This window comes from Arvicola amphibius, chromosome 8 (assembly GCF_903992535.2).
Source record: "Arvicola amphibius chromosome 8, mArvAmp1.2, whole genome shotgun sequence".
In the NCBI taxonomy this organism is placed as follows: domain Eukaryota; kingdom Metazoa; phylum Chordata; class Mammalia; order Rodentia; family Cricetidae; genus Arvicola; species Arvicola amphibius.
Genome location: NC_052054.1, coordinates 2,352,081 through 2,424,169, shown reverse-complemented (window position 1 = coordinate 2,424,169; position 72,089 = coordinate 2,352,081). Strand labels below are relative to the sequence as shown.

Below are 72,089 nucleotides of genomic sequence, written 5' to 3'. Positions count from 1 at the left end.
AATACGAATAAGGTTTTTCAAAAATGTATCTCATCAGCATAAAATTATTTTCTAAACTATATTTATCTTACTGAAAAAATAAATTCAAGATATTGCTCATTTTTTTGCAGTGAAAATACTAAGAGTCATAGCACTCCTGGAAGAGCTATTTCCCTGGGGAAAATAACAGAATCGGTGGATTACTAACGCTGGGAGATGGGCCGTCCCATGAGTGTGCTCTGGGCCAGGCTACAGCATAGCTCCGCTTTTGTCCCTGGGTCCGAGAGGTAAGATGCATGTCGTCCCACGGTCCACATGCTCTGAAAACAGGCGACAGAAGGGGAGCTATGAAGGTATGGCAATACTGAGCACGGTGATATTCAGTTATGGAGGCTATAGGAACAGTTTAGATGACTGTTCTAATTCCTAAGTATTCCAAACCTATTCAAAACCTCTCCACAGAGGCGCCCACGACTGAGATAAACACAGATAATTCTAACCAACAGGCTGTGAACACATTTCTCCTTCCATCATAAACACTGAGGCTTCCTTGGACCATACAGCCAGACACAGACCTCATATGTATCCTAATAGAACCAGAGGCTCAGACGTTATTTCCCAGCTAGAAACATTTTTTTCTCTTTATCTCCCTAATACTGGAAATAAGTTGTTTCCTCAAACAATGAAGAATGGGACATCCTTTTCCTGACTTCCAACTTCCCCTAGGCTCAGATGCTCATCACACTTGACCCTTTCGTTGTTCCTCTTGTGAGCTGAGTGTCTCTGTTTCCTCCAAGGAAGCTTGCACTGAATGTCAGGACTCTTCCCTGCACTGGGAAGACCTCTTGAGATATACTTCCACCTGATGAGCCTACAATTCAGCAGTCAGGCTGTGGAACAGGAAGCTCAGCTGCTCTCCTGCTCTGAAGTCTTGGTTCCTAACTTGAGGCTGGGCACACACGAAAGGACAGGGGAGAGACGGGATGGAGCCAGTTTGGCCTCTTAGGGAACCATCTGGGGGTGATCACACAGCTCCTGAGAGTCACCTGACTTACACACAACGCACAGTCGAGACCACAGCCTCTCCCAGTCTTGTTCTGAGGCGGCCCACTACATGAAGCCATTGCGCAAAACAGAATTCATTATTTTCAGTTCGATATCTGTATTGACATGTTTCATTTTATAATGAACATTTAAGACATTTTTAATCAAATTGTGTATTAACCACTATTATGATCATCATTAACAGAAGGCAATCATATAATTTCTTTTTTCTGGTTACTTTCCCCTGTTACACCCTGTGGCTCTAAGAACTAGTAATAAAGAAAATCACATCTGCTGAATTCCAAAGAAGCTTCGTGTGCACTACAAGGAAATAAAAATAAACACATGGCTCCAGTTACTGCCCTGATATGTGGGGTCTTGACATACAAGTCCTGAAGTGAAAACATGTTTTAAATCTTTCAGAGCTAAGTCAGGATATGGTAGAAGGAGGAAGGAAAGATGGAAGGAAGTACACTGGAAAGAGCGCTCACAAGGGAAGACAGTTGATCTCCGTGGTTGGTGTCTCGTGCATCATTTTGCACGAGAGACACAATGAAAGCTGTGGCAGTGAGTGTCCAAACGAGGTTTCTGCTCTGTACAGACAAGTTTGACAGGAGGGAGTTTGTAGATTCCAGCCCATGCTGAAGGGAAGCAGGCTTTCCTTCAGTCTGGACTGCTGGAGAGATGGTTGCATGAAGGTTTGTTTTCAGGCTATGTGTCCTTCATGACTTCACCCCACCCCACAGGCCGCAGATCAGGTGCGTCCGGGAGTCTCTCTCCATCATTCACATCACTCCCTGACCCAGGTCAGATTAGTTCCTGTTTTCCTCCACACATCTGTCACCTTGCCTTTCATCATAAAAGGAACTCGAGGGATAAAGTGTTGAAGTCTCGGTACGTTTTAAGTTATGTTTTCCCAAGCTTCAGTTTCACTTTCTTAAAATAAAGATCATAGACTCCTAAATAACGCAGATGCCGAACAATTGAGGTAGCACACGGGAGAGCTAAGAGATCTAAGAGAAAGCACTAGGCTGCTCATGCAGCCTGTTTCTGCTGCTGCTATTTCTCATAAAGATCCCGACGGATTGCTTGATTCTGAAATTTATGGGAGAGAGCACAGGCAGGAATTCCTTAGGAACACCATTACACAATTCATCACTGAAAAGGCTGAGCTCCATCATGGTGACAATAGCAGGGTTGAAGACTCAGGATGACATTTCTGATAAGATTCCAAAAGAGCGGAAAGTTTAATACTCCCAACATCTTTAAAGCCAAAAGAAAAAAAAAAATCCTCTCCCTTTCGTGTCTTCCAAATCCCTTTTCCTCTCAACTTTTCCAAAAGGCTGAAGGGCAAAATAAAACAAAGAAAATGTGTTTCTACTCACGGAATGTTAAAATAAATATGTAATGATTTCTTGGTCAAAATTTTCCTTTCCAAGATAAAAATAATTGGAGTCGCATATGATAACTATTAACGTGACTGCTCTAAACCACGAGGCATGGTATTCCTCAGGCAGCTCACAGTCCGGTGAGCAGGATGAGGAAGCACACCCAGAAGGTGGAGGGAGACAGCCAGCCAAAGTTAGTACTCAAGAGCCGGATTCTGGCACTGAGTGAGACGGGGCCATGCATCCCTCCCTCTGCCACTCTGCAGCCACTGTCCAGGAGCTTCCCAAGGCCAAATCCTCACAGATCCTTCTGGTATTAACCTGTTTCCCATGATTTTATGGACTATGCCATGGTGTAGGTTGTGCTGTGGTGTGGGTTGTGTTGTGCATTGTGTTGTCTTGTGCTGTAAGCTGTGTTGTGGGTTGTGCTATGATGTGTGTTTTGTGCTGTGTTGTAATGTGAGTTGTGGGCTGTGTTGTGGTGTGAGTTGTGTTGTGTTGTGATGTGGGTTGTACTGTGGTATGGTTGTTCTCAGGATCTTAACTGCTCCAGCTCTCAATCTCCATGTCTTCACCCCCATTCCATTGGCCAGGCTTCCTAAAAACTGTGGCTATGATCTTCCAACAGCACTGAGAGTCTGCACCACTGACCAACTCTTTTTAGAATGTCTCAACCATTCTTTCTCCACCTGCTTTTCCCCATGAAACGCAGCACTCCGGGTTTTGTTCACAGGAACATCATGTGTCAGTATCAGTGCTGGAAACGGTTGCTGGTTCACTTATGTTGTCATAATTTATTAAATGCCTATTGGATGGCAGGCATTTTGAGCATAATCATGGACAAGGGCAATGAAGTCACTATTTTCAGTGAACATAAAAGTACAATTCAGGAGAAGAGCAGCCACACAGGAGTGGCAGGAAGGGACATAGAAAGGCTGAGGCCAAACCCCTGACACTGAGGGAAAGGAGCTCCTCAGAGGATACAGTGCAGTCAAACTGGACTCTGATGGCCACAAAGGGAGAGGGCTGAGCAGCATCAGAGATTCCCCAAAGGTGTGGCTGAGAGCGGCTTCTTCCAAGACACGGCAGCAAGCCCGGAAGCCACCTCAGGATCTGAGTGTGTATTGTGTGACTTAGTTCTCTGGATGGCTCTTATGCCTTAGAGATGTTTTATTCATGCTTCTGATGAATGAATTCTGAAAGTTATTTGTGTGCATAAAGTAAGACACTTCTCCTTTGCTGATATCGACATTTATTATTCTGCATTCAGTCTCCTATCTGCTTTTTCTTATTTCATATGATTTGATAAGATGCATTTTCATCTTCACTTATTTTAGAATTTTGTTAACCCTCTTTTAATTTCTCCATTAACTTAAAGGCATATTATTAAATTTTCATATATTAGTATAATTTTTATTGTTGCTTCTATTAGCTTCTAATTTTATTCTATATAATGACAGAAGATGCGTGATCTGTTTCCAATTATTAAAGAGTGATTGGCTGTGGCATTGTACGTATCTTGGAAGACATCTCAGGCACTGACGAGGACATACATTATGAGACCATGAGCGGAATGAAGTGTTCTGTAAACACCCATATGTTTTTTTATTGATTTATAACTGAATGGCCTATGGGTGGGCATGAATATTGATAATCTCACTTAATATTGTATGAGCACCCATTTCTCCCTTTAGAGCCGTCAATACCTAACATTTGCTCTATACGTTTGTATGTCTTTACAATTGTTTATGGCCTTTTTGCCGAACTGACCCCTCTGCCACTGTTAAAGGATATCCTTTGACAAGGTATTAGCCTCAAGCCCATTTTACCTAACAGCGGTTTCTCCTGCCCTCTGTAGGCCTCCTGTTCACGTGGAATACCTTTGTGTCTCTGCTCACTTTCCATCTACGGCATCTACACCAGTGAGGTGAGTTTGTCGCAGACAGCGCACAGTTGGTCTCATTTGCTTCACTTCAACACGGTTTTTTGGATGGACTGTCAGCTTATGGAATTAAATGCTTAAATTCATGGATAGTATTCATAGGAATTAGTCCCTTCATATTATTAATTAATTTTGTTTGTTTTTGTGAGGTTTTTGCTGCATTAAGTCTCCCTTAGTGTCCACCTTTGTGATTTGGTGTTTTTGTTTGTTTGTTTGTTTATTTGGGGCTTTGGGGGTGATTATGATTGTTACACTGGTTATTTTTACTTCCCCACATGTGCAGTCTGCTTTTCCAGAATGATTCATTATTTTTCATCCTTTCGTGACCATCATTTTACTTCCTATTATAGCACACTCCTCTTATTTTGTTTTGTTTTTGTTTTTGTTTGAAACAGGGTTTCTCTGTGTATCCATGACTGTCCTGAAACTCACTCTGTAAACTAAACTGGCCTCTTGAACTTGAACTCACAGAGATTCACCTGCCTCTGCCTCCTAAGTGCTGGGGCTAAAGTGTGTGCCACCATGCCCAGCCTACAGCACATTCTTGCGTGCTCCTTGTAAGTCAGTCTAGCAACAGTAAGCTTTCTTACACTTTGCCAATCTGTAAAAGACATAATCTTTGGCTCTTGAAAATTTAAATGCTTTCATGGATTGAGTTTATTTTTACTCCTTGGAGTCTTCCTGAATCTGGTGTTCATATCTGCCCCATGACTTGGGAGGTTTTTTTAATCTGTTATTTGTTTGAAGTCTGTTTGGTTTTTCAAATTTTTCCTATCTTCTCCCTTTTATAATGTCTGCAATACAAAAAAATCATTTACTGGTTCCCTACTAAGTCTCATAGGACTCTCTTTATTCTTAATTCCTTCCTCATTAATAAACTTCTGACTTGTTTCAAAAGTTGTATAGTCATCTTAAAAACTCACCATTGGGTTTTATTTAATTTGCAGATACATCTTTCCAATGATTTTTTTCTACATCATGCATTGTACCCACAAGCTCCAATATAGGTGCTTGATTTCGGTGGTTGCTGTCCTCATTTGTATTCTCTTGCATCTGCTCAGGTTTACTAGAATCATTATTTTTATTTTTCAAGCACTTCATAAATTTTCATTGCTTTGGGGGTCTGTTTCTTCTGAATACTTATGGGCTGTTGGCAGGTCATGATTTCTTGCTTGTTCATGCTTCTTGTGTCAGCTGCCTCCTCTACTTTCACAAGTACTGGAAGTCTGGATCGTTGTAGCAACAGAAACCCCTTGTGGCAGCCACCCGCTCTGTGCTTCTGAGTGGAGACAAGTGTGATCCCCATGTTATTTCTCCAGCTGTAACCAAGGGGTTTCTGTTGCTACAATGATCCAGACTCCCAGTACTTGTGAAAGTAGAGGAGGCAGCTTTATAGTAGGTATGGGTTGCCATGGCTATATTACCTTAGGTCCAAAGGGAAGAATGGTGATTGCCACCTGTGGCCGAGCCTCAGGCGGTGGTGATAGTGGTGGTCCCTGAGATGTGGTTTACTGGAAAGTACATCCTTAAGCCAGACAAAGCACCAGTTCCAATGAGTATAATGATGCAGGTGACAGCAGTGTTGATACAAGAATTAGGGAAGTATGGGGAATAGGTCTCTGGGCTCCAGGGGACAAGGAATTCAGTTCCCCTAGCCTTTAGGTGCCCTCCGCTGCTAAACTGTGCAGGAACTACCCATACTCTATCATGCGATAGAGTGGTGACTGGATTTGAATAATGGAATGTCTGGAATTGGTTGGACTCCTAAGTCCACAGCTTTTTGAGCTGATGTCGTGGGTGTCAGTAGGGCCTCAGGTTGGGGGTGGGGGGTGGTACTGTGGCTTTCCAACCTTGATGCAGGGTAGACGTTGGCATCTTCTCTGTTCCTAAGATTTCTCCATGCTGTTCTGAGGACTAGACATACTATGGACTTCTTATCTGAAATGTAGAAGCCACATTAAATCTAGAAAGCCCCTGAAGCTGGACTCACAGGTAACCAGGACTTTAGGGCTTGTGGCTTCTGATCATGGACAAGGTCGATGTCCCTCAAAACTTAGTAGACATTTTTGGTCAAAGCACACCCTCCTCTTCTGTGTCTTGTCTTCCTAACAACACTTTCTGCCATCTGGAATCACTTACCATTCCTAGAGAGGTGCCCTGGATCACACCCTTTAACAGATCTGATGAGGAATACATGCCCATTGAGAATCTGTGAAATGGATGGAAAAATTCCCCCTAATAGAACTCTTAAAGAAAGAACTTTGTAGCCTCCAGCATGGTGTAGATAAAAATGTGAACTATCCTGGCAGCTGGCGACACTTCTGTTCTCTTGTCTGATTGTGGTCCTTGCAGGTCTACAGACCTCAAGTTCTCAGAGCCCCGAGGGCCTCAGTACACACTTGACAGAATGCCATTCCTATGAGTAGGTCAAAGCAGGACATGGTTGGTGACCAAATACGTGATATAAAATGGTATAAATTACACACTTTTGACCTTTGAAAGGTGTTCAGTAAAAGTATAAACCAAAGCAAAGAAAGCTTACATTAAATGCGTCTTTCACTTAAATTTGAACAGAATTGCTTTTTCACATAACGTCTCTCGGCACGTCTGAGGAGTTAGCCTCCTCAGATAACACACATTAAACTGGGTTTTGAAGTTTGTCCAAATGTAAGAGAAGAAGCAGAAGTTCAGCACGAAGAGTTTCCTGTTTGGAGGGCTTGCTCGCCTTGGTCCACCAGATCTAGCTCCTAATCAGTATTAAATGCGGTGGAAAACAAAGCAGCACTGCCCTGGAGAGCAGAATCCCACATCAGACCACAGTCAGGCAGCTTGGATGTCACCCTATAGAAAACAGGATGATTAATAAACAAGCCGTACTGTCTATAAAGTCTCCAGCTTTGTCCTCATGAAGACAAGCGTCTGTTCTTAACAAAACAGAACTCTGTGATGCGTGATATGTGAGTCGTCTGTTATTTTTCCAACATCTGCGTCTATTTCCACAGATAGTTACCAACTCTGTAAGGTATACCTTATTATATTTTTAGCAAGCATATTGAAGTGGTATTGACAGGAAATAAATTCCAAGTGTCCGAAGTGCACAGTTTGCCATTTTAATGCAGCTCATCACATACGAGACCAGCGGTGAGACTGCTGTATCCCCGAAGGGCACTTCCATCCTTGAAAATGCCTCTCTCCCACGGGCCCTGCTCTAAGCCTGACCCTAGGGAAGCGCACAGTCCTTGCAACCACAGAGTCCTTAATCTTGTGTTTCTATTGGTTGTGACATCTCATCTGGGTTCTTTCTCACAGTGTAATGATTTTGACTCATGTGTACAGCAGTGTGGTCCAATGTCCACATCCCAATGCCGCTTATCATCATTTCCTTGTATAGAGAACGATGCTATCCCAACAACAGGCTGCGAGCAGCAGCCCATTAGAGTGCTGGTTTACCGTGCCCAGGGCGCCTGTACTGCTGATGACTGCCTTGGTACCAGACTCTCCTATAAGTCCACATATTAAGGCTGTGGTTGTATAAATAAGCACATACAGAAACATTTTTTCATGTGTCTTGTGCTTAAAAGGTGTCTAAAATGTGACAAATAGTCAATAAATATGTGCAGAATTCACCAATCAATAAATATAATACTTCAGACAGTTTAACATAATTTAATCATTTTTTACATTTAGCAGGAAAACTCATAAAAATTTTAAAATTTATTTAGTCACTCATTGGATGACTAGGCAGTCTTTCTTATTTTGAAAATGCCTTTTTGTTCAACAACTCTACCAGAGATAATTGCAGATGCTCACTGACAGTCTCTACCTGCTATAGCACGGTATATAACTAGAGATGAGCATACTTGAGTAGAATATAAAGTGACTTTAGCTTAAACAATAATGTTTACAACACGAATGATGTGTGATACATGCTCCAAATCAGTCAAAACAGGCTAGGTGATTAGCTACTCTCTCGTCATACATGGCAACAAATGGGGCATCCCTTGGCTGGGGTCCCCACAGCTATGTCTTCACACCACTACCAGTTCTTCTCACTAACTCAAATGCTGCTAAAATAGAAACGGTTTGTGTGTAAACACTAATGCAATACTGGTAGAGGTTTGGAGAGTTGAGGCCACGTAGGCTTCCATTAACCTTCTGTCAATGTAGAAGTGACTTGCTAGTAAGTTGGAGTGCTTCAGTAGGAAAGGCTGGAAGTGGTTCTTATGAATTAAAAACATAATGCATTGGTAGACTATGGGGAGTTGCAAATTTAGAAATCTGGAGATCTCTGTGACATAGATGTCACAAGGCAGTCACAGCAGAGCTGACCCACCCAAGTGCTGTGGTCATGGCAGAAGCTCGTGAGCCTCAAGATGTCTCTGGGTCTTTCTGCTAGAGGAGTCTTCCAGGTCACCTACAGAAGGTGTTCCCTCAAATCTCAGTTATAGCTCAGGAAGGGCCTCCAAGGGAGCTCAGCTGGCTTTGTGGTTATGGTGATAGCCTGAATTTACCAGTTTACCAAGTATAGAAAGATTCTAAGTACTAAGAGAAAGCAGAAGTAGAAGGCAAGTGGCTATTAATAGCCAACTCTTGACTGGGTAGATCTAGAGTGGAGCGCTTGCCTAGCCTACGTGAAACCCAGGGTTATCTCCATCACCTGTGGGTAGCAGTGGGAAGCTACTGTCGTCCATGGAAACAGAGGCGGGGCGTGAGTGGGGCATCCTGTCGGTACGTGAAGCCCAGGGTCATCTCCATTGCCTGTGGGTAGCAGCTGGAAGCTGCTGTCCATGGAAACAGAGGCTGGGAGTGGGGCATCCTGTCGGCACAGCGTGAATGAGCCCATGTGGACTGGGAGGTGTGAACAACTCGAGCCAAAAGCTCTCCAGGAAGAGGGGCTCTACCTGTAAGAGGGGCAACCTAGAACTTGTCTTTCTTGGTCACTTCAGACTGTTTGACAAGCTAAACAGCATCCACCTTTTTCTTACCATTCCACAGGCCCCCCCCTTCCAGAAGCTCCGTGCTCAAAGAAAACAATTTTCCAGACAGAGAAATGACCTACCCCCAGTGGAGAGGCAGATTCAAAACAACCAGTAGGGCAGACCAAAAAATCCACACAGAAAACCCGCTGGAAGGGTCCTGTGGAAAATTGAACTGGACTCATACTTTGGAACATCTGTCACCTGTAATATTTCAAGAGCATCTGAATATACATTTCAGAAATGCAGCTGAAACTGCCCAATAAAAATATTTTTAAAGCGATCACATTCCCCAACTGCCTCTATAAATCAACACATACTCTTGTCATCATCTATACATATGTTCTAAGTTAAAAGGAATTTTATGAGCTTTGAGCATCTTTTATTCATTTTTTAGTATCTTAGTGCTACACTGGTGTATTTTTTTCCATAGCAAGATCTTGCACAGTGTGAAGCAATATTAGTATGAACAGAGAAAACAAACCCAAAATTTAAATTGGCATTACAGGGCGTTGGGTCGGAGCAAGTCATGTCAGGTTGCCCCTGTTGCACTAACTGCCAGGACTTAAGCAGCAGTAGCTGTGAATAGCCATATACTCATTACACTAAAAATGCAGAAATGCCTTCTCCTTCTGAGAGGGAGAGATGGAAGTCTGTATCAGCCAACATATCCACAAATATAAGTACAAATTTATCTCATTCTGAATTAAGAATTCTTAGACACATCATGGATGTCATACCATCCAATTGGGCCATACAGATAAGATGAGGATCTTTAGCTTGATTCCTATTGTCTCTGCTGTACCCCTTTATCTGGGTTTCCATAGTAATGCTAGCAGTGTTTTGAAAACCACTGTGCAACATTACTTTGTGGTATAGTCTCTCTCGCTGAAGCAAAGTGTCAAACTATGAAAATGGGCCACTGTGGTAGGAAGAGGAATGTGCAATCAAGTATGCAACTGAGAAAAAAAAAGGAAGCCCAGACTTTAACCAAGGAACAAGGAGAAAGCAGAACACACAGCATGGGTACAGCCGCAAAGGCAGTGCCTGGTTTGGCTGCTGCTTAAAGAACCCACCAAAATTCCCTACAGAGGATTTTAGCAGTTCCCTGAAGTCCTTTTTTGTTGTTGTTGTTGTTTTATTTTCTTTTTTTTTTTGACACAGGGTTTCTCTGTATAACAGCCCTAGCTGTCCTAGAACTAGCTCTTGTAGACCAGGCTGGCCTTGAACTCAGAGAGATCCACCTGCCTCTGCTTCCTGAGTGCTGGAATTAAAGGTGCGTGCCACCACAACCCAGCTCCCTGAATTTCTAAACAAAATGTCCCAAATGCAACTAAACTTCCTAACCATCCAGAAAACTAAGAGAATCTCAACAAAAACCCAGGGGAAAGGTGATCTGCAACAGCCACACAGGGCTGACACACACTTAGGGATTATCCGGTGACCTGTATCGCAGTCATTACAACCATGTGTCAACCAGGAAGAGCAAACACCACTGAAATGAATATAGAGGTGGAACCTCTTACTAAAAGGTGCGGATTATGAAATGAACCAAATGAAAATTTCATGATCAAAAACTACAAGAGAACAAACGCATTGGGTAGACTCTTATTTGAATGAAGAGGGCGGGAGGCACCAGTGGACTTAACACAGTAAATATGGATAGAAATTAGAGTCTTCCAATCTGACAGGGTTGAAGAGGATGTACAAGTTCAGAATGATGCCCATAAACCATAAACCAGCTACCCCTGGATCTCAGGATCAAATCTGCTTAAGATGGATTATGGAACCATTTTCTCTGGTTATTATTAAACAGTTACTGCATCCCAAATTTTGAAGCAAATTTTCAGAATTATGATGTCTGTAATTCCCAGATATCATTTTTCTGATTTGCTGACTGGCATTAGGTCCACTACGGGGAACCCACCTTTAAATGCAGACTAGGGTTAACACCGTGGTTCAGGTCTGACGGTATAGCTTATATCAGCAAGAAGCCCTCTGGGAACAGAACAGCTGAGGGCAGACAAGGGGTACGGAACCTGGTCAGGCAAGAATCCCGAGCTCAGCAACTCCCTGTAAGGCTCACACAGAGGGCTCACTGGGGACAGTGCTTCCCCAGAACTGGGCTCAAGAGCCACCCAAGGTCTCCCCATGTCACACACTGCTGAGACTGACACATCGTATCCTGCAGGGAAGCTCCTTAATACAGAAGGCAAACAACTCAGAATGGCTTTGAGAGAAAATAGGAAGAGATGGGAAAAGATCATTGGGGAGAGAAAGGGAGGAAGAGAGGGATGTGGGAGGAGAGAGGGAGAGGGGAGAACCAGAAAGCAAGGTCAGTTCATGCATCTCAGCTTCTTGCAAATGCAGCCTAAAGGCAGTGGATGTTTTCATAGTTGACACTGCTGTACCATGGGAGGCAACCAGAGCTGCCAGAAACACGCATTTCCCTGAAGCAAATGTCTGGAGAGAAGACTCAGGTGTTGGTGAGAGAGAAACAAGATTATACTTCCTCAACAATTTCTTTGGTACAAAGGTCTAATTAAGAACATACACTGAAGCTGGGTGGTGGTGGTGGCATACGCCTCAGGAGACAGAGGCAGGCGGATCTCTGTGAGTTCGAGGCCAGCCTGGTCTACAAGAACTAGTTCCAGGACAGGCACCAAAGCTACAGAGAAACCCTGTCTCAAAAAAGAAAGAAAGAAAGAAAGAAAGAAAGAAAGAAAGAAAGAAAGAAAGAAAGAAAGAAAGAACATACACTTGATTTGTTCTCCAATTTCCCAATTGATTTTATCTATTTATGGATCCCTGGATAACATAGAACATCCTCTGTTTACTATTGAACAAGTATTCATTGAGAATGTCCTACAAACAAAACTCAAAACTACATTCTAGAAGAGAGTTGTAAGTAGAGACCTTAGAATTCTTGTCTTTATAAACAGCATGAAAAGTGAGAGAGAGGAACAGAAGAGAGAAAGAGGGAGGAGAGAGATAAAGACGGGAAGAGATAGGAAAAGATAGACTGTAGGGAAAGGGAAGAAGAGGGAAGAATGTAAATGGAGAGAGGGAGAAGGGAGAATGAGAAGCAAGGCCAGTTCAGGAGCCCAGGAAGTGCCACATGAGGAAGGGAAAATGGTGATTTGAAAAGGCATGGCAGGCCTCTATCCGTGTGAAGGACATGCTCACACCAGGAGCGGGAACAGACTGAGTGGGTGGGGGAAATGACACAGAACCAGTGTGGCAAAGTCAGAGATGACCTTGGCTAGGTGCACAGCGAAGATGCCACTGAAGCCATTGAGGTCAGGGTTGCATGTCTATCACGAGTGCAAAGTGGATGCTGATTTAGCAGGACACCAGAGGCAATGTTGGGAAGGACTAGGGTTCCCCAGAGCCCAACACAGCATGACAGCTTCCTTTCTGACACCATGGAGCTGGAGATGAGGTGAACCAAGAGAGACTGGAGAGGCAGAGCTGAACAGCAGCAGGCAACCGACGGAAATAACACAGCCGTCAACAACAGCATCACAGAAGAGAGAAGAGAGTCATGGTGTGCTGAGTCACGTCAGAGAGTTCTGAGAGCCGAAGAGGCAAGGGCAAGAAACAGAGAGCCGTGTGTGGATGGGGAAAGGCCCCAGGGATGGTCTACCCTGGAGGCAGAGAGCCCTCCCATTTCAGCACGGTTCATTTGGGGAAATCTGTGTGTGCTCTGCCATCTTCTTTGGCATGTGCTGGGTTCTGTGGGCAGAATGTCAATACCCTCTAAAACCCAGGTGTTGAAATGCTCGCCAATGATGTGATGGTTTTGTGGGTGATGAGGTCATGAGGGTGAAGGCCCTGACTGGCATTGATGCCCCTATAAAAGGGACCTCCCTGGTACTCTATATCATGTGACCCGCAGTGAGATGATGGTACCGGGACAGAGAGTTGATATACGAGAGGGATATAGGAAGCATCCTCACCAGACCACCCTGCAGCGCTCTGATCTTAGGGTACCTCTCTGAGCAGATGCGCCACCTCGGTAACCCAGAGGCAGCTCTCTGTTCTGTTCCTCTCAGCATACCGTTCCTGGTGGCATCAACTACCTGAGGCCCAGGTGTCTGCCAAGTGGCATCTCTCGCCCCAGCTGCTTGTCACTGCACTCCGTTGCTGTCTCTCTTGGCCAGTTCCTCAGTTATAGTACTGGGTCACTCTAGTGTGGTTATGGGTTCTCAACTTTTTCTTCACGTCCATCTTTGCTTCATGTATTTTGAAACCACTTTTAGATGTTCTAAAGAGACCTTTATGAAATTAAAACCTAATGTTAATTTATATTTAGAATCAGTGTATCTTCTAAGGACATTCCTAGAAAAAAACATATATCAAAATGTCATCCTTCTTATCTAGTTAGTTAGGAATGTCTTCCCTTTCCACTGTATCTTTCCTTACCTTTGACCTCTGAATATTATTTTTTGCTTTTTAAATTCATTCCAACAATATTTTTGATGGATTAACATAACACCATCCCCACTATATTTGGGTTGAAACTCTCTCATCTTGTTTTTCTTTATCCCCACTCAATTACTTTCCTTTGCTACTTTCATTATTTCTACATTAATCAAGTGTGTCACTTTTAATTATTATCATTCTGTTATTTTAAAACATAATCCAAAGAGCAAGACATGCATGAATTTAATTCTGATTAATGTAAGCTATTACTGCTTCCAGGACCTCATAATGCTTCATAGTGACATGATGACCCCACCTTTGTGTGCTAGTTTGGGCATGTTTTAATTCTGTCTCCTCTTCAGGTCATCGGAGTTAAATTGATACCCATCAGCAAATGCCGACCCTGGTACTATCTGAGTCTCTAGGCTCATTTTCCTTCTGCCTGCTGAACATTCTCAACTGAACAATGAAGTAGAGGCTGATGCAGAAAAATTATTCTTCTTGTCTTTGTAGTCTCAGCCTTTACATGTCGTATTGTGTCTTTTGACATATCAGTAGTGTGTCTACAGAGCCTACCTTCCTCAATATGGTCTCCCTCCCCTCCTCTTCCTCTTCCTTTTCCTCCTCCTCCATGGGCATGGCCATTGTCAATGTCATTATTGTCTTCATCAATCACCCAGTCTTATCATTGTCAATTTAGTTTTTTTTTTTTTTTTAGATTTGATTTGGATTCCTCTTAGAATTATAGTACCCATCTTCTCACAGACTTATAGCTTACTCAATTCTCTGGGGGAAACAACTGTCCAGGTCCTTTACCCATTTAGTGGTTCTGTTAGCCCTACCCCAGGACTTCTGAGTAAAATAGAACATAGACAATATCCAGCTCAGAACAGAGCCGAGCGATGTTCTCAGAGTCATCTGCTAGTTGAGATCACAGATACTTCCTTTTCATAATGGGAATCTAGTCAACACTACTCATTGGGGTCCTCCTGCAGAACCCCAGACTACAATGCTATTCTGCATCTAGGTCAGTTTATTTACACATGTTTACTGGAAACCTTTATACGCCAAGCTCTTTGAGAGGCTTTGAACATGAATTCAGGTGAGATAAATTAGTAAGGAGACTATTAAGTAAGACAGACACAATGACTAGGGTAGCTTGGAGGCCAGGATGAGCTACCCCAATAAAGGAGAAAGGAACAACGAGAGCGGCCGGAGGTGGAGGGCACAGGATGGCAGGTCCCCTGGAAAGTGGCATTTTATAAAACAAGGGAAAAGAGAGGAAACTGGCCAGATGATTTCTCCAAGGGCTCCTGGCCAAGCTTGCCTCATCCTGAGTCCTCAAATCAAGATACCCCACAGCCCTGCTTGGTGACTCGGCAGTCACCATGAGATGGTTGTCAAGGCAGGAGGCTTTTACTGCAGTAACTCTGACGTGGGAAAGTGGAGAAAGTTGACACCGAGCGCTGAGGAACTCCAGACCATTTGGCCGAGAGTTCTAAGACAAAGAAGAATCAGGGCCATCTCCCAAGTCCTTCCTGCACCTCATAGCCCAGCATTAATCTCACTGCTTGAACTGCTTCCAGAACAAAAGCCATTAACTGAAAATGCCTGTCAGAGGAGACCATGGGCAAACGTTTGCCAGCTCCCCAGCAAGCTGGGCCAGCGTTCAGACACCCACTTATGACCTCTGCCTTGGTTCCATTTTTATTTTTCATTTTTTGAAGGAGAAAAATAAAAGCACACATATTAAGTTCTCATACTGTAATTCCTGGAAATCATTTTGGAGTCAAAGAATTTTGACTGTTAAGAGCAAAAACAAACACTGAGAGATTTCCTGCAGTTCCGGGAGCACTGCCAGTGCATGGGGTTTCAACCTCCTCCCACCAGAACTGCTACGTGGCAAGCGGAGGCCAGGCTCTGAGAGCAGGGACAAGGCCTTATTGACAACCACAGCATGGCAGCTGGAAACCAGGCCCTGAGGTCGGGCAGCAGCTGTCTGAGTGCAAAAGATAGCCTCCAAATACAGGGATCAAGCCTCCAATGAGGACTCCAACAGAGCAACTGGAAGCCAGACTCTGAGGTCAGGCAGTCTCTAAGAATGGGAAACAGGTGTCCACTAAGATGACCTCAAGCAGGACAGTGCTGGGGTTCTTGTGGTGGAGAGAGACCTCAATGAAAAGGAGACCTAGGAGGTAGGGGGAATTAAAACCAACTCAGTATGTGAATCAGGCCAACCTGGTGTGAACCCCTAGTGCCCCTGATGCTGACCCTTTTGCCAAAAGACAACCTGGGAATTAACATATAGTAAGTCCTGGGATGACATTGACAGAGGTTTCTGTCCTGCCCAGTCCTGCAGTGGTTCAGTCCCAAATATACACACAGAGGTCTACATTAATCATAAACTTTTTGACCTATTAGCTCAGGCTTCTTATTAACTTATTAGCCCATAATTCTTGTCTGTGTTAGCCACGTGGCTTGGTACCTTTTATCAGCAAAGTATTCTCATCTTGTTTCTTCTGTGTCTGGGTGACAACTGAGGACTCAATCTTTCCTCTTCCCAGAATTTTCCTGTTCTCATTGCCCTGCCTCTACTTCTTGTCTGGTCATCCCACCTATGCTTCCTGCCTGGCTACTGGCCAATCAGCATTTTATTAAAATGCCACTGACAGGGTAAAGACCATTGTCCCACAGCAGATGGAGATCATCCAGCAACACTGTATTTAAAAGGAAATATTTTAGATTTTCATCCATAAGTCATGGAGAGTACCACAGCTTCTGTTTATGGTGGTCACCTAGATGTCTCAGGCTGTAGTTAAAAGAAGTTTCTCAAGCTGTCAGGACTAAAGTCTCACCAAAACATTCAACCAATCAAAATCATCCCTGACAGATAAGCATTATAGATCTGAAACCCTCAGAAGCAGACCACTGTCCTCCACAAGGAAGTGTTTGTTTGTCCCATCTGCCGTAGGAAATATAGGATCTGTAGTGTGGAGCTGCGGGCAGGCCTGTTTCTCATCCCACCCAGCTCCGGCAGGGCTAGCTTTACACCCAAAATAACAACATACAAATTGTATTCTTTTAAACACTGCCTGGCCCATTATTTTCAGCCTCTTATTCACATCTTGACTAACCCATATCTAATTATCTGTGTAACACCATGAGCGGTGTCTTACCGGGAAATATTCAGCATCTCTGACCTGGCTGCTGGCTTCATCGCATCTGGCTGTAGAGGCAGGGCAATTGTCTGAGCCATCTACCTCACTTCCTTCTTCCTGGTCTGTCTACTCCACTCACCTATTTTCTAACCTATTAGGCCAAGCAGTTTTCTTTATTAATTAACCAATGAAATCAACAGATTGATAGAAGACCCACCTACATCAAGGATCTGTGCATGTCTCAAGAACATAAACCTTACAACTGTCTATGATTGGTCCTGGAGGTCAGTGCTGAGTCATTTTGTCAACATTTGGAAGTTATCCAGAAGTTAAGATTAACTTTTCCCCAGGAAGTTTCTAGCAATGCTGACTGGCTTTACCGAACTCCATGAAGGCTCCTGTGATCTACAATTAAAAACATGGCACCAGCTATTGGCATTGCCTTTTCCCTCACTGTTTTCCAATGTTCCTGTGTCTTTGCCAAGTAGAATTCGGTAAGATCTCGTCTATAACGACTGCTGTCATAGCTCTGTTTATGACTTGAGAGGCTGGGTCAGGATGACCACACAAAAGGGAGACGGGCAAAGTGGAAACAATGCGGTTTGTGTTGCAAAATAAAGGATGAATGGATGTGCCCACCCCCTATAAACTCTGTCTTCTTGTAGACTAAATCTTAGACAAGTAGCCATGAAGTAGGTGTGACCTAGTGAGGACTCTACTAAGAACATCCAGGAGAGAAGGACCCAGGCACTAGTATCTTGGCAGACTAGAGCCAGTCACCTGCTAGCAGGCCATCCCTTCATGCTGTGGTAGGACTGGCCATTGTCTGCACAGGCACCTAAGCCATAGGAATGCTGTCACAGTCCTTGAGTGTAGACCCTCATGTCAGGCCACCTGGCAGGGTTCCACTCTGGCAGAGCCTTCCCCTCCCATCACCTCATTTAACCTCATAACAAGTGAACCAGCAGGGACTTTATTTTCCCAAGTTCTGTAAAGACGAGAACCAGGTTATCCAGCCATGGGGTGCATTAGAGCTGGTGTTACCTTAACCCTGAGAACCAAGTCTGGACTGTTGAGAGACACACTCTCAGGATCCTTAAAACCTTATGGACCAGAGTTTGGGTGCTTGACGACTTTGATGGCATTTCTGGTTCTTTCTAACAGTGTGGTCAGAGTGGCGGGCTCGGGAGGGAGGGCTCTCAGAAGCAGGTCAATGACACTCAGTTCTACAGATGAGCAGCTTACATTTCTACAGAAGGGTCAAAGTAAGGGCCCGGTAACTTGCTTCCAGAATCCTTTCCCGACTTGCAGAATGCCTCTTCCTAGACACCTTCTCACATTCTCTTCCCTCTTTGTGATACTTGCCGGCCATTTTCTCTTCTTAGAAACAAAGGCCATATAAGTTTATGGTCTAATAAGTCATCATATGGGAATCCTCACCTCGGAGGACTTCGTTTCCAAGTACAGTCTGGCTCTTCACTGTATGAATTTGGGGCTAGCAATGGACTCCATGTGACTAAACTTCTGGATGACCGATCTCGACCCAGGAGACTCACTGTGAAGGACAAGAAGCCCTGCCCCACTGAAGCAGCAACCAATGCTGAGGGTTCTAAGAGCCCCATGACCATGTCCTTGGCTCTTTACCATCTCTCTATCATTTCTCCCGGAAGCTCTAATCCACCCATATGTTTGCTTTTCTATGCCTTTGCTCTTTTCTCTGAGTGCCCAATATCCTCACTTACACATTCTGAAGACCATGATGAGTTACTTTCAACACCTTTGTTAGCTGCAGTCACTTTATAAGGTTTGTGTTGAATTTGATTAAAGCATTCACTTCCATCTAAATTCTCCCTGGCTACCGAGCACACCAGGGTTAAAGTGCCAAGCAGTTACTGAAGCATTTGATGTCACACGACTAAAATGTATCTAAAGACTGGGTTGGGACACCTGCAATGAGGCAACCCAATGAAGAGCTGGTAGAACTTCCAAGTGCGAGGGTGGGAAGAATACCAGATGGAGCCCTTGAAGTGAAGGATAGGAAAAATGGTGGATGAGAGTCACCTTCAGCAAATGACTGAAGGAAAGTTGATACCTCAGAGGCACAAAATGCAAAGAAAGAGAAAGAAAGAAAGAAAGAAAGAAAGAAAGAAAGAAAGAAAGAAAGAAAGAAAGGAAGAAAGGAAGGAAGAAAGAAAGAAAGAGGAAGGGAGGGAGGGAGAGAGAAGGAGGGAGGGAGAGAAAGAGAGAGAGAGAGAGAGAGAGAGAGAGAGAGAGAGAGGAAGAAAGAAAAGGCCAAGAGAAAGAAGAACAGACAAAGAGACTAGGGGTCTTCCCCAGGGAGACATGGGGAGAATGCACAGAACACAATATGCCCAATGTTTTATTACAAAGAGGAAACTGAAATCCCTAGACAATTCTTTCCAAATGTTAACCAATATGTAAATGTCTAGAACAAGGTGGCTTTCAGATTGATAAGCACCTTGGTCTTTTCCTCCTTCACCAGCTTCTAGAAGGTTCAATGGCCCCACAGCAGCCACAGGTGATTGACAGCAGGGCTGTGGGAGGCATTGGTCCTGGGGAATAGAGACCTTGGGTTCCCAGAAGGTAGAGAAGAGGAAGTGGGTGGTGAGGAGACCCAGACAGGGATGGCCATGAAAGACCTAGCTTTCACATTTCCAGCGTAGAAGTGCAAAGCATCACAAATTTAAAAGTCTCCTTTCCACTTACACTTTTTGATTTCTGATGGATCTGAATGGACAAGTCCTGAAGAAAGAGACTCCTTTGGAAAGGGAGTACCTTGACAATGGCTTTGCTATGAAATTTCGGGGTGACAAACCTTTAGAGCTCTGCACTGGGGCTGGGCATCATTTTCCAGATCTCATGAAGACCGTGCTTGGAGGCCCCCAACAGAAAGAGCCAGGCACATTCTCCTCTTGCTAAGTCAGCCTGGGAAGGGACAATGTGGCAGCCCTCTCCAAAACCCAGCCCAGGAAAGGGAGAGCAGGGAAATGGAAAGAGGGGCTGGTGTTTCGTTGCAAAATGAGTTAAGAGAAGGCAAATTCCCAGCAATTTTGTCTGGCCAAATTATACTTTTGAGGTCAGGTCTGTACTTTATATTTTAAAAGCTTAAATTAGCTTATAGTCTCCTGAAATCCCATCTTGCCATTTGTTTTAAATAGCATGTCTGCTACCTTTAAAAACATTTCTCCACTTTGGATTAAGAAGTAGTATTCACTTTAGGCCAACTACTGAGCTGTTTTATGCCACTCATTAAAAAAAAAATTTGCTAGTTCTTTTTGAGAGTCTCATACAATGTGTCTTGATCATATTCACCCCCAACTCTTCGCAGATCCATTCCCCTTTTACACCCACTCAGATTTGCATCCTTTTTATCTTTAAACTCACCAAGACTAGTTTGTGCTGCCCAAATGTTCTTGGATGTGCGGTCTTCCACTGGAGTGAGCTGACTTACCAGGGGCTATGATTTACGTATCTCCTTCATAGTGGTGTATATCAGCAAGAGGATTTAGCTGTTTCGTGTCATATAGCACTGCTAGTTCCAATAATGACCTTGAACTTCTAATGGTCCTACTTTCACCCCTCAAGTGCTGGGATCACACGTATGTGCTGCCATGACATCTATGCATGGCTAGGGAGTAAACATAGGGCATCCTGCATGCTAGGCAAGCCCTCTACAGACTGAACTACATCCCCAGCCCAGGGTCACCCCTGTGAGGCAAATTGCAATGGTTAAGGAGGAAGTTGGGTCTCTGATAAGCTCAACCAGTTACTGAGAACACCACACAGCAGTCAGTCAGTTTCGTGTAACTATAAGGTAATGACTGAGGCAAATTGACTTCACAGAGGAGGGATATCCGGTCTTCCATTTTGGAGGTTGAGCCCCAGGTTGGTTAGCCTTACTCTCTGGACTCTGGTGAGGGGCTCCTGCTGGATGCCATCCTGGTAGGCATGTTCAGGAGGAAGTGATCACATCTCAAATCAGGAAGCTAGAAAACAATCCATGGATTAGGTTTACTTTTATAATTGCTTGCTCTGGCTAGAATTCAGGATGCCTTCTTCAAGGCAACACCCCAAATAAGAACCATATCACCTCTCTTTTAGGGTGCATGTAAGTAGGAATTGTGGGTAGAACTGTTCTCCCCAGAGAGGGAATGAGTAACTGAAGAGGACCTATGTGTTAACTTTCTCTGCCCTCGTAACCACTTTATACTACAGCTGCATTGTTACCTCACGGTGTGGTTTATTTAAAGAAAGCAAAGGTCGCTTCAATCCAGCAGCCAAGCCCAACTCAGAGGATAAAACCTCACCTTCAGCCACCAATAGAAGTAACATGAGCTCACCATTCTTATTTTAATTTTTTAAATTTTTTTAAGCCACAGTCACAGTGACATGAGAACCACTGAAGTTGGGTGAAGAGCAGAGAATCTCCTCCCAAGTCCTACAAAAAAAAAAAAAAAGAAAACACGTAAGGGCCGGAGAGACGGCTCAGTCAGTAAAGCATTTGCCATGTGAGCCTTAGGACCTGAGTTTAGATTCCAGTATTCATGTAAACCTGAGTGTGCCAGAACATAGCCCTATGGTGTAGGAAGTCCTTCTGTCTATGTATTGCTTGTATTGGTGCTGCAATATCCACAATTTCAGTCCCAGGGAAGAAATACAGCAGGGTCACAAGAGCTTGCTGCTGGCCAGCTAGTCTACCTGGATCATTGAGTACCAGGTTCAATGAGAGGCTGTTTTAAAAAGTGAGGCGTAGAACAATTGCAGAAGACACCTCATTGACTTCCAGCCTCCACACAAATGCATGCACACACAGAGATCTACAAATACCGCACACACACACACACACACACACACACACACACACACAAGTAGGCACACATAATCCAATTCTGAAAGTGGTGGTGTTTGCCTCAGGTATTCCATGGAAATGAATTAGGAAGCAGTAAACATAATGTAGACTGATATCCATCTGTTGTCTTGCTGGAGTTGGCACCGAGCTGAAGGCTGCCAGCGTCCCCCCCCCATTTCACCCAGACTCTGAGGAACACTAACTCTCCTGAACTGTGACACAATCACCTCACAATAAACAATACCCAGAATTCAGGATTTTCCAGCTAGTTCTGTTGACACTTCTCCCTTTACTACTTTAATTCAAATTCCGCTAGCTCTCTTCTTAGATCAAAGGTCAATCTTTCTGAGTATGGACGGCCTCCAGGGCTGCAATGTTACTCCTTATTCACTCTCTTTTGTGTTTCTGGAGCAGGTTATTAGCTCCTTTCTGTATTTTGTGGCTGTCTTATGCATGGCTCTGCAGGTCAGCTCTATATAGAGGTTCCATGTGCTAAGCTTTATTTCCTAGAAAAGTTTAGAGAGAGTTTCATTGTCATGGGAAAGTTGAATATTCTCTGGGTCCCATGTCTCGTCTTTCCCTTGCTGGTGACTAAATCTTTTTTTCTTAGCAAATTCCTCCTAGCGTGCAAATGGTCCCCGGAGACAACAAACTCTTGCACATGTGGCCCAGACCCTCCTGCAGATTCTTCCCTTCATACGGTTCTGTAGAAGCTGTCTGGGAGGTTTTCAAACTTAATAGTGCAGGGACATTACCCAGAAGAAACCACTCCAATCTAAGGGCAAGGACACCGAGACCCGCCTACAACCTGGCACCCTTGAGTCCAGTCTCTTTGAATCTTTCCAGCTGTTCCTGGGACATTGGCGATGGAGAACGGCCGAAGTTGGTTTCCAGCCAGCTGCTGAAGATTGGCCGGCCCTGTCTAACTCCCTTCTGCTGCGGTTCTACTTCAATCCTTTACCTGTGGACAAAGTGAATGATCACACGGAGCCTTGAGGGTGCATGTTCTGTGTTGCTGAGGATGCACGTGGCAGAGACAGTCGTGCCCGTGGTGTGGCCGCTCACACTTATCTGTTGACCTCACCTCTCACCACTGTTGTCTTCCCAGACCTCGCTAGTCTTTCCAGAGCTGCTTGACAACCTGTGCTGGGCAGTGACCTGGAGACCTTATGTGGAAGACCCTCTGCTGTAGCGAGGAGCATACGGAATCATGCCACTTGGAAGTCAGGGTGGTCATGGAAAGGCAGTCACTTATGACTTCTGATCCACCCACCATGAATACCAGAGACTACCTTCAAGTACTAGAAAGTTGCTAGGGGACAAGGTAAGGTGACGGTGGTGTGGAGAACTGGACAGCTCACCTGGCTACAGATCACAGCTGGTTCTCAGGCAGAACCAGAAACTCCATGGCTGTAAGGAGGTTCTGAACCTGTTTGGGGATGCAGTGATGGCTAAGAGCACCCAGGCCTTGCCTCTTGATGCCTTTGCTCTAGGTGCTGTGGTACTGGGCACAACTCACTCTGACAGCAGACCCTGCTCAACACTTGGAGGAGGGCAGGGCCCACTGTCACTCCCCGAAGACCCTGATATCTCCTGGACTCCTATTAAACACCGTCCCCTCTAGACTCCAGAACAGCAGCACCTCCAGCATCACTGGCAGTCAATGGTCTCTCCATCTTGACTGGGAAATGTGCTCATTGCCTGTAAGCAGCACTAAAGGGGTCGAGAGTGTGTGCTGAAGGCTAGCCTGGAGCACAGAGATTCTGACCCAAATAAAAACCAGAAGATTCCACTCTTGTGTTTGTGTCTTGATGCCTCAGGCCACACCTCTTCCTGTACTTGCTGCCACCTGGGCACTTCTACCTCTTTTCTCATCTTTGGATAATTCCTTAAACTCTGACTCCTCGCTAATAATTGTGACAGTATTTCCCTACTCCCATAACTAGTGACACCCCAGTCTCCTCACTGGACTGTTTCTGACTAAAAAGTCACAGGTCACATGGTCCCTGGGTTTGGGACATGTCTTTAGTTCTGGATCCATGGCACACAGAGTCCCCTTACCTCTGGTCACCTACTGCATTGATAGACATTGCACCCAGTGGCCTGCAAAGTCTTCTTTAGAGGGAGAGTCGGGTCTACTGCCTTCTTCCAGGAACTAGATCTAGTAAGTTCCAAGACAATGCAAATCTGCTGTGGGAGCTAAGTAGGAGGTGTTGTGGAAGCTCATAGCCTTTAAGGTACCGGCCCATTTGGGGTGTGGTCTCATGTACTGTAAATGCAGGTGAAAAGCGTGTGTAGGCCCCTTGGCTGCTGGAGTTCTCATAGCACAAACCCCTTCAGCTTAGAGGCCATTCATGCTGTGACCTCCGTAGGTGTTCCAATGCTGTGTCCACTCTGTCTTATGACATCATATAATATCTAAAGTGATATCACAGATATATAGGTCAGTAGTGTATTTTCCATTCTACATATTATTTACCTATCATATACCTTGTATCTATTATCTATTATCATCTCTCTATCACCACCATCTACCTAACATCCTTCTTTTATATTCAGTGCTATTTACTTAAAGTAAACAAAGATTATGCTCCAAAGTAGAGAGGTTGTAGAGAAGAACCCCAAATTTCAGTGGCTACTGGAGTCAAGTTCTCACCCATCACCATTCAGTGAGTGGATGGGTAAAGAGTTATGTATGGACTTATATTCTCCTACAGATGTGGGTCTACTCTCGGTGGAAACCGTGTGCTCTTCTGCATTTACTCAGGGTAGAAAACAAAAAGAATAAAATATCTGCCATTGTAGGATTATGACCTGAAATATCAAGTGGCCTAGGGTATATAACCTCCCTATGCACAGACATATATTGTTTATTCTAGGGCTCTTCTGCAGGAAGATTGTCCCAACATGGCCAAGAGGAAAGTCAACAGCCTTGGTGAACTCATGGCCCATCTCCCACAGCTCCCTAAGGGCAAGAATAAGGACAAGGTAAAGAAAAAATACTAGAGAGTTTCTGCACCCTAGAATCAGAAAGCAGTACAGAATGAATTTTTTTTTTTTTAGAAAGTGAGATGGCACTGTCTAGGTGATAGCCTTGGCTCTCTGGGTCACAGGTAGACAATTTTCCATGTGAGTGGTGTTGGGTACCTTCAACGACAGCATTAGGTGACAGGTGGGTTTGTATGCAGATCACACCAGGGTCACTGGAGCACAACCCTGAGGAAGGTCTCTCAGGTTTATATTACAGAACCAACATCATGGAGAATTTGGTGGGGGCATAATTTAGAATAAACTCCAACTATTAGACAGGATGTTTGGGTGATGACAAGATACAAGTTCCTTACTGATGGTTGGCTACCAGGTGTTAAAGTGGGAGACTCTCTTCAGTGAACTTGGTTGTGAGCTCCTCTCACAGGGCTCCTACTCTCCAGGAGGTCATATTTTATTTTATGAGGCAGAGATGAGGAAAAGATCCAGTGTTTTCCCATTAGTGCAGGGGTGAGCTTCAGAAGCTACACATCAGCATCAGCACCATCTCTCCAATCGCAGAAAGATTCTGGATCTGCTTGCACAATGAGCCTTTTCCAATTCTAGCTAAGCAGAAACAACTGGATTTGGTCTTCTTCCATATGTAAAAGAAAACTAAGTTCCCATATTTGTGCTTCAGCATGGTTCATACAAAAAAGGCAGAGCATGCTTTATCACGGGGGACAATGTTAAACATGGAGGAATGAGCTGTAACATGCTGAACACGGTTCCCGGTTCCCGAGCTTCTGTGAAGGCAGACAGGGCGGTAGCTAAGAGTCAAACACCAGTTCTGTGGCCTGTCAGCTCCTTTCAATGAGCTCGTTCTGTTTTATTGCTCTGGTTTCTGAGTTCTCCTAGTCAGCAGAGTGCTTGTTACATGACTCTCGGCAGTGGAGCTGGGTTCACTGGCATGCCAGAAGCTGAAGCCAAGGTTGGGTGTCTGCACTATTCCTTGCTAATTAGATGGAGCCTGCTCCGCCATGCCTTGGGTTTCTCTGCATTCCACCTGGCTTTCTACGGCTTCCAAATGTGGAGCCCAAGTATGGTGGCAGCCTCCTCTGATCCCCTCAGATAGTTGCATGGAACTTGAGTACGACTGCCATAGGAGGCAAGACATATGGAATTTGGTAAATTTATTGCTGCTCCTGACATGTGCTAACATGTGTCTGCGGTGGCTGTCTTCAGGCAATGCTGTTCACATGTCAATGAGCATAGGGAACTGTCAAAATTGCACTTCCTTTAGAATCAGCTGTTGCCAAGGTGATTTTGCTGAACAGTGCCTAGTTTGATGCATTCAAGAGCCCAAGTTGCAAAGGTAGGGGTCACTCTAAAGGCAGGGTTTGTGCTTCCTTCATCCTCCTGAAGGCACCCAAAGGGCTTTTCTGACTAAGTCTGTGTTCACCATCTACACTCTGACCTCTGCTGAGGCTCACCACATCAACAACAGCAACACAGGCGACAGAACGAACTAGAAACCTCCCTGACCTCCTCCTCCTCCATCTGCATTGGTTATTTGTCCTGCTGTTGCAGCAAAATGCACAAGAAAGCAACATAAAGAATTTTATTTATTCCTAATCTAGGGGACGTCATCCGCGACGCCAGGGAAGGGATGGCTATGGGAACAGGAGGCATCTGGTCACGTTACATCTACAACCAGAAAGTGCAGAGGCATTAGCGTTGGTTCTCATTACTGCTTCCTCTTTTCTATTGTCTGGAACCCCAGCTCCTGGAATAGGGCCCCACATTTAGAGTGGCTCCTTCTTTAGTCACTCAACCTAATCTAGAGCAACTCACAAACAGGTCAAGAGATCTGTTTCCATGATGACCCTAACTCCATTAAGCTGACAATCATAACTAATCCTCTCCATCTCTTCCACAGAACTTTACGATTTTTTTAAAAAGACTAAATACATAAAGAGTATGTGTTTCTACATAAACAGCTCCATTCTCACACCCATGAATTGGAATCTTAATGCCACAGGAATTTTAGTCTTTGCACAAGTGCTTGGAGCATGTCATCCTGAGGGACCCACTGTTGCACGGATGCGCACGCAGGTCTTGTCACTAACCATGGCCCACCGTGGCAATGCTTCATTGGCATTGGGGACATTTGCACCATTGACTTTGTGCATATCACACTGTTGTACACACTGTACAACATGTTGTCGCGGGTTTGTGGCACTGTCATGTAGGTGCACAGTGTTGCCTTAGACCCTCCTTTAGAAAAATGAGAACATGAAGTTGAGCAAGCAATACCATTCTGCCTAGGGCAGAAGGACCTTGAAAATGGAGTCTCCTCTTCTCTGTCCCAGGTCTCCAATACCCTGTATGCCCGAATCAGTGGTGTGCATCTCTTTCACCTGTAGTTTTAAGGAAAACTCTAAACACAGATATGGGCAAGGTGTGTCCCTTTTCTCTCTAGAATACTCTCTGAAAAATGATAGACCTCTGACTGTCATTTCAGGGAGCGGTGATTTCAGGGAATATGTAAAAGCCATGCAACCCCAAAATTATTACATAAAATAATTGTTATATAAGATAAAATTATTATGAGATGAAATTCGTTTGTAGAAAACTAAACTGAAAAATGAAAGTCTATGTCAGAGGTCTGCATTGTTGATAAATTCATTTTAGTAAATGACCTTTTATTCCTTCTAAATATAATGATTTAGAAATAATAAATTGTGTTTGCAGCTTGTAATCAGAGACTGTGCTTTGTTTCCTGGCCAATCCTTTCCAATTCTACCCATCCCATTCCATCCTACCCATCTCCGGCCATCCTACCACATGCAACCCTACCCATCCCATTCCACCCTACAAATCCCTTCCCATCCCATTCCACCCTTATCCTCTAAATGGAGACTGCACTTTCATCTCTTGGCCACCCAGAACTGATTAATCACAAAAGATTATTATAATATTACAAGTATTGTCATAGTAATTACAATACTGTCTGTCCAATGACTCAGGTGTATTCTCATTTCTATTCATCCGTGTACCACCACGAGGCTGTGGCTTACTGGTAAGGTTCCGCCATCCTTCTCCTTTGGCAACTACATGGCGTCTACCTCACTCAGCCTTCTTTCCTCCCCTATGTCTGCTTGGATCTCCTGCCTTGCTATATTCTGCTCTACCATAGGACAAAACAGCTTCTTTATTAATCAGGGCTAATAAAACATATTCATAGCATACAGAGGGAAAGCCCGCATCATCCCCCCTTTTCTGTCTAAATTAAAAGAAAGGTTTTAATGTTAACATAGTAAAATTACATATAACAAAACAGATATCAAGCAAGAATTATAGTTACAGTATTTCTTTGTGAGTCTAAAGTTTCATATCTAATTTATCTTTTATCATAACTAAGGAAAACTATAACTATGTGACTTCAACTCCATCAAAGACCCCAGAAGGAAATAATATTATCTAAGTAAATAGGAAGTGCACTGTAGGCAACTTTCAAAGTTTAAGAAATGACAGAGACATCTTGCTGCCTGGACAGTCACCAAGAGTTCTTTTGTGACATTGGGGCTTCCATTTTCAGCCTATAGGCCCATAGTAACTGACAGACTTTTCCATGAAGCAATTTATTTGAAAGACTGTTTTGTCTATACTGGCAGTTTGTCAGAATCTTCTGTGTCCTGCAGAATGTCTGGAAGACTCTTTCATGGAGCAGGAACCTTGAAGCACTGTCTGACCTTCTTTTGGAAAGTTCAGCATCATTTCTGTGGATCCTGCATGTCCAGTTCATACAGCATATAATCAAACAGTCCAGGCAAAAGGAGTTTCTTGCCCAAATGGCCAGCCTTATCACATTGAAGTCAAATGCCATAATGAGTCTCTTCAGTGCCCATCAACCTCTCTGAAGTAACTGGTGCTGCCAGAAACAGACATGTCTCACTATTTTTAAGTCTAAGTTCTTAAAACTTTTAGATGCCATATTCAGTAGGTCATTGAAGTGCTGAATATTATATACCTAAAATATTTCTATATATATCTAGAAAGCCTAACTAACATAATTAAAAGTTTGATTATTATAGATGACTATCTATTAATCTGTATTTCTTAACTATATCTTACATTGTATTTTTTTTTGAGACAGGGTTTCTCAGTAGCTTTGGACTCTGTCCTGGAACTATCTCTTATAGGCCAGGCTGGCCTCGAACTCACAGAGATCCTTTTGCCTCTGCCTCCAGAGTGCTGAGATTAAAAATGTTTGCCACTACTGCCTGGCTTTATACATTGCAATTTAGAATGATCTGTGTAAGCATAATACTTTAAGCAAGAATATATATACATATAACAAAATTAATATTAAATTTGTATCAATAAATCAAGATCATACCAATACAAAGTATTCATCTCTGTATCATATCCCCCTTATTTTTTTGGAAATTGGCTGTGACCCATTAATAATTTATAACCAACCCTTTTAAAATAAAAATAAAACATTTACAAACAATCATTTTGGGAATGTGGGCATAGTTTTTTCTAAACTGTTTCCTGCTGTTTTGTTGAGCAAGTATTTTTAGGGTTCATGGAGAACTTTCACTGGGTCTAATTACATCAAACCACATTATCTTGGAAGGAATCCACAGGTTCTCATCTTTTGTAGAATCAAAAGCAGAACCTCTTTTTCAAAGTAACATATCCTTAGACAGTCAAAAAATAAAATCCAAGAAACAGAATAATATACATAATCCAGACTAGCTGTATATATTCCATCTTTATGAGATTTATTTTTTTACTTTTTTACCTTTTTAATATTTACTTTATCTCCTCTACTCCTTTAATCTGTGGCTGTCTGTCCTCTTTTACATTACTTTTACTGTCTCTTTAAAGGCTTTGTTTTATTTTTTAAAACTATTTTTTCTATAACTGCTTATACCTCTTTTTTCTTAACCCTACGTATATTTTTTTAACATTCTGTGACCTTTTCAGAGGTCTATTTTTGTCTGAATCTTCCTTTATTGTGTATCTGTAATTATTTTCTGAACATGATAGCTTTTAAAATGGTAAGCAGCTTCATTGAGGTGTCCCCGGATGCTGGCTTGGCCTTTTTTTTCTTTTTTTTTTTTTGGCTTTGTTTTGTTTGATACAGGGTTTCTTTGTAGCTTTGGAGCCTGTCCTGGAACTTGCTCTTGTAGACCAGGCTGGCCCCAAATTCACAGAGATCTGCCTGCCTCTGCATCCTGAGTGCTGGGATTAAAGGCGTGCACCACCACTGCCCGGCTCTCTCTTGGCCTTTTAATATGGCAGAGGTATATTCAACACCAGCTCTGGGACTGCCAGTAGGAGCTGCGCTCACCATCTCAACTCTGGGAAGGAGCATGCTGTACATAAAACTTTTTTCTCTGTGTAAAAGCTAAATCTGCCATGATGCACACTGTGCTGCCGTGAAATATCTCTGAGAAGGCATTAGGAATCTGCCATGCTCTCCCGCATGTGTGCCTAACAGACCCCATCTGGCAGGTTCTCCCACATGTGTGCCTAGCAGACCTGATCCTGCATGTTCTCCTGCATGTGTGTCTAGTAGACCTAATACTGCACATTCTCCTGCATGTGTGCCTAGCAGGCCCCATCTGGCAGGTTGCCCAGGTGGGAAGTGCTAAGATGAAAATGTTGCACTGAGAAACGGCAGGACAGAAACTTCTGTCTACGTGTTCTTATCTATATATCTAGAATCATTTTATCTTTATGAAAATGAATATATAGCCTTACTCATGTTCTATGTATGTATTAATTTTAATTTGATACAACCCACTAATTAACCACATTCTCTGAGAAAAAAGTAGAGATACGCATAATTTTATGCAAGAAATTGCTGGAAAAATGAGAATTCCGTTGGCCTTTTCAATTTCTCAAATTACTGGCAATCACATTTGCTTTATGAAAGTCTGTACATGATTTGTTCCGATTAGCCCTGGAAAGAAGTATTTTGGGGATAGACCTAGGTCCTTGTTTAACCTTGGAAAGCATTTAGGCACCAAAGAAGTGATTACACTTCTTAGTCCTTAGTCTCCATAACTAGAATATATAAATCCCTTCCACCTATTAGTTTGAAATTCATACTCCTGAGCAAAGGGTTAACAATATTTTCCTTCTCATTTACTACTATAATTTGTCTTTTTCTAAATGGCAAGACATTTGACTTGATTTCATCCTCAGACAGGTGTGGAATAGAAAACCGGTATGCTTGTTAAATCGAATAAGTCAGTTAATTAATCATGAGTGAGTATTTTCCCTGTATTGTGCATACATATGTGTGAACTCATGTTTGGAATAGGTAAAGAAGCAATTTATATCAGCAACTGTCTTTCCATGTCTAGAAATTTGCAAGCCTACCAATGAATGTTTTATAGACTCTTTGTGTTATTCTAAAACACAAAATACTTATACTAAAAATTTAATGATAAAAACATCTATAGATGTCACCAAAACTATGATTATGTAAAAGAAAGCAATGTATTTGCCATCAAAAGCAAACAAAAGCATCTTGTTTGTTTCCAGACCAAGAGTCAAGTATGATATGGCAAAGGAAAGAGGACACATCACCGGACAGTGCCATTTATGTGAAAAAAGCAGGGCTTTGTCTGCTACCTGTTTTCATGTCCTGTGCTGAGGCTGCTTGCTGTTCTATCAAGACGATCTCCTCCTGAGGCTGTTACACTGGGAGTGGTCCCCTTCCCTGTTATGCACTTGGAGAAATGTGAAAGCAGTTGGCTATGTTCTTTTGCTCTACTTTTTACAAGAAATCTTGGAATGTATATATTTGGCTATCCTGGAACTGGTTCAGTAGACCAGGCTGTCCTTGAACTCACAGAGATCCGCCTGCCTCTGCCTTCCAAGTGCTGACATTAAAGGTGTATGCCACTACACACAACTTCTCTCTTTCCTTTTTTTTTTCTCATGGTTTATTTTTTTTTATATTTAAAAATTTCCATCTCCTTCCCTCCTCCTCCCCCCTCCCTCCCCTCCTCCTCCCCCTTCCCTCCCCTCCTTCTCTCCCTTCCCTCCCCTCCCCTCCACCCATACCTCCCCTCCCTCCCTCTCAAGGCCAAGGAGCCATCAGGGTTCCCCACTCTATGCTAAGACCAGGGTCCTCCCAACTCCCCCCCTGGTCCAGGAAGGTGATCGACCAAGCTGAGAAGGCTCCCACAGAGCCCGTCCATGCAGAAGAATCAGAGCCCAGAGCCATTGTCCTTTGCTTCTCAGTCAGCCCCCGCTGTTGGCCGCATTCAGAGAGACGAGTTTGGTCGCATGATCCATCAGTCCCATTCCAACTGGAGTTGGTGATCTCCCATTAGTTCTGTCCCACCGTCTCCATGAGTGAACGCACCCCTCTCGTTCCTGACTTTCTCCCTCATGTTCTCACTCCTTCTGCTCCTCATCAGGACCTTGGGAGCTCAGTCCAGTGCTCCAAGGTGGGGCTCAGTCACCTTCCCCATCTGTCGCCAGCTGGAGGTTCCCTCACGGTCCTGACTTTCTTTCTCATGTTCTCTCTCCTTCTGCTCCTCATCAGGACCTTGGGAGCTCAGTCCGGTGCTCCAATGTGGGGCTCTGTCATTTTCTTCATCTATCGTCAGGTGGAGGTTCTATGGTGATATGCAAGAAATTAATAAGTATGGCTATAGGAACTGGCCTTTTCAGGCTCCCTCTCCTCAGCTGCCCAAGGAACTAACTGGGGGCATCTCCCTGGAAACCTGGGAACCCCTCTAGGGTCATCTATGTTCATAGCAGCATTATTTGTAATAGCCAGATCCTGGAAACAACCTAGATGCCCTTCAGTGGAAGAATGGATGAAGAAACTGTGGAATATATACATGCTAGAATACTACTCAGCGGTAAAAAACAATGACATCTTGAATTTTGCAGGCAAATGGATGGAAATAGAAAACACTATTCTGAGTGAGGTAACCCAGACCCAAAAAGATGAACATGGGATGTACTCACTCATAATCGGTTTCTAGCCATAATTAAAGGACATCGAGCCTATAAATTTTTGATCCTTGAGAAGATAATAAGAAGGTGAACTCCCAAAAAAAGATATAGTAATCCTCCTGGATATTGGAAGTAGACACGATCGCCAGGCAAAATTGGGAACTTGAGGGTTGGGCAAGACTGGGCCAAGGGAAGATGGGGAGAGAAAAGTGTGAAGGGAAGAACGGGGGGAGCTCGGAGGAATGGGGTGCTTGGGATATAGGAAGGGTGGATATGGGAGCAGGGAAGCATATATCCTAATTTAAAGAGCTACCTGCGGGTTGTCAAGAGACTTGACTTGACCCTAGAGGGGTTCCCAGGTTTCCAGGAAGACGCCCCCAGTTAGTTCCTTGGGCAGCTGAGGAGAGGGAGCCTGAAAAGGCCAGTTCCTATAGCCATACTGATGAATTTCTTGCATATCACCATAGAACCTCCACCTGGCGATAGATGAAGAAAATGACAGAGCCCCACATTGGAGCACCGGACTGAGCTCCCAAGGTCCTGATGAGGAGCAGAAGGAGGGAGAACATGAGAAAGAAAGTCAGGACCGTGAGGGAACCTCCAGCTGGTGACAGATGGGGAAGGTGACTGAGCCCCACAATGGAGCACTGGACTGAGCTCCCAAGGTCCTGATGAGGAGCAGAAGGAGCGAGAACATGAGGGAGAAAGTCAGGAACGAGAGGGGTGCGTTCACTCATGGAGACGGTGGGACAGAACTAATGGGAGATCACAGCTATTTTCTAAAGTACACTAACTCTCAGGGGAACTCATTGGAGCTTATAAAATCGAATTCCTCTGGAAACATACACCCAAGATGGTTTGGTTAGGATCTGGGTGTTTATTAAACTCTTCAGCATCCCATGTGTGCCCCTTCCCAGGTGATGCCCAGTGTCTGCCCTGCCCCAGGTGATGCCCAGTGTCTCTCCCTGCCCAGGTGATGCCACAGTGTGTTGCACTTTTGCCCCCAGGCGTTCTTATTATGGTTCACTTCTCTCTTCTTTCATATCTCATGTCCTTGCCACGATCTACTTCAAACATCTAAAGGAAGACTTTAATTTATTTTATTACTGTTGGTCCCAGTCAATCCTCACAGTACTGTATGAGAGCTGCCGGCAGGTCTGCTTTTCGTCCCGCCCCAGCTCCCGGCCGCCCTGGCTAGCTTTACACCAGAAATAACAACACACAAATTGTATTCTTTTAAAACACTGCCTGGCCCCCTTATTTTCAGCCTCTTACTCACATCTTGACTAACCCATATTCTAATCATCTGTGTAACACCACAAGTGGGTCTTAGCCGGGAACCAGATTCAGCACGTTCTGACCTGGTGGCTGGCTTCATGGTGTACTGTCTCAGAGAGGAAGAGGCAGGGCAATTGTCTGAGCCATCTACCTCACTTGCCTTCTTCCTGTTCTGTCTACTCCCCCACCTAAGGGCTGGTCTATTAATGATGGGCCAAGGGCAGTTCTTTATTAATGAATGAATCAACACAAACAAAGACCCTCCACATCGCAGTACTCCCTGTCTTTCTTTGGTTCTATTGCTGTGATGAGACACTATAACAAAATGAGTTAGGGAGGAAAGGGAATATTTGACTTAGACTTACACAATGTGATCTTTCCTCAAAGGAAGTCAGGACACAACTCAAACAGGCAGGATCCTGGACACAGGAACCTGACGCAAAGGCCATGGAGGAGTTCTGCGCCTACTGGCTTGCTCCCCGTGGCTTGCTCAGCTTGCTTTCTTGTATAAACCAAGGTCACCAGTCCAGGAATGCCACCACCCACAAAGGGCTGGACCCTCCCGCAGCAATAACTAATAAAGAAAAATGCCCTACAAGCATTCCTCTTCCCCATTTTGTGGAGGCATTTTCTTTTTCTTTTTTAATTGATTTTTATTGAGCTCTACATTTTTCGCTGTTCCCCTCCTGCCTCTCCCTTCCCCTTCAACCTTCTCCCATGGTCCCTATGCTCCCAATTTACTCAGGAGATCTTGTCTTTTTTTCTCCTTCCTGTGTAGATTAGATCCATGCATGCCTCTCTTGGGTTCCTCATTGTTGTCTAGGTTTTCTGTGATTGTGATTTGTAGGCTGGTTTTCTTTGCTTTATGTTTAAAAAACACCTATGAGTGAGTACATATGATAATTGTCTTTCTGGGTCTGGGTTACCCTCACTCAAAATGATGTTTTCTAGCTCCATCCATTTTCCTGCAAATTTCAAGATGTCATTATTTTTTTCTGCTGTGTAGGTAGTACTCATTATGCAAATGTCCCACATTTTCCTTATCTATTCTTCAGTTGAGGTGCATTATGTTGTTTCCAGGTTCTGGCTCTGACAAACAAAGCTGCTATGAACATAGTTGAGCACATGTCCTTGGTGCACAATTCAGCATCCTTTTGGTATATACCCTAAAGTGGTGTTACTCTGGGTCTTGAGGAAGGTCGTTTCCTAATTTTTTGAGAAATCTCCACACTGACATCCAAAGGGGCTGTACCAGCTTGCATTCCACCAGAAGTGTTCCCTTTACCCCACAACCTCTCCAGCATAAGTTGTCATCAGTGTTTTGATCTTGGCCATTCTTACAGGGTGTAAGAAGGAATCTCAGAGTTGTTTTGACTTGCATTTCTCTGATGACTAAGAATGTTGAGCATTTTCCTTAATTTTATATTCCTCTGTGAGAGTTCTCTGTTTAGGTCTGTACTCCATTTTTTAAAATTGGATTATGTGTTCTTTGGTGACCAATTTCTTGAGTTCTTTGTATATTTTGGAGATCAGCCCTCTGATGTGGGGTTGGTGAAGATCTTTTCCCATTCTGTAGGCTGTCATTTTGTCTTGTGACTGTGTCCTTTGCTTTTACAGAAGCTTTTCAGTTTCAGGAGGTCCCATTTATTAATTGTTTCTCTCAGTGTCTGTGCTGCTAGGGTTATATTTAAGAAGTGGTCTCCTGTGCCAATGAGTTCAAGTGTACTTCCCACTTTCTCTTCTATAAGGTTCAGTGTGGCTGGCTTTATGTTGAGGTCTTTGATCCATTTGGAATTGAGTTTTGTGCATAGTGATAGATACGGATCTATTTTCATTCTTCTACATGTTGATATCCAGGTATGCCAGCACCATTTGTTAAATGTGCTTTCTTTTTTCCATTTGAATATTTTTGCTTCTTTGTCAAAAATCAGGTTGTTCAAAGCATGTGGATTAATATCTGGATCATTGTTCTGCTCCTTCTGACTCAATGACTCTTGCTTATATCAAATTAGCATAAAACTAGCCAGTGCAACCCCTACTAAACAAAAGGTTATTCCTGCTCTGTAATAGATAAGAATATAGCACTCAGGATATGTGAGAGTATCTTGACCTGGGATACACAGCCAGACTAGGCCAAGGCAGTCCCAGTGAAGGAGGGCAGAATGTCTGTTGTAGCTTCCCTGACCAAGAACTCTCTAGTTCCTCAAAGGTAAGATCAATAGCACACTTCCATGCAAGGGACAATAATTAAAAACTAATGTTTGCTATCAGCTTATATACCAGAGCATTTCAGACTGCTCCAGGTAAACCGTACAGCTTAAACAGCAAAGTCCTTGTGAGTGTGCTGAGCCTCAGTTCTCACTATACAAGATAAGGCTAAATGATATAGCTAACTAGATGACTTGTCTGAACATATGCCTTCCCCAAAGGTCAAGAGCCTACACACACGTCATACCTACACACCCACTCACTGCACTGAATATCCTACATACCCACTCACTGCACTGCACTGCACACCCTACACTCCCACTCACTGCACTACACCACGTACCCTACAACCTACTCACTGCACTGCACACCCTACATACCCACTTACTACACTGCACTTCACACCCTACACATCCACTCACTGCACTGTGCTGCATACCCTACACACACACTCACTGTATTGTGTATCCTACATACCAACTCATTGTACCACACTGCATACCCTACACACACACACACTTACTGCACTGCATACCCTACACACACACTCACTGCACCGCACTGCATACCCTACATACCCATGCACTGCACCACACTGTGTACCCTACACTCTTGCTACACTACACTGCATACCCTATACACCCACTCACTGAACTATATTGCATACCCTACACACCCATTCACTGCAATGCACTGTGTACCCTACACACTCGCTGCACCACACTGCATACCATACCCACTCACTGAACTGCACTGCATACCCCACACACCCACTCACTGCACTGTACTGCATACCCTCACACTGTACTGTGCAACCTACACACCCACTTACTGCATTGCACTACATATACTACACACCCACCCACTGCACTGCATACCCTACACACCCACTCACTGCACAGCACCATATACCCTACTACCCACTCACTGCACTGCATACCATATACACCCACTCACTGCACCACACTACATACCCTACACACTCACTCACTATACTGCGCACCCTACACACCCACTCACTGCACCACACTGCATACTCTACACACCTACTCACTGCACTGCACTGCATACCCTCACACTGTACTGTGCACCCTACATACCCACTCACTGCACTGTACTGCATACCTTCACACTGTACCGTGCAACCTACACACCCACTCACTGCACTGCACTGCATACCCTACACCCACTCACTGCACTGCATTGCATACCATATACATCCACACAGCACACTGCCTGACACCTGTCTAATGCTGGCCCATTCCTACTCCAGCTCATTTGTGTGTACAGTAAGAGCATCAGAACACACAGAAATGATTTGAAACTGCGCGTGGTGTGTACAAGCATCAATCCCAAGGGCAAGCACAGGCTGATTCATTAAATCCAGATCTATACACCTGTTCCACACAAGCGGGCACAGATGTGCACTTTTCCTGAGCACAGACTGCACATACCATGCCCTGTGGATTCTTAGAAGGAATCTGCTCCAGAACTGTAGTCTTTTTACATTGCAAGGAGCTGCCTCCTCCTCTTCCACCTTCACAGTTTCTACCTGCTCCTATCAGTAAACATCCAATACCTGTTCACAGAGCATGGTTTAAGATTTGATCCTCTGACTTTCTGAGCCAAGGCATGTGGAAAATGTCTCTCATGGAAAGCCCAGTGCTAAATAACACTTCTCATAAACCAACCATGTGTCTGAAGTAAAGAGACCAATCAGTATGACCCAAAGGACATCTAACATGGAACCTGAGCTCAGCCTGTACATGGTGGGGGTCCTGACACTGCTACCAGTGACACAAGGTGCTTCTGAGGGGCAAGGTGAGGATGGCCACCTAGTCTCAGTGCCAACCTGTGCTTCAGAGCCTCTCAGAACCTTGCCTGGAATGAGAAGGGTCAGAGACGAGCCTCTCTAGCCATGCTGGACAGCTGCAGCAAAGGTAAGAGGTGCTGAGGTAGGCACTTGTGGGCTGGTGACATGGGCGTCTTGGCAATAATACCAGAGGGAGTTCCCCGGCTACTGTCCTTAGACCTTGGCAGAGAGTTTTCTTCTCAGAACAGCATGCTCTGCTAGAAATATTTCCTGGGAACAGCGCAGCACCCAGCCTTAGAGAGGCAGCTGGCATGGCCGACAGTACCCCCAGTTCTCTCAGCTACCTCACCAGCACTGGGATGCTAGCTCTGGAAAACGTGGGTGAGGAGCATGGGCCACACAAATGTCTCATGTGCGCTTTCATTTCTCAACTCTCAGTGTCTGGGTCACCAGATACATTTCACTGTTGCTCCCTGAGCCATGGAATCAAAACTAGCAAAGTAACCCTGACCGCCCTAAACAGGTGCTTGCAAACCCAGTGATCATCCTCCTCACGGGACTGGAAAGACTAGGAACCCAAAGCAAACAGGAAAAGGCAGTCTGATGTTCCAAAACCTCCCATAGCCATGGAAGGTTCCAAAATCTCCCATCTCTACAAAACAGTTTCCTCCATCCCTGGTAGTCACATACTTGGGGAACAAGATGTCTGTTATAACATAGAGTCCTTCACACCCAGAGTTCACACTGTGGGGTCCCAGTCACTGAACAACCACAGCTGACAGTTTTAGCTTCTAGAATATGGCATTCATCCATAGGCTGTGCAGCCTGTAGACACCGCAGCATGTGTGAGAAGCAGAAGAGAGATTTGTAGGTTATTCTCTCATATAAGCCACCAGATCCCAGGGACCCTCCTCATACCTGGTCACGTGCTAGATACACGAGCTGAGGACAATGGCTCTGATGTGCCTGGGGCCACAGGGGAGGGGAGAATGCTGTCCCAAAACTTATGTTTGTCCATAGCTGATCAAACAGAGTAACAAAATGTACAAATGAGCAACCGAGCAATGCTTCATATTCAGGCTGGCTTCTCTTCACGGTTTTAATCCTTTCCCTGTACCTTTTCTGGTTTTTTGAATCAAACATTCATTAAGCATCCTTCCATATTACCCAATTGACCAGCCAAGATCACATCTCACCCCTTACAGCTGTGGTTCTGAGCTTTTCAAAGTCTTCTCCATGGATGTATGCAAGCCCAACCTTTCCTTCTATACTTCTGAGTGCAAGTCCACCAGCTCGACTTGATCAGTCCAGGGGCTTCACTCCGATCATGTCACCTCATCGCTCGAAGTCACCCCCACTACTAAAGGCAAAGACACCCACTCTGTGACCCCCACCGATTTCTCGTCTACCTCTGTGTTACTCTCTTGTGTCACCGTTTGCGTAATGCTACCATCATGACCATAAACCCTGCCATCAACTGGATACTGAAGAAATCTCCCAGGCTGCAGGGCTGTGGTCACTCCTTTCCTGTACCAGACCAGGGTGCACTTTGCCATGTGCTGTCTGGTCTTTGTTCCTTCTTCTGCATGGAATCAGTAGAGGAAGAGTAGCCGTACTGTGTTCATGAGCTTGCGTCTCTTTTCCTGTCTGACAAGAGGAACCAGCAGCCAAGGTCATGTGCACACTAGGGCCTTCAGTGGAAAGAGGACCTGCGTCAAAGACAACTGCTTTGAGCCTTGAACCTACCACAAATACGTAGGAAATCTTGCAGGACAGGGGACAACCACGTCTTCAGTTCAGGAACGAAATGTCAGTTGTTTCTCCGTGGGTAAAATGCCAGCCCTTGCCAGAAGGAATCCCGGCTAATGCTTTTAAAGAAGGGAAAGAGATTCGCTTATAGAAAACCTTTTATAATTTATATATGCTGTTGTTAATCTTCAGTAGAAAAACGAAGCTCGAGCTAAGCGTAGGGTTTCAGTGGTGAAAATTTGACCCATAAACAAATAAATAAATATTTACAGTCTTTGGCAAAAACAATGTTTTCAATTAACGTATATGAGAAGCTTTTGTTCTTTTAAACTACATAAATAATTTACAAAATAATAGGGCACACTGAACGTATTCACATCTTCCCCCCACCACCTTTTAACCATTCACCAAATGCCCCAAGGGAAGCCTAAATGGTTCTCCACACCCTCACAGTTAGAAGTCTCATGTTGGCCTTGGAAATACAGTTCCACAGAAGCAAAGAGTGCAGGGTAACAAGACACAGAAGAAACACCCTCAAAGGACACCAGCACAAACAACTGTGTCAGGATGCACTGCGGAAGCTCAGAATCTAAGCCTGGATTCATTCTATCTGAGTTAGAAATCTACCCACCCCAAAGAGAGACAAGATGTACCTCCACTGAACTCATGTGGAGTGAGAGAGACCATACTTCCTGCTGGGAGATCATGCAGCTTAAAGCAATACAATAAAACCAACCTAGCACATGTCTGTTGTGTTGTGACTGATTAATGGGTGTGTCTGCGGGGAGGAGAATGTTTTCTCCGGTATTAAAATAAAAAGAACTTATATGCAGCAAATAGATAACAGCAAAAGGAATTGAATTAAAATCATTGGTAACTGTGTGTATTAAGGTTCCGTTTTATCATGACATGGAGCTTTGTATTTCAACCAGCAGATATTTTGGTAAGTGGATCTTTATATCATTATATCCTTGTCATATGCTTATTTCTAGAAATTACACTACATATTTGTCACTTTGCATATTTAAAATAAGTTATTGGTGAATGGAGCTACATTCCAAATTCATTTAATAAATATCAACAAAACAGTTGTACCTGGAACCTTAATGAAATATCTTACCAGATTAGACAAAAGCAACTTTTGTATCGTTCCAAAGTCTAGACTAGGAGTAGGGTACCAAAGTGCATTTGCAAATTTATCTCCTAGTCTGTTTCCTAGTAGCAGGACCAGGAAAGGATGCCCAGTCAGAGATCCTAGCAGTGTGTAGAGAGAGCTCCATGACTTCCAGCCAAGGAGGCTCTCCACAAAGCCCAGGAGGTGCTTGCCTCTGAAAGCTCTGAAAAACCCTGAAAGATTCCCTTTTGCAATGACACACCTTCTTTGTCTCCATCAAGTCAGCTGTTAACTGTGAACCAAGAGGAATAAAAAGGGGTTTTCATCTAATTTTCCAATCATTGTCTGCGTTCTGATTAGTCAGTGTTTAACATCACTGGACAAGGGGCCACAGGCATGTGACTGTCTTCTGACCTTTTCCTCACGGCAGCCACACTCACCCGATCTTTCTTTAGCATTGCCCTTACAGGATTGGTGTGTTGCTGAGCAGCACGAATCCAAGAACAGTGACAACGTTAAGCACTGAAAGTAGGTGAGCAAGAGTTTTCATGCTTAATTTATGAGAATGACTTATACACAATATTCCCTTCAACTCCATATACACATAAATACTGCAAGTAATTACATTTTACATGTAAACGTCATTCTGTTTAAAGAGACAAGAAAAGACAATGCAACAACACGCTAGGTTTCCACTCCGTGGTGAGTCTCATTTCTCGTCAATCTGTTTTCCAGCAGCGGGCCAGATGCTCATCTTGCAGTTCCCTTGATGTTTGTCATTTGAAGGCACTTGGACTTGGTGCTGATGAGCGAGGTGAAGATCCACTCAGTTAAGGTCAAGAAACAGGAAATGCCGAAAGAGAGAAAAGCTGCAAGTAGCAAGATGGGCCGACGTGTCTCGTAGACAGTGTTTGGAGCACATTGATGGGATGCAGCCTTTCTCTCTAGACATCTGGAAGAGAAAAAGCAATGGGATTAGGAAGGAATGACCAGGGGTATTTTATTATGTTCTTTTATTTGTTCATCTCATACCTGTAGCCCAGGTTGTCCTAGAACTTGCTATGTGATTCAGACTGGCCTCAAATGAAACAATCCTCCTGCCCCAGGCTCCCATGCATCTGTTTTACCTATAACCTCAACTATGGTCATATTAATTTTAAGAAGGTATATGTAAAGTTGATGGGTAGGACAGACTGGCAGCTGTGTGGACGAATGAGTAGATGGGAGATGAGCGGATGGGTGGGATGGTAGAAAGATGGATGCATGTTTGGAGGGATGAAATAGATGTTTGGAATTAGCCGGGTGGTGGTGGCGCACGCCTTTAATCCCAGCACTCGGGAGGCAGAGGCAGGCGGATCTCTGTGAGTTCGAGACCAGCCTGGTCTACAAGAGCTAGTTCCAGGACAGGCTCCAAAGCTACAGAGAAACCCTGTCTCGAAAAACAAAACAAAACAAAACAAAAAAAAGAAATAGATGTTGGGAAGGATGGGGACATAGATGGATAGATTAATGAGTAGATACATGGAAGAAGGAATATCTTCAATGGAATCTTATCATAAGAAAAGAACCTTTGGTGGAAGGAGAGGGAATATGGTCTTGTCTCTACTTCTCTTTTATTTGTGTATTATTTTCAAGGTGTGAGCACTGAGAAATATTCCTGAACTTTCCTGATCTGCTCTGTAGGCCTGTCAGTACACTAGATTGGAGCCAAGTTTGCTTTCAGCTTTACTTTTGGTTCAGATAAATACATTTCTAGCAGTATTACTAAGAAGTAGATGCATTCCTTCCCTCACTTCTTCCTTCTATCTCTCTTCCCCTCCTCCATTCTCCTTTTCTTTCTTCCTTTCCTTTCTTCTTGCAATTTTCAGTAAAGACAATATTCTAAAATGCCCCTAGAAATGCAGAGAGTATGAAAACAGGAAGTTACAGGATCAGTACAGTAGCAGATGACATGTGAACTATCAGAAAGTATTTGTCTTACCGAAGACCTTCAGATTCAATTTAAGACAAAAAAAAAAAAAAAAAAAAAACCAGAGAGACAGACCGTGGGGGGGATGTAAGTTGCCTAAACTACATCTTTGCTAGAAGGGCAGAAACATCATTCGTTTCCATGGAATGAAGCCTCTGCAGACAGAAAAGTTGATGTCAGTCCTCCCGGTCCTGGGGGATGGCCCCCTGATGAGAACATGCACTCACCTCTGCATTCATACTTGAGGTCCGAGAAGTAGACCATTTCTTGGGAGAAGACAAATAGGCCAAGCCGTCCACCAGCATAGGTTTTATCATAGATTGGTCCTGAATCAGCCATGACCTGCTTTCCTTCATGCACCAAGACTCTAAGGTAAGAAAGTGAAGGACAAAAGAGAACTTGAACTCAGAAGCACATTCTCTGGAGAGGCTAGTGGTTGGTTCTGGATGGCAGCTGTTGATCAAGAGGAGTCTGTTCTCCCTGCCTGGTGCTAAAGATGAAAGCATGACCTTGTACATGCTGACCAAGAGTTCTCTGCTCTACCACTGAGCTGACCCAGACCAACCCAGAGGGATCTGTAGCTCACTCTCTGATCAGGGTTTTAGCAACTGGGCTGGGCTTGCTTTCCTTGTAGGAACACTGAGTCCTATCAGGTAGCAGAATCTGAAGAGACCATTTCTTCTCACAGGTGAAGCTGTTGTACCCTGTGTGTGAGAGAGATAGAGAGAGACAGAGAGAGACAGAGGCAGAGAGAGAGAGAGAGAGAGAGAGAGAGAGAGAGAGAGAGAGAGAGAAAGAGAGAGACTAATTACCCAGGTTTGCGTTAGGTTGCCTTTAAGAGCCAAGGCAGTGTGCAGAGTGAGTGAAGGGTGTTTTCTGATTGCCTGTAGGGGATGGGTACCTGTTTCTCTTCCTTAGAGACAGGTCTTCCCCCTTGGCTTTTATTTTCCTAAAGATCCCGAATCTTATCTTTGTCCCATTGTAAGAGCTCTCTGAGAGTAGGGACGGGACTCTTATTTCCTAGCCCAGAGTGTGGAGTGATGTCACAAAATTCCCTATTGGAGCACATGGCAAATGGGATCCCTTTGTAGGGACATCACACCCTGCACGCCAGTTTACACCACACCTACCCAGACCCTCAAGGATCTGCAAACACCAGATAGCCAACAGGGCTCTGGCTCATTGGTAGAACATTTGCTTATCATGTACAAAGTCCTGGATTTCATCCAGATGGGTATGGAGTGGTTTTCACACCACCCAACTAGCATCTCAAGACACAGATTTCTTTCAAGATTTTAAAGTAACTGATGTATAGTAAGAATGCAAGATAGATGAGAAAAGACATTTAAAACTGAGGAATCCAGAGAAGAATTCAAAAGAGTTCATTATGGCACAGTTATCTATTTATAATCTCCAGTGGGAAGGAAGACAGAGAAGGTAGATTATCCATCCAATGGGAAAGCAATCTGTCTATCCAATGAGAAGCAGACTATCCATCCATTGTAAAAGTCATCTAGCCATCCAATGGAAAAAGCAGACTGGTTATTTATGGGAAAAGAAGATTAGCTCATCCAATGGGAAGAAAGTCCTGAGCGACCTACCACTGAACAGAAATGTACAACTGCCCTTACCTCATGTAGCCTGTCTTAGGCCTGTGAATCAGGTGCCACCTGTAGGCAGTGTAGTCTTTCCAGCCAATGTTTTTGGGGTCATGCCATAGCGTGCGCACCTGTAGAACAGCATCGTTGAAGGATGAGATACATGCCTCTCTACCATTCTTCTCTCCCCAACAACTGGACTGTGAAGAGCAATGCCCTACTTGCTGCACTGCCTTTCTTGCATATTCTGTTTCATACACCATATTTTCAAATGCTATATATCATCTACCCTACTATGCTACTATGCACACCTGAATCCACCACATAGTGTCCTGAAATTAGCACTAAGAGCATGAACACTTGGCCCAGACAGGCTTGGATCTGAATTCAGATCTTCTCTTCTTGGGTGTGACACTATGAACAGAACACACACACTTTCGGGTCCTGTCTCTATAAGAGAATGAACATGCGTTCAGTCTTATCAGCTTTGTTGACAGGAAGACTGGGCATTCTGTGTTTAATAAAGTAGGCATTCAATGTCCAACTATTAAAATAATTTCTACTTGGTTAAAAATGAATCGAGAACATCATTTAAAATTAAAGAGAGCGAAGGATCTTTATGGAAGATGTCATCAACTGCCCAGTCCCTCACCTGGCCTTCTGTGTTTCCTGTGTGCCACAGGGCATTCCTCAGATGTTCACCAGTGCCAGTCGTGGAGTTTACCACTTTGAGGGACACACCAGAGTAGCCATAAGCCCGACTGGGCTTGTCTTCCCAGTAGGTCTGGGTGACCTGTTTCCACATCACCACGTAGAAGCGGCTGCTTGACTGATAGCCAAAGACGAAGCCAGCGTAGTCATCGTCCCGGTCAGTGTTGACATAGAATGTGCCACTGAAGTCCACAGACCCAAACTCATCAAAACCTGGATACAGAGGAAATAGGCATGGTTTGGAGGCCCAGGGAAAAGCACTTCAGGGACTCCTCAGGGGCTCATGTCACAGAAACGTGGGTCTAAAGAGCTTAGATTGGCTCTGCCCCATGCTTGTCACTGAGAGATTAGCAAAAGCTACAGGACGTGTGACCCAACCAATAGCCTGCTGGGCTCCAGAACACAGAGGCTCCACTGTGTTGTGTACCATTTCAGTCCATAACATGAACTGACTTATTGAACACCAAATCCATAGACCTGAGGGGCAAACCTGCTTTTTCCCAGAGCTCCTTCCCAGATATTTAAGGGAGGCTGTTCTACATACCAAGACAGGGTAAGACTACCAGGAAAATTATTCTGAATCCTGTCCACATGGCCTCACTTGGCCACTCAACAGCATCACCTCACTCGGGATCTCAGGCTCACCTACAGCAATGCCAGGGTCTGAGTTTGCCGTCTGCACCAGCTCTTTGCCTTGGTGACGAATCACCCAGTTGGGATCAATTTGAGTTGTTCCCTTGGGATCCAGAGGGACCATCTGGAAGTTCCTGAAGTCTGTCTCAGTGATAGCATTGTTCTCAGGGCACACGTCATCAATATCTGGGACGTTGTCATTGTCAAAGTCATCTTTACAAATATCACCTCGGCCGTCGCCTGTGGATAAGAAAGAAACAGATGCAGGGGGCAAAGGTGAGCGCTTTGCACTTGTTTCCAGCACATAATCAGAGACCTCTGGGTCCCTAAGATCTGTAGCTGAGCATCCTGCAGGTAATTATGGGTTGAGAGCCAACTGCCTCCTTAAGCATTGAGTTTGTAAAGCAAATAATCACAGGGGTGCTTTTTAAAACATCATCCCAGCAAACCCTGAAGCCAACGATAGCACAGCAAGGCCCTCGCAAGAGCTCTGCCCCCTCTCACTCAGAGGTGGCTAAGTTTGTCTCTCACTGTCATTCTTAATAACTGGAGCCATTTTAATTTATTTGGCATTTAAAATAGAACGTTTGCAGCACACATGACTTTCCCTAGGGAGATTGGGCCCAGAGAGGTTGGTCTGCAAAGGTGAATAGGTCATGTGTGTGACCTTACAGCTGACCCACTGTGTTGGCCACAGTGAGATGCCCACAGGCAGAGGCCGTGGGGTAAACAGGCATGCTACTGTGACCTCTTATTTCAAAAGGAAGAAAAGAAGCCATATTTGGTGTCAAGATTGGTATCTTCATTCCCCCATTCTTTAAACTAGTTTCCAGTTCTGTATCTACCGCCACATCCTTCCCTGCCATGTGATACACATATTTAGGAGTACAGGCATTTCCTTTTCTTGAGACGGGGAGGGAGGGCCTCTGTAGGGCTTACCTCAAGGATGACTTTGAATTTCTGTTCCTCCTGCGTCTACCTCCTGGGGTATAGGTACTCACCGATATGCCTTGTATATATAGTATTGAGTTTCATGTATGCTAGGCAAGTGCTCTACCAATTAAGCCACATCCCTAGTCTCATTAATGGCGTCTTAAAAGTATTAAAAATGTCAGCCTAAGTATGTCAACCTCTCCTCCTTCCCAATCCCTTTCCTGATGAGCCCAAATCCCACCCACCCCACCCCTGTCCTCACTGGTGTCTGTATCAAGCTGTAAACTTTCTGCTGAAAGCTGTTTTCCCGTGCAGGGAGGATCCTGGAGCTGCCCTTGGGCCTTGTCCAGGCTTTTCTCACGTGCTTCTGAGTCAGATTGGCTCAACACCCCAGGGCTCCTGATCTCCAGTTGTTCAGGATAAGTGTCTTCCAAACAGAGCTTGGATCATTCTGGCCACTGGGAGGGAGGTCATAGCTAGCCAATCAGCAAGCAGAGCTGTGTGCTTTGTTATTTAGGATTGTAGTGACTTTCTCCAGAACTTGCACAGCTCCAGACCAGCGGTTTACATAAGAACTTCCACTTCAACTTGCCCTATTTTAGTTACTAGATTCAGAACAATAAATCCCCCCGATTCTGTCACAGGCTGCATACGGCGAACCTTATTTCTTTCTAAGTGATTGCCAAAGGTTTTCAAAAGTACAGAGTTATTAAGAGGGTTCCTCATCATGGCACGCACAAGCACACTTCTCCTTCATCATTGGTAGAATATTAAACGCACCAGAAAAAGCTGAAACTGCCAAGTAGATTGGACAGAAAACCAGCCATCCCTGTGGCCAGCATGCTAAGACAGCCATCCTTCTGACTTTTAAAGTGGCTTTGTAAGCAGAGAAGCAGGTCTACCTCTGTAGGAGCTCACGCTGTTTGCAACACACGTACGCGCTGAGGAAGGCACCCACCATCTGAGTCCTCCTGGTCTGGGTTGAAGACAAGCCGGCAGTTGTCCCTGTCATCTGGAATACCATCGTTGTCATCATCAGGGTCGCAAGCATCACCCTTGCCGTCATTGTCATGGTCAGCCTGGTTGGAGTTTGAGATGTATGGGCAATTGTCCTGGTTGTTCTGGTGGCCGTCATCATCGATGTCCTCATTATTGTCACACTGATCTCCAACAAGGTCATTGTCCACATCCATCTGGAGGGCAGAGAAGGAAGTGAACACAGGAATATCCCTTGAGGGAGTCCTTGAAGGCTAGGTGCCAGGTCAGAGACCCACCCAATATATTGGGTTACAGGACAGTGTTGGGGGCAAGGTGCAAAAATGGGGTGTGTTGGCTCACTTACACAGAACAGAGGCTGGAATCCAGACCCTTGGGTTCAGATTCTCCCTCCTGTGCCCCATCCTATCAGGGACCTACTATGGTTAACTCAACTGTCAAATGTGGTATTATTTCTCCACCATCTGTTGCTGTATACTCTGCAGAGCACATTTCTAGGTCACATTCTCCTTGTCCCTTCCAACAGCCAGCCTGGAAATGTAGCTGGTTCTGAGTTTGCCTCCGGGTAACCATGGAGACAAATATCCCCCCAGACAATGAGGGGAAGCCACTTCTTCACTTGGCCTGTGGCCACCTAGATACAATATAGTTAGGTTTGGGCTCGGTAAGAGGTTCCAGCTGAGATTATAGAAAAATCTATGCTGTCATCTTGGCAGAGCAGATGAGAAACACACATAAATATCTTTCTGAAGCTGTTTGAGGATGTGGCACACCCTGCCCTGAGATGCCGGTTGCCCTCAAAGACTAATCTCAAGGCAGCCACTGGGGATCACAGAGCCCCGTTTAGAGACATTCCATCACCTGATCCGGGTTGTGCATCAGGGGGCAGTTGTCACAGTGGTCACCCACACCATCCCCATCCGTGTCTCTCTGGTCAGTGTTGTAGACGTAGGGGCAGTTGTCTCGCTCATTGAAAACATCTGTGGACAGAAGAGAAAAGTAGTAACACCCTGAGTCTAGAGAAGACACATCATTTTCCCATCATAAGATACAGACAAATTTTCACTGAGGAAAAAATGGCAAAAATGTAAAGATTTTTAGATTCAGGGAAGAGTACATGATAGAGTTTCCATTAAAATTGAAATTCCCATGCCTCAAAAAATAAAAACCACACACACACACACACACACACACACACACACACACACACCAATTCTCTTAGCCTAAAATATAGCTAGTGTTTGGAATTCTCTGGGGGTGATGCTGCTCAACCAGAGGAGGGTGAGTGTGGCTTGTCTCTGCGCTTGCTGCCTTGACGGCTCCCACTTATATCTCAGAATGTCTGTGCTAATGGCAGGCTCTGGGTGATGCCTTCTCATCCACACACAGCAGGAGAGAAGCGGTGGTGGAGATAGAGTGGCCAGGGTCTTAGAAATCTAAAAATAGATAACACAGTCCACCAATACTGGAGAAACAATAATAATGTTAAAAAGATATGGTGGCAAAGTGAAGGGTCATAACTAGCAAATCAAGACCTGGACACTGGTCTTGCTTCACAAGGAAGGGAAGGACATCTGGGGAGGGACTGAAGGCCAACGGACAGGGTCTAAAAACCTGACACGCCAGTCAGAGTAACAGATGCATTAACCGACATCAAGAAAGGAGGAACCTGCTGACCACACTGAGCTCTGAGAAGGCAGAGTGGCTCAGACGGTCCTGAGGGTGAGGCTGGATGCAGAAGCTCACTGGAAATCTCTACAAGAACACAAGCTTTGAGATAGCTCCAAATAACAGGGTAGAGTGTGTCAAAGTGGATGAAGGGACTCAAGGCTGGGAAAGGATGGGGAGGGGGTGAGACTCACAGGGCACACAGAGAAGCTGAGCCGAGCAGTGATCCAAGTGTCTCCTGGCTCTACAGCGACACCATGAGATAGGAGTGTGGATTCCCAGGGCCATAAGACAGTTCCCTGGGCTCTTTCATGGGGGCCACCAAGTCCCATGGTACAATGTCAGCCCACAGTGATGCCAGAGCTCTCAGGGGACATCCATATCACCCTACCTGTCTAGGGAGCCAGATTCTATAGTCAGACCTAACCAATAAATATCACAAAAAGGGGATGGAGGTGAGACAACAGCTCTCCTCAGACCTTTCTCAGAGCAGGGTGAGGCAAAAGTACAGGGCCTGTGTGTTTTAGATGGAGCATTCACTGCAGAAGATTCAGGAAAGAGAATACGGAGAAGTAATTGTGGAGCTGGCATTGAGGGAAGAGGACGTGGAAAATTGTGGTTTTCTGAGAATGGGCCCGAGGCTTGTGGGAGAAGGCAAGCTATTTAAGAAATCAATTTTATACAGTAGAGATAAAGTTGAGCTCTTGCAAGAAGTTCAGAATTGTGAGTGCAGTTGGCCCTGGTGTACATAGAGGGCTGTTATCAGGACCTACAAAGATGCCAAAATCCAGATGTCCAAACTCATACACAAAATGGTGTGATGTTTGCAAACAATCTAGGTACAACCTTTCGTTTAAGGATAAGATAAAGACGTAGCAGGTAGTAAGAAGCCTGGGTGGGTAAAAGTGCTTGCAAGACAAGCGTTACGACCCAAGTTCAATCCTCAGAACTCAACGTCAAACCAAAACAGACAAACAAAAGTCAGATGCAGCAGTGAGCATCAGTGAGCATTGTAATCCCAGCACCTCGACGGCAAGGTGAGCAGAAGACACAGGAACATCACCTGACCTTTCCCAGAGTAGCTTATCTGGAGTGGAGTGAAACAGAAACTGGGCAGATTCTGTCTCAAGGAAGTGGAAAAGAGAACCAACCCGTGAAAGTTGTTTTCTGACTCCCATGGGCACAGGGCAGCCCCCTCCCCCTCCTCATACCCTCAGACACTCATAAGTAAACTTTAAGTCCGTACGTGCTCATTAGATGTGATCTCTTTGTCGACGCTCTATGGTTAGCTGATTTGTGGCCGTGAACCTGCGTACACAAGGTGCTGACTCACTTATGACCACGGACCCTGATCTGAGTCACTAAAATAAGTAGAGCTACTGACCATCCCCGTCAATGTCCACAGAGCAGGCATCCCCTTCGCCGTTGTTGTCGGTGTCGATCTGTGCTGGGTTGTGCACATAGGGACAATTGTCACAGCGGTCTCCAACCTCATCCTTGTCGTAGTCCAGTTGACGGGGATTAAAGAGGAGCTGGCAATTATCCTAAAAAACATGGGAGAAAAGACATCAGGAAGAGCACAGGACATACAGCAGACGGCCGTAAGTCAGTTCAGTACTTAGGGGACAAGCAACAAGGAGCCCTCCCTCCGTGGGCACCATCATGTGACTTTTCAACATCATGTGACTTTGCGGTTACATACACAGCTGGCCTGTCCCATAAGTGTTAAGTTTTCTCCTATTGCAAAGGGGTCGTTTCATCTGTTTTCACAGGAAGTCAAATGGACGGAGTAGTGGGTGACTGGGCAGATGGATGGGTGAGACGCGGAGAGCCCTGGCTCTCCCCATGGAGAACCCATCCTTAGGGAGCTGCGGGAGTCACATGTTAAACCTCTGCTTGTAACACTCATCCTTTGCCTCAAGCACAGCTCAGCAGGAGAAAAGAAAGCTAATGAGGTCTTTGCTGCAATTAAGGAAAGTCACTGAGTTGTACCGCAGGGAGCCCCTGCACTAGCCAATCAGCGTTTGCGGAGACAACTTTGTCGGTAGCCTCTGGGAACTATTCCCAACTATGTTGCAGTAGACCAGCCTTGGAGGCACTGTTGGTGCAGGGCCCTGGTCTCTTCCAACAGCTGAGTGTCTGTCTGTCTGTCTGAGAGCGGCACCCGTCCTACCTTCTCATCGCTCACACCGTCGTTATCATCGTCTTCATCACAAGCATCTCCGATCCCATCCTTATCAAAATCCTCCTGCCCAGAATTTGGCAGTTTGGGGCAGTTGTCCTGTAATTCGGAGAGGAATAATCACTATGAAAGCATTCCAAAGTGGCTTTCTTTCCAAAACAGGGAAAACAAAGCAAGGCTCATGAAGCCAAGGATATAAATATCTGATACAAGTCCTCAGATAAACGCAGGACAGGGGCCAGAGCCAGCTGGCCTGGACGTGTGCTGTTCTTTTAAGTCCTACCCTGGGAATTATGTGGCGTCTGCACACGAGCAGACAAAAGGAGCCCTGTTCTGAGCCCAGGACCTCCAGGAAGGGATCAGACACCTGGGAGAAGAGAGGGGGTGAAGGGTGCCTGCCCAGGGGAGGTGGAATAGCAAATGCTTGGAGTCCAGTTCCTTCCCACAGCCGTAGCCAATGAACCAGGTGCCTCAGTGTCTATGCAAGCTTGGCTCTCGGTGGCCGGCAGGCCTCAAAGGAAGAAGCCTCCTCATACACAGTGCAAGCTTTGCAATTCCTGCATTGGACAGATGCTTAGAAGAAGGCAGGGTGAGCTCTATTCCAGCTCGTCACGGTTGATGGACGTGTGACATCTGTGTCCACTGTCATGTTACCTTAACCTGAGCCATGGACTCAACTGAGGGACTAAGGGAGTGTGGTGCAGGGAATGCAGTGTTGGCTTCAATCAGATCGGTGCCTTTTCATATGTGTGTGTGTGTGTGTGTGTGTACATACATAGTGTATGTGTATGCATGTGTGTTTGTATGTGTGCACATGCATTATGTGTGTTTGTGTCTGTGCCAGGTCCTCTATGAAATGATTATATTGCTGTTTAAGATTCTGCAATGTTTTACAAACAAATCACCATGGTACCACAGATTGGAGGAAACACACTATGTGTGCTGAGATTAATTTCAGTGTGTGTGTGTGTGTGTGTGTGTGTGTGTGTGTGTGTAAATCACTGCCTTGTTGCTGTGACAGTCTTGCTTTTTTAGCCAATTCTTTCCATTTTCACTCAGAGGTTATGAAGGAAGAAATTCCTGCACTAAGACTTCGTCACTTTAAACATAAAATGAGAGTTAAATATACATATAATTAATTTTTTAAATGATTCTTCAATGAGAAGCCTTGCAGCACTTACACTTGTGAAGTTACAGAGGCCCAAATGAACCAACTTCTCATGTACTTGATCAAACACTGACTCCCCAAACATGCCTATACCCTGCGGCACGCGTGTGTCTTTGTAAAGAAAGACATTTGATGGGCTCTTGCTAAGTGATCCCAAGCAGGACAGCTTGTTGGGGTCATTTCAGCCTCACACTCTGGGGCTAGGCATGGACTCAGCCTGTCCACTCACTGCTGACGGGCCTAGGAATCAGCAACAAGCACCATGAGTGTGTGCTGCTTTCCCTAACCATCCCTGGGATGAAAAGAAAATGAAGGGAGAGTTCTCTGTGTTCAGTGTTTGAGGTGGAACCCTGCACACTCCAGACATCAGACCCAAGCTCTCTTCACACCTGCAGTTGTAGGAACACGTGTAGGGCTAACACGGCCCAGTCTCAGAACAGGAGGTTCATGTGGAGTGTAGGAGGGGACAAGATAATTCAGAATTTCTTACTGTTTAGATCATTGCTACCAGATTGGCCCAGTCTTTCCTGGCAGTGACTCACTGAAGAGGGACTGAGGGCAGACCTTTACACTGGCTGAAGAGGACTGAGGGGCAGACCCTTCACTGATGAAGAGGATGGAGAGCAAAACCCTACACCCATGAAGAGGCATTAAGGCATGGAGTCCTGGCACCGACTTAAGGAAGGACTGAAGCACACATTCCTAGCTCTTGGCCTGAGGTGATGTGAGTCTCACCTTGGTGCAATGGTAGGTGGCATTGGTGGCACACACCAGGTTGCTGTTGGGCCAGCCATCCAGGTCTGAGTCCTCCCCACAGATGAGCCCGTCGCCGGCGTAGCCAGTCTGGCACTCACATTTGTACATGGGGTCACTGAAGTGGCCCAAGTAGATACACTCTGCGTGCTTGTGGCAGTTGTGAGTCTTGTCCTTGCACGGGTTTTCTGGCTCACACACCTGCAAGACAGAGAGTAGTGAGAGCTACAAAGAGGACACATGAGGAAAGAAAGTGACGATGGGTACCCCTGAGAATGGCAAGAGGCTCATTGCTAGAGGACATGGGGAGTAGGGAGGGCAGCGTGCTGGGCTCTTAAAGTACTGATTTGGATCTCTCAGGGAGAAGACTTTATTTTTTTAGTGGTTATCTGAGCCAGGTAAATATCATTTCTGGGCTTACTGTGTCCGCCTGTCATGGCTTTGCTAAGAATCTGTATCAGCGTAGTGGCTTCAGGAAGTGAAGTCTCAATGGAGGTGTATAGGTGTCAGGATCCTGCCACTTCAGCATGTCAGTGCTGAGTCTCTCTCTCTCTCTCTCTCTCTCTCTCTCTCTCTCTCTCTCTCTCTCTCGCTCTCTCCTCTCTCTGGCTTCTGCCAGGTGATGACAGCACAGACACCTGAACTAGATGCCTGGTCCCCAGTCTGGGATTTCCAGTCTCCAAAATTGTGATAAACCATGTCTTTCCCTTATCCTTACCCTACCCTGGGCATTGTTATAGCATCCCAGAGGTGACCAAGGTGTCACTGCTGCCCAGAAGTTCATAGGCCCTTTGCATGAAGACATGTATTCCACATGTCAGTAGGCGAGGCCCCGGATGAACAGAGAGGCTTCCATAATGTAAACTCTGTCTCTGCCCGGCTCTCAACAATGTTGCTCCTTCTCTTCCCTATCCTATCTCCATTTGCCTAGACTTGTCTGACTTTTTCAAGCCTTTAGAAACACAGGCAAGGCCAGCAGCACTTACTTGTTTCTCTGTGCGAGCAGCCTCCAGGCCAACCCCGAAGGGCTGGCTCCCCTTATAGCGTGGGGGACAAGGCAGGCAGTGGAAGCCAGGGTCGGTATTGACACAGCGGGAAGCTTTGTTGGTTGAGAAGCAGATATCTGTGACCACAGCACACTGTGAAGACAAACAGAAGTCAGCCTTTCTCATTATCTCCACAGGATACCCTGCTGCCCAAGGTGGAGGTACCAACCTCATCCAGGTCCTCACAGTGGGTGCCATTGCCCAGGAAGCCCACTGGGCAGGAGCCACAGGACCAAGATCCATCAGGGAAGCTGTTGCACTTGGCTCCAGGAAAACATGGGTTGGATAAGCATCCATCTGCATGGAGGAGGGGGGACAGGGATATGACCAGATGCCACACACATTTGCACATGTGGGCACATGCACACACACACACACACACACACACACACACACACACACATGCACTCACGCACGCACGCACGCACGCATGCATGAACGCACGCACGCGTGCGCGCACGTATACAAAAGCAGACATGCCCTATGACTCACCAATGGGGCAGCTTCTCTTATTGCACATTTGGTGTTCCTTCACATCCCCCACACAGTCCTTCCCACCATACTGGGGTTCTGGGCTGTTGCAAACACGCGTCCGTTCACGGATCCCTCCAGCACAGGTAACCGTGCAGGTCGACCAAGGGGACCAGGGGCTCCAACGCCCATCAACTGTAGAGAGAACCAGAAAAGGTAGCTGAGAGGGGCGTGGAAGGCTGGATGTGCTATTGGCTCTGGCAAGAGCGGAGGGAAGACGAAGTTGGTATCCTGGCTATTCCAACATAGTTGAAGAAATCAGTGTATGAGTGAAAAGGGAGAGGCTGGCCTACTCAGTATTTCCACAGTCAGGATTGATACACAATTGCTGATCGATTGTTTTGCCTCTGAAAGAAAATCCTTCTAATCTTTTACAGACAGAAGCCTGAGTTTCCTTACAGAGCCCGGCCTCCAGGGTAGGCCAGCCTTCAGTCTGACATACTTTGTGGGATGGATTCTTATTGCACTGGGCAGATCGGCAGTGAAGATCTGGGTGGAAAACCTGTTGTGGAAGCAAACCTTCCTGCATCCACACACTGCAGAAGCCCAGCCTCCCTGGGGAGGTCCTGGTATCCTAAGCTGTGAATTCCCTAAGCTGGAACTTGCTGTGATCCGGACCTGTTCTGCTGATTTCCTGCTCCAGGTCCAAGTTCACGGTGCTGGGTTATTTTTCTGCAGATGACAATCCATGCTCATCAGTGATTGATTGATCAGGTGATTGATCTGTGCCTGATACAGAGATATCAGGCTAACTAGGAGGTCAGGGTGGGGAGCCAGCGAACCAGGGATGGGCTCTGACCTCAGGGCAGGAGCAGCCACACCCCCACTGCTCAGACTCTGCTGGTTTTTGGTTTCGTGACCAGATTCAGCCTGAGCGGACCTTGTGGCCAGCAGCCGTCACAGCATCCTGTCTCCTGTCTCACTCAGGCAGGACATCACCCCTCCCCGTATCACCGACTTACTTGGGCATGGCACACCCTGGCAGGCCTTGGTCTCCCGGCCACTGCCCTTGCAGTTCTTGCCACCCATCTGGGGCACTGGAGAGTTGCAGAGACGTATGCGGGTGACATTGCCAACACCACAAGTCACGGAGCACGAAGACCAGGGCGACCAGTGACTCCAGCCACCATTCTGCCGGACTGACATCAGAAGCACAAAGAGATCAGTGTCCCAGGCTGTGACCCGGGGCCAGGCGATCCCCAAATCTTTCCTGCCAGCCAATCCATTTCCACTAAAGAGGGCAGGCGAGAGAGCCCCACCGTCACCCAGAAGAAAGCGTCTCTCGTGGCAAAACCCTTCCCTTAGGCCACAGCCTCCAGACATCAGCAAATAGCTGTTGTTGGAACACCCACACGGAGAGCCATCCACCCTACCCTGGAGCACGACAGGGGCACACTCACTTCTTGTATCACATTTGCCCAGGCTGCACGCCCTCGTCTGAATGGAGGGGCCTAGGCAGGTGTTGCTGGTGACATCACAAGACCGGCCTCTCTGCTGGGTCCCAGAGCCACAGGTGACAGAACACTCCGTCCACTCCGCCCACGGAGACCAGCCTTCATCGTTGTCTGAAGCTAAGCAAGAAAGCACACAATGTCCCTGAGGATGGGTTCTCCCTCTTCACATACCGTGGGGACGTCAGGCACTACAACCATGTGGGGCTGTTTTGGAGACTTTGTAACAGGAAGGGGATCGTCAGGAAGAAAATTCTATGGGCATAGACCCACCACCTGGGCAAAGGCTTCAGTGCCTTCAGAAGGCAGGGTCCAGCACAGGGACGAGAACACGGAGTGAGTGTTAAGGAGAGAGTGATCTAGATGCATTTAGGGAAGCTGGTCCACAGAGCCAAGGAGATGGCTCCATTGAGAGTTTCTACAGGAAGCGTTTTCAAAGCCTCCACAGAGGTCATTTCTACATAGCTCTGTTGACTCGTATAAGGTAACAGCATGTTAACCATTGTTTAAATTACAGCTTCCATAATTTATTTCCAAACACTTTAAAGAAATTTCAATAAAAAGACAATCTTGGAGAAAATTTTCACAGACACACAGGGTGTGGTGTGCCAGTGGTGGGGCCTGAGTTAAAGGTAAAGTACACAGTAGGTCTCTTAGCAGAAGTCCCTCTGGGTGAGGAAGGAAGGAAAGAGCAGCAGCAAGGTCAACATTGAACACAGGCAGCCAGAGCACGGGCACCCAGCCTGTCTGTTGTAATCTTGCCCTCACTGACACAGGGGAAGCAGCCTCAGGCGCCCAGTACTGTGGCAGTGGCATTGCTGTGTTGAGAAGTAGCTGGGATTCTAGACACACACCAGAAGGGAAGACCAGGATAAAACCTAAGCAGAGAATTCCAGAACATTCGGGGATGATGCCTGGGTCTGAAGGACAGGAAAGCCACAGGTGAGCATCACTCAGAGGCCAGATCCAGAGAACAGGCACAGGGATCCACAGACCGTAGGGCTTTCTGAGTGAGCCATGGAGCTGAGTCTAGAAAGGGCAGCGCAGGTTCTTCTAGGGTTCATCCATGATAGCAGCCCTGCTCTGTTTCTATAGAGTCAGAATTCACAGAACTGGCTCCACCATAGTCCAGTTCTGTGTTGCTTGTCTGTAACTTGAGTGCATCATTGAGTAACCGTCTCTGGGTTCTGTGTTTATTTACTGTACCGTGGGATTCACAGCAACTGCCCAATCTTCACTCAGCACAGATCAGGCTGCGGCTTCTGCTCACAGTGGCTACTGACACAGAGCCTTGTTCTTGGCCTGGGCGTTGGGACTTTGGCCCCTGCAGTATCACTAGGGGCCTCCTTGTCTGGGACAGGCCAGAATGGGACAGCTGCAGACACTTAGTTTCTAGAGTTCGCAACGGCTTCCTGGCCACTGGCTAGTGGTTAAAGGAGGGCCTCAGCCACGCCTCTACCCTTTCCCCACCGCCTGCCTCTAGGAATATGAGCCTCACCCTCCTCCGCTCAAACCCTAAAACAAACAAACAGACGCAACCACTAGGACTGGGACTGGCAACACGCTCACCACCGGAGACTTACAGTGGGAACAGGACGGACAGCACTCGCCTTCCACGAAGGACGGGTTGGCGCAAGTCGCCGGCGAGCAAGTGATTTGGTGGCACACGGTTTTAAACTTCTAAAAGAACAGAAAAATATTTGGGAAACAATTATGTAATGTAACAGACATTGTCACAGGATCTGGATGAGGAAAAATCAGCAAGAAAAATAGGGGTTTTTCTGTCTACAAATCCTATTTCAGATACAGCGCTTGAGCAGGAGACTCTGAGCACTGACACTCTGTCCTCCGGCCATGAGCAGAGAGATGACGGTATCAGCTTTTGAGCCCTCTGGGCAGGAAGGAAGAGGAACCAGTGACTGTTCCCAGATCCCCCGACATCTGAGGTCAACACACGGACAGGGATTAATGAGGGGAAACTAGAACATTTGTATTTTCTCAATCATGACCAGGCTTCCCGGATATCTTTGTGAGCCCTGGGGCCCTGTCAGAGATGAATGGGGTCAGAGACACACTAGCGAGGCGCTGCTGATACAGCTGGATTCTCACTGTTTCTCATAGTGCGGCAACGCTGGACATGCCACCCCACCCTCTGGGTTGTGGTTTCTTTATGCACAGCAACGTGAGGTCAATTTAAGCTACATTTGTGTTCACTTCCGTGTCTAAGGCTCTCGTGGTCAGCCTTCCATGTATCTAAACATCTCTTATACATGTGTGCTGAGCGAGTCACTGCCAGCCCTCAGGATCCACGCGTGTCGATTTGAACACGCCCATCCTGCGCAGGGCACTTCTGCCTCCAGAAGGACCAATCTCCCAAACTCACCTTGCAGGTGCACGTGGTACAGCTGTCCACCACCCAGGTTTCATTTTCTGCAAAGATTCGGCCCTCCTGCACGCAAGCTGACATGTTCCTGGTCTTCATAGGGCCTCCAATGAGCTCCAAGAGGAACTGGTTGTCGTTGGACTGGAAACAGAGGGGAGAGTTAGGATAAGGATTCAACGTCCTCTTCCCTCGAGCTTAGGTCAAGCCCCGAAACCTCCAGGTGTAGATGGAACTTTGCCCTGGGATACTAGGGCCAGGTTAAGGCAGATGGGACTGCAAATCTACATGAACTTCTGCCACAAAGACCATGTCAGAGAACTCAGCTACACACACATCTATCAACTCGGCCTCCCTGCTTTTTCCCTCCTCACAGCTAATCCCCAACACAGAGACATGCAGAAGCGCTGCCTGCTCAATCCCTCAAAAACCCCCATTGTGCACAGTGAGCAGAGCTCAGGGAAGGAGGTAGAGGCCAGTTTATGAATTTACTCATCTTCCTTTTGTTCAGCAGATAGGATGAGAAAGATGTGTTATGAGCTGATAGCAAGGGAGAAGATGGCCACAAGACCGGCCATCTGGATGTTTTACTAGGGAAAAAGGTTAAGGGGTAAAATGCAAAAACCAGACGAATCTGCACAAAATGCCACTAAACATGTACATATTTGCTTTAGTCGTCCCAGAACTCTGTAGGTTCACCCAAGGTGCAATGTCTGAACTTGGGAGTCAGATGGGTGTCACGAACCCTCTACAGCAAATACAGAAGCACACCACTTCTATGGCTTTGTACAGCTTCAGGGCTCACACGTTTCCTTGACCTCTGATTTTACATTAAGTAACATTGGACCTGGACTACATTACAGTTGTAGGGAAGCTGCCAGACCCTGTGCTCAGCCCCTGTCTCTTCTGAGCTCGGTGGCCAGGTCAAGCCAGCCAGGACCATCACTGTGCACTGAGTCTCAGTACTTCCTGGTACAGTAATGAATTAAGTGACGCCACCCAGGGACCCCGACTAACAGGCAAACAGAAACAGAAGCTTTTGCCCAAAAGACAGCCCCACAGGGCACTCTTCACAGGTCTTGTCTTGGGACTTTCTCCCTGAGCCATAGTGGAGCCTTGCAGGAAGTGTTTGTGTGACCCTCTCCCTGCCCTCTCTGCTTCTCATGATATTATCAGGGAGCTGCAGCCAGGAGAGACTACAGCTCTCACCTCCCTCCTCAAAGCCACAAGGTGCCTGCTCTGCCATGTGCAGCTCTGTCCCCTGCTTCCACCCACTTTGGGACATACATGTTCGGCCTTAAATGCAATAAGGCTGAGAACTATTCCTCTCAAAACTCTGCCCTTCTCATAAAATATCTTCCTCTGCATGGATGTCTTTTATTCTCTGGGAGATGTATTTTCCAGAAACACAGCTTTATTGTGGGGAACTTGTGTCCCCTGACTGTGTTGTTATTTGCAATGCTTTCTTGCATCTCAGGTTTTCTTCCCACTGACTTTGTGGTAGACCAGGGTCCTGAAGGGCCTGACCTGGATGACCTCTTAATATAGTTTTCTAATCATAGTTTCTCCAAGACAGTGAAGAATTAGGCCTCAGAGGCCTGACTGGCTGGCTGCAGGGAGGGCTTCCCTGACGGGCTACCATCTGTTCCCGCTACACCCTCTCACCAACTCTGCCATCCCCTGGGTGCTCACCACTCTCTCCAGGTTCTTGCTCAGCTGGTTCACCATGACATGCAATCCAGACAGCTCGTTCATCATGTTGCTCAGCTCCTCACAGGAGTGTGTACACACTTCCTGTGTCTTCTCCACACCCTGGACCACCAGGTCTGTGGTGATGTGGGGACTCAGGTGGAGTGTCTCTGTGTGCTCACTGATGGTGTTGACCTCAGCTACGGGAGAGAAAGCATGGTCAGCGGAGCACAGGCTGTGAGGTGTCAGACTGACCACTGTCCACTGGCACCCACTGATGTAGTCAGACTGTCCACTGGCACCCATTGATGTGGTCAGACTGACCACTGTCCACTGGCACCCATTGATGTCAGACCATCCACTGGCTCCCACTGGTGTGGTCACACTGACCACTGTCCACTGGCACCTACTGATGTGGTCAGACTGTCCACCGTCCACTGGCACCCACTGATGTGGTCAGACTGTCTACTGGCACTTATTGATGTGGTCAGACTGACCACTGTCCACTGGCACATACTGATGTGGTCACACTGATGACTGTCCACTGGTACCCATTGATGTGGTCAGACTGACCACTGTCCACTGGCACATACTGATGTGGTCACACTGACCACTGTACACTGGCTCCCACTGATGTGGTCACACTGACCACTGGCACCCACTGATGTGGTCAGACTGACCACTGTCCATTGGCACCAACTGATGTGGTCACACTGACCACTGGCACCCACTGATATGGTCACACTGACCACTGTCCACTGGCACCCACTCATGTGGTCACACTGACCACTGTCCACTGGCTCCCACTGATGTGGTCAGACTGAGCACTGTCTACTGGCTCCCACTGATGTGGTCAGACTGACCACTGTCCACTGGTACCCCCTCATGTGGTCAGACTGTCCACTGGCACCCACTGATGTGGTCAGACTGACCACTGTACACTGGCATCCACTGATGTGGCCAGTGGAGCACAGCTCCTGAGGTGTCACCTCTGCAGCTATAAACCAACACCCTTGAACCTCTGCTTTCTTGGAGTGGCCACATGTTAAACTGTATCCATCAACACAAGAACATTGGGTGGCAACTACAAAGTGGGACAGGTTCCTAGGCCTGTAAGATTCCCCAGCGGGGCAGCAGTCCAGCCTAGGAACAGAGAAGGGCAAAGCAGGGCAATGGGAGACAAGTAATTTGTAGTGCAGGGTCATGCATTCCACACCTCAGCAAAACTGAGTTGACAGAGCCTTGTCCTCATCCTTAACCCCAAGTGGGTTCCTCCAACACATAGTCCATACGCTTACCCCTCCCCTTCACCCTTCTTATGCCCCATTTCAACCTGCGAACCCATTCTTGGGGCTTCCTTTCAGAATAAAAGCAAACAGAAATATACACCTCTAGGAAAAACTGTTTTCTTTCCACACAGTATGTTCTGCTGCGCAGTGGCTCCTGGGAGTGAGGGTAGGCTCTCACAGCCCTGGCCCAATCACAGCGAGTCTGCCTGGACCATGCATTCACAGACTCCTTTAATTCTCAAGTTGCTTTGAGAAAAGTCCAAAAACAGAATCATCCTCAGTGAATCCAGAGCCAAGGGCTCCAGAGAAGAGAGAGTTCCAGAGAGGGAAGGAGGAAGGGATGACAGGCATTCACTCACAGCTGACTGTTTATTACTTGGGCTCAAAACCTTGTTGCAATCCTCATGGCTGCTGGAAGCCTCTTATATCCAGTATGCTACTAACCATAAAAAGTCATGCTAAAATAAGTACTTGTATAACTAAGTAGACAGGGACACTCTTAAACAGATTTTGAGTAGATTTTTTTCATCATTTATTTTCATTTATGTTTTTAAAATCTTTAGCTTATTTAAGATATTTATTTTTCATATCTTGGAATTAAGCAAAATAAGCCTATTTGTGCTTTTGCACACCCCTGCCTCTGCTGTGGATGGGTTTCGGCGGATAATAGACAGATGTTTGAGCCAGTCTGTTCTTGTCTGATCTACACCAGTGTCTGCAGCTGTGAAGTCTGAGTGAGTCAGCCTCAAAACAGACATTCTTCCCTTCACAAACATCAAAGAAGCCACACTCTGAGACCAGGCTCGTGAGTTTGCTTTCCCAATGACTGCAATAGTCAAGTCTGACATGACCAGGGGAGGAGAATGGTGGTCTCTGCCAGACCCAAGCTCTGAGGGAGAACTCACGGTGGATTCTGACATACAGATAAAAGTTCATGAATCTGATGAGTCCATTCTTACTCCCCATCTTAGGAGAACACATTTAGACTTCTGTGTAAGTCTATTTTGTGCAGAAGGGCTCAGAGCTTCTGGAAGGGCCTAAGTGTTTGCTCTTCATAGTTCTACGTATTGCTGGCTTGTAACTCGGAGTGTAAAATAATCCTGTAGCAGGAGCCTACAGGTTAAAATGTGTTCATAAGCCATAAGAGGGGTGAATGGTCTCGATCATGGACTGGACTACCTTCCTAGGACCCCCCGAAAATGGATTGTTATTCTTGAAATCTGTTCAACATTAATCCTTGACAGTTGTCATTTTCAAGGGCTGAGAAGTCTAAGCTAGCCAGCGCACTTGCCCACTTGACCTGAATTCCCAGCAGGACACACACACACAGCCAAGCAGCAACCCACCAGGAAAGAAGAGAAACTCCTAGGTGAGAGCTCACCCACCTCCCTGGCTCTGTTGACAGCCTTTCTTTCTTAGAATGTCTTCTACAGAATCTGCAAACTCGAGATGGACATTCTGCAGCAGGCCCTGGGGAGAGACAGAGGAACAGAACTTCAGCTAAACCAAGAGCTTAGTGGAGTGATGACACACCTTACAGACACAGAACAGAAGATTCCAAAAGCACCAAGTCACCTCTGCTTTACCCACTAGGTCAGAAGTCTTTTTATATCAGTGGCCCTATTCCTGCTACTTTGAAAATGCTACTACTACTACTATTACACACACACACACACACACACACACACACACACACATACACACACACATCACATGCATACGCGCATGCATGACTGTGCACAAAGGTTTAACATAAAAACATTTTTAACTAGGAGAAAAATTAACCCTAGAGAAGAATGAGGGAGGCCTGGGGATAGGCAAATTTTGCCCCCTGTAAGTTCCCACAGACATGCTGGGCTATTTCCACACATGAACCTGGAATTCTGTGTCCTTGTTTGCAATTCAAGTCTCAGAAACATCTAGTGGTTCAGAACAAGTGGCCTTTGGGTCATGCCAGGAGAAGGGCATTAATGTAACATGAATGGGCCAGTCAGACAGCTACAGCAGCGCCTGACAGAACATGCACATCTAGGCCTTTTACTCAAATAACTAAGCTTTGACACACATTCATTTCTACAGATAAGTGCACGCCTGCAAGAGAGTAATGCTCAAATGTCCCTTAATCTGTGGTGAGAGAGGAACGGGTACAACCATCAGAAGATACAGCATCACATGTTGAAAGTCCGTCTACCTCACGTTGCCTAGAGGACACCCTTGGGTTGTTCTCCGTGCTTACGGACTCACCCACAACCATGGCTTGCCTCTGCCCAGCATCGGGAGGGAGGACTAGCGTGCAATATACAGACCACAGACAGTCAAAATACAGAGCCTCACTATGATCCCGCTGTCAGTGGACAATTTTAACCCTGGGGAGGTTGTGAATAAACCCTAAGAAAGCCATTATAGCTGGGGCATCTGTGTGGACCTGGCAGTGCAGCTTCTAAATGCTCAGTTCTAGAAGAATCCAAACTTCATTAGCCACAATGAGGGGACAGGGTGGTGTCTGCCCACAAAGCAGCAACCTGTCTGTGAGGAACTAAGTTCCTTTTTAGTGGACCAGTCACTTGATTCCCAAAGCAAGGGCTAGGATGTGGCTTCAGGCTTAATAAAGTAACCTCGGGTTCCTAGGAACACGAGGATTCCTGCCTTCAGCTCCCAGCTCAGACAGCCACAAGCAACACACCTGTGACACAGCTCTGCTCATCATGGCTAAGGAATGTGCATTCTACATATACTGAGTTGATTGTGTTTTATGAGTGTGCACTGTGTTGGTATGTGCACAGGTGCCATGTGTGCAGAGGTGTGATGCACATGTGTGTGCGTAAGTTCCTATGTGTCCTTTGTGTATGCATGTAGTGTAATTCCACACATCAGTATTGTGTTTGTGAGTGCAAGTGTGAGTGTCTGTTGTGTGCTCACATGTGTAAATGTGTGTGAGAGTGTGCTGGCATGGTGTGTGTGCTTCTGCACGCTTGTGAAGTGAGTGTGAATGTGTGCTGTGTTTCATATTGTGTAAACAAGTGTATTATACAAGTGTGCACGTGTGGTAGATAGGTGTGTGTGTGGTATGAATGCATCTGCATGATAAGTTCATACTCTTGAGTGTACAGATGTGTGTGCCTATCATATAAGTATAGGTACCATGCAACTGAGCATGTGTGATATGTGTGGATGTGTATGCAATATGTGCCGGTGTGTAGAATGCACACACACATGATGCAGGAAGTGTTACGTGTTTCTCCAAGGCAAGATTACACCTTTCGAACACAAAGGCTACACTGAGTTACCCCACTCCAAGAGCTCCCCTCACAGCTCTGTCATATGGCTGCTGTGCCGCACACGCACCCTGAAATGACTCTCTCGGGATGCACCTTTGGCCACATACATCCTGCTTCTGTCTGCTTCCAGCTGCTCGTAGAACGGTTCTTCCAGGGTGACGCTGTCAATTAGGTCGCAGCCCACATACAGGCTATAGGTGTCGCTGGCCACCTGCACGGTCACGTTCCTCCACTGGGAGTCAGCCAAGCCCACATCCTCCAGGAAGTGGGTGTGTTGGATGCCATTGACCCAATAGTTAAGGTTCAAGGTGTCCCCTGGGCCATTGGACACAATCTCAAACTGCCTCTGGGAGGTGCCTGGGCCTTCTAATACCAGGAGTGTGCCCCTGGACTTGCGGTCCTGCTTCATCTGGGCTGTGAGGAAGAAGCCCTCCTTTCTCTTTGCAAGCTTGACAATCCTGCTGAGATCGTCTGTCCTCACTGGGGGAATGTAGTCAAAGCGTACAAAACGGTAAGCGGGCACCCCAGGGTCAGGCCCTCGAAACTGTTTGGCGCCGATGGTCTTCCGGTTAATATTGCTGATGTTGAACAGGTCAAACGAAGTGTCTTCGTCCTGGTCACCAGCTGCCGAAGGGAACCACAGAGGCACGGTTACAGGCTGAAGGGGAGGCTTTCCAGAATGCCGGCTGGAGAACCACAAGCTCACAAGGACTTCTCCCCATGACAAGATTCAGAGGTCATCTGTGCATCTCCATCTCCCTCCCTGGCTCAGCCAGAGGAGGCTACCCGCAATGCTGCGGGCTGGCTTTGTCAAGGGCTAAAGTGTTCTGTGTCTTCCCAGAACCCACAACATGGCTTCTTTCATAAATGTCAGCACTGTGACATCTGCCCAAATCTCCCTCCAGACCAGGCCTCTGAATTCCACCCCAGATCCCTGTTGTTCTTTGTCCCAGATTTGGGCTGAGCAGAGCCATCCCCTCCATTGTGTGGCTGGGGAAGAAAGAAGTTTAAAAAGTGGACCTTTGACTTTTGATTGTGGGATTTAAGGGTCCACTAAGTCCTAACTTGCATTCTTGGAATGATATTCTGCCTTAAACAGATGGTGTAGACATCTTTTCACTTCTGCAGAAATACCTTCAATGAATAATAACTAGTGTGCACTGTGGGCCAGGATCTGAGACAGCAATGGACCGCGTGACTCTCGGCGAGGGGTCTGAACTCACTGTCCAACTGCCAATGAGAAAAGTCACCAGACCTTATCAAAATTAGAACAGGCTCAATAATTCAAATGGACACGCTGACGAGAAAGTTAAAACATAGCTTCTCATCAGGTGCCCAGAAACTGAAAAGAAAATAAACCATTGCTTATAGAGGCACAAATACTATCATTTTAAATAAAAATATTAGCAGCAACACAATTAAAATAATTAGAACTGGTGACTATTGCCACTAAAAATGGCAGCCCAAGTTTTATAAATTATAATAACACACAAAGACCCAGCTATGTGAAACAAGTGCCTCAGTTTCCAAAAGATAATCTCTCCTTGCTATACAGACTCAAAAGTCAGAGCATTTTTTTATTAACAAGCATAGTAAGAAAACTTCACACGCAAGATGGGGACTCCAAGATGCTTGCTGGTCTCTTGCCTGCAGCTAAGCCACACTGCAATCAGAGAGAAGGGTTATGTCCATTCTCACCATAAGCTTTTGGCCCCAAGCCCAGAGCCAGCAGGGCCAGTGCCCAGAGCATCCTGTCTCCACCCGTGACACTCAGAAGAGAACCAGTCTCGCGGGTGATGAGTGCACAGCTGCAGCCTGAGTGTCACTGGGAAATCTGCACACGTGACCTTTGAGGAAAAAAAAAACAGTTTTCACACAACAATCAGAAGCAAATGTATCCGTGGGAAGCAAAACTCTAGACAAGACACTTCCTTTCCAACTAGGTTCTTCTAAATGCTGCTAGCACTCATCTCTCTACTTACTCCTGACATTGAGGTAAGGGGATCCTAAGCATTCTTGCTGCGCCGGCACCATAACAGCTTAGGGTTCCCGCGGCTGAGACTGTGCCCCCTGCCCTTTGGAGGAGTAAATGGGGGCTTCACCAGAGCATTGCTCCCCCTGAGGAACTCTGATACAGACCAGTTGCCAAGACTGAAGTCCAGGTCCTGTGGGGTGAGAAGACTCTGGACAGGCGTGCCTTAATTAAACACAACCAACACTAACTGCCATACGAAGTTACGAATAAACTCAGTGCATTTTCTTAGGACAAGCAGAAACTTTTACTTGGTGGATTTTACCCCACTCTGCTAGTCTCCTGCAGGCCTGTTTTTCCATTCTCAGGGATTCTGAGTTGGCTCACTGGACTCTGGATTGGAGGAAGTCAGGAGGCCTGGCTTGAAGCCCAGCCCCGCTGCTCCTACTCTGTTAACTCCTTATGGGCTTCCCTGTGCCCGGGTCTCAGCTCCCCATCCAAGAGGAAGGAGTACGGGGTGATGGCCCTGGCTCTGTTCCATGTCTACCCTGCTCTGTGGAAACCGAACCATACGCTGAGTTCCTCATCTGTTAGGTGGCCAAAATGGCCTAGTTTCTCATTGATAAGGACACCTAAGCAGTCCCCTCTCCAGAACACTTTGGTAGGCTGGAAGCAGTGAAAGTCTCCTCTCCAGAGGAAGGTGATGTGGCAGGATCCTCAGCCTTTCAGAGTGTGCTCCCGATGCCCACAGCACTGCCCAGTGTTCATCTACTGAGCTCTAGATCATGGCGCAGGAGGCAGCTGAGCACCATCCCACCTGAGCCCTTACCATCAGCTTGTCCACCCAGACAATCCTCCCATCCTCTGACTTGGTGTCCTTGTCTGTGGCTCGATAAATTTGCTCTTAAAATATCTATCTGGGGTGTTGGAGAGAGACCCTGTGCAAATGAATATCCAGTGAGCTCTTTGAGATACAGCAAACATGCCCTCAGTGGGTTTATAGCATTGGAGGGCTCTTAACACTGTGTCCCGAGGCAGCCTTTTTCTGAAAATTCAAGAGCAAGGTAGACCCTGTCAGGTACTTAGAACAGAACCGAGACCTCGGAGAAAGTTGAGAATCTCAACTGAGTCCCTCTCTGAACGCTGCAGCCTGGCCTACCCTTGAATCCCTAATCAGGTGTGTGCCCCAGGACACCTGATTCTGAACCCCTGCCCCCAAATTTCACCTTATCCCAAGGACAGCTGCAGGATGCTAGCTCTGCAAAGGCAAACTCCATCTCAGAATGTCGGTTGGCCCTGCTTCTATGCACGCACAAGCGGAGTTCATGAAACTGCACTTTGGTAAAATCCACCACAATCAGGAGTGCCCCAGAAAGACAGCAGTCTTTAATAAGCTCCCATCTCATCGTGCTGACTTCCCCAAACCAAAACGGGACAAAGGAGTGGAGAGTATCTGGTACTGGAACAAGCGTCCTGGTAGCCAATGCGATTGCATCCCAGCTCCATGGGCACTAGGCGCCCCCTGAGCCGGAGCCTCTTCCCCGACCACAAGTCTAAGGCTTTCTGCAGTGGGATATCATTACAAACTTATATGGGCCTTACCCAGGTTTCTATCTCGGGAGCAATCAAAAGTGCCTTTGCTGGGTGATCTCTATGCCCCTCAACACCTATTGCTCTGCCTTCTTCCCTCCTTCCTCCCTCCCCACCAGACGACCCTCGTTCAGTTGCCCCAGCCTATCAGCAAATTACCCAAGCAGCAACCCAAATGCAGTTCCCTTCAGGGCCCCCAGCCCACCCCACTGTACATTATAAAGACAGCAACACTTTGTTCAGCTGCTAATAATGTTTAAAGTTAGGATCGTTATAATCCCTAATCCCACTGGTTATTTTCACATTTTCAAGGGATCTTTCGACATTCCTTTCTCTGCTCCTCCTCCATAACAAACGTCAGTGTCGAAACCTCTAATTTTGAAGTAGAATATGTCAGTGCTTTCCCCCAGCATCCTAGGACTAAAGCCAGCCAGCCAGACCCTCATATCCCTGGGATCCTGCTGTGGGAGACCCTGGGGCCAAGACAGCAGCAGCCACTGTTCCTGGTTGGTCTCTAACTCTGCAGGGCAAACCTAGGGTGAGAAAACCACGCTGCTAAGCGTGGGAGGACATAGCAGCACTTTTCCCCTCCAGCCTTCTGGAAACCACAAACCTGTTCTAAAAAATCGTAACCCAATGAAATGTCTTAGAAATAAAAAGGTACCTTGTGTGTTTGAAAATGAATGATGACCGGTGTCAGTGTTCTAAGTCTGTCTTGAGGAGTGACCTGGCCAGGAAGGCTGCAGACAGCAGAGGCTTTCGCTGCCTCCAGGCTGTGACTGGCTCCTTTATAAGCCCTTTCTCCAAGAGGCCTGTCAATCAGACACACGCGGAGGCACGTCTAATTCATTCTTTCGAAGGAGTGTCATAATTCCTCCTCCTCTGCTCTCACTATTTGCTCGGAGTACCTGGTGTCCCAGGCCAAATCCAGCCCCTCTGAGCTGACGCCCCTCCTACATGTCCACCCAGGCTTTCCAGACAGGGGCCAGGGGAGGAGTTAGACAAGAGGGGCAGGCAGGGACTCACTTTTCCTGTCTTCTCTCAGGAAATAAAAAGTTATAAATAAAACCAGCGAGATTGGCTGGGACTCCCCATTTTGCCGAGGAGGGGAAAAAAAAAGCCAATTCTATGTTTAAATGTGTTTCAAATTATCCAGTGTGATACTGGCCTTTCTAAACCAAGTGAATGACAACCCAAAAAACAGGGAAGAGACCGTAAGTTCACCACTGTGCGGGGAAAGTTACTCTATTCAAAGAATTGGTTTGTGTTATATGCAAAAAGAATTTACTATAAAATTCATTTTGTCTCTGACCGTGGGAAATAGCCCTGCTTCTGGGAGAACAAACCTTAATCTTAACTCACTTCCTCTGTTCAGTCAGGGCCCTGCGACTCTATGACCAAGTCTCTCCAAGAGAACTCAGTCCTCAGGCAAGTCTTGTTGGGACAGCTAGCTTGCCCAAGAATGGAAATCCTGTAGTCAGAAGTAGTCTTCACAGTTAATAAGATAGGGTGGGGGCAGGTTAGGGGCTCCGTGAAAATATAGGGACAGGAGCTGATGCTCCCTCTACACCCTGCAGTTTATGCCAAGCAAGCCTGAGAGGACAGATGATGATTACGGGAAGGATAACACCAGTGCCTGGGGGGATGATGGCTAGGTGGGAGCAGGGTCATCCAAGGAAGACAGTCTGCAGGGAAGATGGGGAGAGGTGGTTCCTCCAGAGCCCAAAGCAGATGGTAGATCCGTGGCATCTCCCACAACCCTTGATCGGCTTCATTCTCTGCAGATGACACGCAGAGTCTTCTGAACACTGATCTGAGTTGACGCATGATGGTGGATGAGTCAGGTCTCATTCAAAGAACAGGAGAGAGAAATGAAAATGGAGGATGTGCTTAGCCACCTTCTGTTCACGGTTGGGGATGTAACTGATGTATCCCGGCACTCACTGTGCTAGATCCATTTAGTCTGGGACCAGAGTGGGCAGGGAGCCTGCAGACACCACCCCAGGAGAAAGCCCTGCTGGGTGAAGGAAGCTGTGAGGGACAGAGACAGGAGGGAGAGGAGGCTGCAATTGGAAAAGCCATTTTTTTCTTATGAAGACTTTTCCTGCATCACTCCCTAAGAAATATCAGTTTCTACCTGGGCAGGGATAGCACACACTTTTGATCCCAGCACTTGGGAGGCAGGGGCAGGTGGATCTCTGTGAGTTTGAGGCCAGCGTGGTCTACAGAGCGAGTTCCAAGATAACCAAGGCTACATGGAGGAAACCCTGTTTTGAAAAACAAAAACAAAATAAGAAAAAGGAAGAGGAGGAAGAGGAGAGGATGAAGGAGAAGAAGACAGGGGAGAGAGAGAGAGAGAGAGAGAGAGAGAGAGAGAGAGAGAGAGAGAGAGAGAGAGAGAGAGAGAGAGAGAGAGAGAGAGAGAGAGAGAGAGAGAGGAAAGGAGGAAGGAACAGTTTCTGGACCAAAAATATAATTCAGGAATAAAAAAACTTGCTATGAAGCCTCACAACTTGACTTGGATCCTTTGACCTACGTGATGGAAGGAGAAAGCCGACTCCCACAAGCTGTTCTCTGACTTCCACTCAGACGCTGTGATCCATGTGCACACACGCCCAAACACATACACATACCTCAAACATACAAATCAATTAATAAATTTAGTAAACATCTAAAAATAAGTGTTCATTTCCTAACTCACAAATAGAAAAGATTGACCTCTAATAGTACATGTGTCTTCTTTGAAGGAGGTTGTATTGCTTTGAGTCACTTAATTAATGACCAACATCTTGATTTTTAACGAAAATCATTAAATTAAAATTTATATTACGATTCAAAGCTGAAAGGAAAATGTCACCGGGCTCCCTGAATTGTAGTGCCTAACTGCCCTATTGCTGCTCAGATCCACGCCCTCTATGGTAGCTATTACAAGGAGAAGCAGGGGGGTCAGGGTGTGGGAAGGGCATACACTCTCTACAGCATACTCAGTCAGCAGGGATCCATGCTGCTGCCAATGTGTAGAAAGATGCCACCTTTGAAATGTCCCATAAAGAAAACCAAGAAAGGTCAATGGAAGAGGTGACATGAGTTGATAGTATACAATGTAGGAGTGGAACACGGGGAAAGCCAGAAACAGCCCAGACAGACAGATGGTGCAGTAAAATCAGTGTTAAAATGACTCCCGTGATAGAGATTGCTGAGGGCAATGGGTCAGTGTAGCCATGACAACATGGATCTTCCAGACAAGAAGTCATGGAGATAGTGGTATTGCTCTCATGGCCCCACCTAGCACCCAGGGGTTTTTCCCAGGTATCTTACTTCTCAGTGTCCTTGTCAGGGGGTG

At 46.0% G+C, this 72,089-nt stretch overlaps 1 protein-coding gene across 1 annotated transcript; it reads right to left on the bottom strand.

The window, feature by feature from the left end:
* Window positions 1-41,437: 41,437 nt before the first annotated feature.
* Window positions 41,438-69,596, bottom strand: Thbs2 (thrombospondin 2). The gene is made up of 22 exons (XM_038340362.1): window positions 69,411-69,596; window positions 66,883-67,031; window positions 65,252-65,808; window positions 63,292-63,376; window positions 60,621-60,817; window positions 58,932-59,072; window positions 58,132-58,228; window positions 56,498-56,668; window positions 56,060-56,236; window positions 55,059-55,232; window positions 54,736-54,863; window positions 54,507-54,659; window positions 53,503-53,721; window positions 51,591-51,698; window positions 50,802-50,961; window positions 48,611-48,729; window positions 47,712-47,946; window positions 45,833-46,060; window positions 45,129-45,400; window positions 44,510-44,607; window positions 43,106-43,245; window positions 41,438-41,861 (listed from the first exon to the last, which is right to left on the bottom strand). Exons 2-22 carry the CDS (start codon window positions 66,932-66,934, stop codon window positions 41,854-41,856), a joined length of 3,519 nt encoding a protein of 1,172 aa, XP_038196290.1. The 5' UTR covers window positions 66,935-67,031; window positions 69,411-69,596; the 3' UTR covers window positions 41,438-41,853.
* Window positions 69,597-72,089: the final 2,493 nt, after the last annotated feature.

Coding starts and splice junctions, on each gene's coding strand:
- Thbs2 (XM_038340362.1), bottom strand. CDS start 66,934: ATGCTCTGGGCACTGGCCCTGCTGGCTCTGGGCTTGGGGCCAAAAGCT. Junction 48,730..50,801: donor TGTGGACATTGACGGGGATG/GTCAGTAGCTCT, acceptor TTCTGTCCACAG/ATGTTTTCAATGAGCGAGAC. Junction 44,608..45,128: donor CAGGAAACACAGAAGGCCAG/GTGAGGGACTGG, acceptor GCTGTTCTACAG/GTGCGCACGCTATGGCATGA.